Genomic DNA, 72089 nt, shown 5'->3' on the forward strand with positions numbered 1-72089 from the left:
CGATTTCAATATGTCACATATTGACAGTGGCTCACAGATGCCAATGACATAATTACCCAGCTACATTTCTGAAAGAATGCAAAAGCATTGACATATATTTTTCCTTCCTACAATAGCCCGACGGGCAGGGCAGAGATAGATTTTGGTAGCCCGACTGAAAAAAATCGCTAGCTCCAGGACGTCGGGCTAGCGATATTGCAAGCCCTGTATCTGATTGAGGAATCACTCATCTTTGGAAAAGAGAGTTTATTACAGAGAAATGTCTCTTTCCAAAATAAAAGCTATACTATCCGCTTCTTCTGGGCTATATTCTCAGCAGCATAAGGAGAATCATGTGCTAACAGCTGTCTAAATGACTCGGCTAAAGTTAGTAGCATGCTTGTTGTTTTGGTCTTTGCACTAGGATGATGTCGGTGTAAATGTGCAGTCATATTCGTTGTGTTCCCACTAGTGCTTTCAGGTTAATCTCGTTGAAATGACCTTAACGCCACAACACGGCAAATCTCCGTTAACGAGCTACCGCCGATCGCCCCGTGTGTGGGGCTAGACAGCCAACACGTTAACGAGCTAACTGCGCTAACACACTAGCTCCCACCCATGTAATTGAGCATTGCATGGCACATCCAACATACTGTTTTACTTTAGTCCATGACGCGCTTAGCTTCAGGGTCATACGTCACATGAAAACCAAAATAATTCCAAACGCCAGATCTGAATGAGGGTGGGGGAGGTCCATGTGTCTTGCTAGCTTGCCCTGCGCTCTTCCTTCTGACTATGCTGTCTGTGTTGAGCGCTCAGTGGATCTGCGCTCGACAGTGCAGCCTAGGCGGAGTAGTCGAACGCAGATTCACTGAGCGCTCAACACAGACAGCATCGTCGGAAGGAAAGTTGATAAAATAAATTACAAATGTTGTATTGTTCGATACATATGCGTACCGAACCAAAAGCACTGTATCGAACGGTTCAATATCGATACGAATATCGTTGCACCCCTACCAATTACTGTTGAGCTGTTCTCGCATTTTACAAAGGGAGGAATAAGTAGTGTTTAGTCCATTGATAAGATGAGAATTTCAAGTGTCTACTAAATCTAGTAAAGCACTATATAAAGGTGCTTCATTCACCACTTGCCTGTTAAGTAAATATTGATACATTTTCTAAGTCCTTTATTTCTTTTTAAACTGCTCTTTCAATTTTACCTTTACCATAAGAAATATTGATAATTGTCCTTGAACTTTCTCCTTTGTGGCTTGATTTCTATCTAGTATCTTTTATATGCACATGTATACTCCACACACAGAGAATTGACAGGGTTTGCCAATGTCAATCAAGCTTTTAAGCATAGTCCACAAATGTCCAGGCCGAGGCTCCTATGTTACCAAGGTAATCAGACGATCATCAAATAATTAATCACAAAGTTAATCTTGAAGCTATATATTGGGATTCGGTTCCCAGTCGCTATCAGAGTACAATACTCTAGCATACATAGCATAACCATCCTTCTGAAACAAAATATTTGGTAAACAGACGCATGCTGGAGAGCTGAATTGTGTTCAGTCCTATTAAGTTCCTCTTGTCACTGTCATTAATGAATTATGAAACCACAAATTTCTAATAGTAATCTGTAAAGACAATGGATTTTTAGGGTTTGATAATACATGTACAGATTTCCGATGGACTTTGTTATTTAGCTCTTCATTCATTTGCATTGCTGCTACCTCAAAAGAAACCTAGAGAGCAGTTTAGGATATTTATGAAACGTTTTGTGTGCCCTGACATTTTCACTGAATGGACTCACACAGAGGGCAGTTCTTCTGAATGCCAAAATATACCAAGTGTATTAGACCATATAGATATTTTAACCCAGCAGTGCTTTATAGGTGAACATTATTTCCTACCCAATGAGAAGGGTAATACTGCATATTAAGAAATCATTGAAAACAACTGCCAGTATTGTTCAGTTTTTAATCAGGTGTCCTGACAACCACCATCTGCTTTAACCAAATCCCAGTTTCATTGGATTTGTTAATTGATTTGTTTCACATGTAGACATATGGCTATCAGGGACTATATTTACTTTATGCAGGAATTAGGATACGAACCCAAATGCAAGACAAAACAATGCCTTTCATTTTCATTACTGAGGTGGTGAATCTACCACCTGAGAAATCCTGGGTTTAGGCAATGTCAATTTAGTATGACAAGTGGAGATGTGTCATTTAGTCATACTGCTTGATAAAAGAAACTGACATATAATACACCTGTATTTTCTTGCTTGAGGCTCCTCCGGAAGCCTCTGTTATCTTCATACTGCCCAAGGTGAATTTAAGGGACTGGAATATACTCCATGATGGACAAGAGGCGTGACGAGAAAGCATAAGTTGGAAGAATGAAAAGCACCAAGGTGACAGGCATAATAAATAAACAAAATGCAACTTTAGTCGTAATAACAGTGGCTGGATTAGAAATAAACAAGAATGCCGGAGAATTTAAGAAAAGCAGGTACAAATCCAAACGAAAATTAAACAAAGGCAGTTCAAAGAATAATGAAAGGAAAAATACAAAAAAAAGAAACTCAATACAACGGGGAGAGATTCAGAATACACAGCCAGAAAACACAAATTAACCAACAAAGGAGGAGAACGCACCAACTAAATAGAGTGAAAGAGGAAGGCCGACAAGCCACAGGTGAAATACATCAAGATGGATAAGACAATCTCAATGCCAGAAAACAAACAAAGACAGCAAAACAAGACAACTAATCACACACGGAATGTGATTTGTTTATATAAATATATATTGATTATACAATTATATATTTATTTTCTAACTAAAATAGTAAAGAACATAAAAAATAGCAACAGACACAAAAACCTTATATGATAATAAACAACGCTTTTGTACTTCAAGATTTTGACTTGGCTTCCAGTTATTTTGTAGTTGTCAAAAATGCTAAACACGAGTGACAGGTTGCTGGATGTTTGCCTTTTAGAGTTAAGTCTTTATGCTTTCTTCAGGTAAAGGTTATGTTATCCTCAGAGGAGATCAGCATGGAAGCCCGGGCCCCAGCAGGTAACTCTGCCAGTCCAGTTTATGCCATTCTGAGCCATGCTCCCTAATTAGTCCACAGCTGTGATGCTCCTGGGAAACTGAATATCCATTTCCTGGTTCCCTCCTGCAGGCTGACACTAAGACTATCAGGATAGATTGCTGCAATACAGGCAATTTGTTTCCACTCTACCAAAGAAGTTATAATAACATGGATCCTAGAATATTTCATTAACATTCATTTGTGATTTTATTAAACTTTTTGAGTGGTTCCTGCAGTCCCCTTTATCTTTGAGTGCAATATAAAGTAAGATCACAGTGGCATGAAAAATTGTTTGGATGTGGATTTTTGACCAGTGACTAGAGATTGATGAGATGAGAGTCCAAGGCGCATGGTTTTGAAAAGTAAATCACTGTAGCTTGGCAAATTTAGTAAAATGGAAAGAGAATCAACTTCAAGCATGAATAGCGGGGCTTAATGATGTCCAAGGACTGAGGACATCTTGCTTGGTATGATAAGTGAGAGCTGTTGTTTGACTCTTTCAAAGAAAAACTAAAGCCCTATATCAAACAGCTTTCATTATTCTCTGCTGTTCACAAGACAATTCAATCAGCAAAGCAATTTAAGGAAAGCAAAGGATTATTAAAATAATAGGCAGGTGTGTGAATAAAAGACAATGAGCCTCTTTCAGGGCTGAAAAGATATGCTTCTCATGTAGAAGTACTTGTGCTTATGTAGTAAGTCAAGTTACTGCTACAAAATACCACTGGAAGGGTAACTACATATTATAAGATGAAAACCAGTGTTTCATTGCTTTCTCTGGTTTAATATTTTATGTGTAATTCACTTTCTCACCGAAGTGAGGTTAGATGTGGGCAGAAATGTTCTTTGATCTTCTTGTAACTAGACCTAGTCGTGATACCACAATATACCGACAAACTCTGTAGAGCATGCCAAAATGTTTAATTTATTAATTAAGCATTAAAAAAAATGTTTAAAACAGTTTAGCAAAGTCCAAATACCAATGTGGAAGGCATCTTCCTTAGTTGTAAAATCCAAAATGTGACTTCTGGATGACAGCCAGACAACCTGATTTCAGAGAAAAGCTGTCAGCTGGTGAACCCTGGTGAATCATGGGCAGACAAATGCATACTGCTCTTGAAATTGTTAATTTTTGGTGTGCTACAGCCTGGGTTTGCTTCCAGTCAAGACATGGAAAAACTCCATGTGATGCGTTCATGCTGAATAGAAGTGGCCATTAATGGAGTATGTAATCTCAAACACCAAACACACAAACTGGCAGCATTGTAGAGCAATAGAAGAGTCCTTTTCATGATACATATCTATCTATCTATCTATCTATCTATCTATCTATCTATATATATATATATATATATATATATATATATATATATATATATATATGGGTGAGTATATAATGATCATCATACAAGCATGCTTCACATCCCAACATCCATGAGTGGATCATTGACAGTGGATTTTTGCCATTCGTGCACAGTGCACAATGGCATGCTGTAGATGATGTACTTAATCTATAGGGATCATATTACGAAACAGACTTCAGTGACTGTACTCATAATCAACCTGTTCACACTGTTAATGGTAATGCTTGTTTTACAGTGACAACACAATAAGAATCAGAACTGGAGAGGCAAACGCATGCTTGAATAATACAAACAGTATAGTGATTTACTACTGTGACATGATAAATTAGGATTGCATAAGCTATTGAAAACAAAATTCATTTAAGTCCACAGTCTGATAAAAATAAGGTAATTTGATAGAAATGAATTATAATATAGAGGCTTAAACTGAGATTAAGAAATATACAACTAGCCACTTCTGCAGAGTGTCGCTCCTGATAATCTCCAAGGGGGGATCATTTGTGGGGAGCTGCAGCTCCGTTCAGTTTTGAAAACAAACATAAGTTGGGTGAAAGATATCACATCTGAGAAAAGTCAATATCTTTTACCTACCATGAAATATTGATTAGATAGCTTAGAACATAGAAAATCACGAGTCAATATTTAATCACGGACGATGCCTTTCTCTTACTGATGAGGGAAAATATCTTAATTATTACTGCACTGGAGCAAGCCACTTCACTTGGGCTGGGTTACATCACACTTACAATAAATGAGAGTTGAGAGGGAAAACTCATCCTATTATACTACTCTGACTGGGGTTCAGATTCCCTGGACAACTGTTTCCTTCCTGTCGCCTTCAGACTTCTAGACTCTTTTGCCATTTCCTGTTTTCTCCTGGGAAGTTGATAAATCAGTCCTTGAAGTAAGCCTGTACCAGAAATCTCAGATCTTAGACATGGATATCCCCTTGTGGGTGTGCAGATGACTATTCATTTTTATTGTCACAGTTAGAGATGAAACTGACAGTTTGTGAATTGCCTGTTCAGTTACTTTTGGCAGCATCGCAGAGCAATAAAAGAGTCATTTTCATGATGACAATTGATGATGATGATGATGATGATCCCAAGCAGCCATTTAAAAACACAAACTAAATATGAAACCAGAAACAGAACTCTCATGCAACAAACAACATGGCATGGCAATTTTTGATTATACATGCACAAGCTGGCCTGCGGCTTTGCTGACCAATGCGCCATACACTTTTAATAAGAAGTGCACACAAGAGGGCAATTACACAAGAAATTAAGGGGAATAAGAAGTATGCAAGGATGTGGCAGTCTAAACTAATGCCAGTGACCTTCCTGTATATTTCTGTGTATGCATTCTTGCCTCTGTAAAGGTTGAAGGAGGTTTAAAATGCATTAGAATTTCACAAGCAGGGAGAAAAACCACTGCAGTTCATGGTTCACCAGGTAACCTTTACCATCTGTGAAAAAGCAAGAACAAACAGGTGCAGAAAGAGTATTTGTTTTTTTAGATAATCACTATTAGTTTGACTCTTTTCTTCTTTTGCAAATAACCTTGTCTGCCAATATTACACGTTGTCATGTGTCTGATTAATTAGCAGTATAATAAGTACTAAGGATGAAAGTACTCAAGTATTCAGGAGAAAAATAATCTTTGATGTGTTTGATAAAAATGGAGGACAGCAAGTGCAATTGTATCCTTCTCTGTGGTATCATAGCAGCGTATAATGAGATTAACACGCCTCTGGTGAAAATCTTTTAATTAGGAAGTGTAATTGGTAGTTGTAGTTCAATTTCACTATGAACTACTATAAGAAATGGTTAAAAATTGACTTAGGGAACCATAGATAGATCACAACTCATAAAGTTTGTGACTTTACATACTGTACATTTTCATGCAGAGCAATACTGTGGCCTTTTATGCACCCCGAAGTCAGAATCACATGCAGATTTTAAAGCATACACTACATTTGAGACTGACTCATGCTACACTGCATTCATATTCAACTCACTGTAGGTTCCCCACTCCTTTTGTGTATTTTGGGAAGACTCAAGTAACACCATACTGTCAGGGGGACTGAAGAATACCACTTTTAGTAGCATTAAAATATGATTCTTTTTCTATCCCGCCAAAGCGCTTTGACACAGGGAAGAGTGTTTTTTTTTTTTGACAATGCAGACACAGTATGGTATTTGTCCCAGCTGCAGTTTCCCTCAGTTTGTAGTCAAATCAGTCATGTGTGCAAGTCCAGCTTTTAGTGCGCTCATCCCATTTTCTGGTCTTGTATTTGGTCCACATGGATAATAAAGCTCCTGGCAAGGCTGACTGGGGTTACATTTGCAGGACAGGCTTGAGCCTTCACTGAGCGACAGCAGCTATTGATCAGGGACAGACAGGAGACGGTACTGAATACAATAAAGACAGACCCTGTATTCCTTCCTTCTTTCTTATTCCTTCATCCAACTCACTGTTTTAGTTTTTCTTCACCTACTCCAGATCCTTATTTTCCTATAGTATTTTCTTTCCCACACATTTTCTGTAGAACTTGCATTCATATTCACATGCTCACACTCTCCATTTGTCTCTTACTGTCTTTACTGCCTCTCTTGCTTTTCTCATCTTTCTTTCTGTCTCTTGCCCTTCATTCATCTTCTTTTTTCTGCACCCTCATTTTTTCTCTTCCAACTTTCAATCCCCATATTTATTTCATCACCTTGATCGAATGCAGATGATTCAAAATCCAAACCTACCTTGCACACACAAACATCTGTACAGACTATATTTAAACCTCTTCTTATAACATCTGCGCCACCAGGGGGAAGTGGAAAAGGTAAAAGTAGGCCATATTTGGGCCTGCAGCAGCTAGTCAAATGAAACAAGAAAGATACCCTGTTTTCTTATAACATGCTGTCTGAAAAACAACAGAAACATAACAAAGCTATATATATATATATATATATATATATATATATATATATATATATATATATATATATATATATATATATATATATATATAACGCACAGAAACTGGCCTTCCAAATTTTGTCTGTTCGTTTGGGAATTTTTGTCATGATTAACAAAGACCGGTATTGATGAAATGGGATCTAGAGAGTATGCGAATTACAAGAGGTTTCCTTTCCAGGCAGCTCAAATAGCACACTATAGAGACTCTGGGTTTTATTAGGTGCTGTCATGCTCCAATGAGAACGTGTAAACACCACTTCATGCATATTCCAAAATTACCGATGCACAAAAAAAACTTGCTTTCATACATTATGTAGATTAATAATTTCATTTAAATGTCTTATTTTCCACAAAGACAACCCCGACTTGCCTTTTGAGACTTGATGTCATAATTAGAACAACAAATACAATCGCTGTTGTCTCACTATTTGAAAAAAATAATAATAAATCAAAAGCTTTAAAATCTAATGCTTAAGGCATAGTTCTTGACGTTGTAGGATTTTGGATTGGAATTGTATGCAGCTGCGCTCCCTCTCCCCTAATGTCACTCTCAGGCTGGTCCCTTGCAACAGCTTTCAGGCAACGGCGCTCTCCTTTGTGTGTCTCGGTCTATTGACGCTAATGAGATGGTAATCTGAATGAGGGTCAGCTGTGCTAAATGCCACTCACAGACATCAATCACGTCCCTTGAGTAACTGGCAGGCACAGTGCCACAGTCTCAAAATTCTATTCCTTTCCTAACTGAAATCCCTCACATTTAGAAGTCCATTAAATGACAGTGTTTAGAAGGCAGTGTTCATAAATTTGAAATTCACTCTGTTTCCTTTGCATCGTGAGTGGCAGAAATAACGGCTGTGATCCGCAGAAGCAGTTGTTGTGTTACAAATGGACATGGCAAGCTGCAGTACGGCCTGTAGTCATGTAAGAGGCTCTCTATCCATGATGATAAACTTGCTCTGCCACAGAGAACCAGTACCCAAGGATACAAGAGGATGTATCTAACACTGGTGTCACCCAAGATTGATCCCTTCTCCCAGTGGGGAAGGCACTCGTAATTACATTGCAAAGGGCCAACATTGCATCTTTTCCCAACAAACAACTTGGAACAATGCAAGTGGCAGTTCAATTAAGAGGAGCTCTGTTTATTAGCTGCAAGTTTGCATTATTAATTAACAGATGCAGAAGAATGCCAATTCTGCTGCCCACTTGTCATCTCATGGAATAAGAATTAGAAACAGTTAACAGTGGAATAAATACAAGTATTGGGTTTCTAGATTTAGAAACTGTTTGGTAAAATAAAACAATATATTTTTAAAACCTCATTGTACCAAATTATCACAGCACATCACTTTTCTCTCACATTGTGGTCCTAAAGGCTCCAAAAGTAGAGTGGAGGGCAGAGACGTTAGCTATCAGGACCCTCTCCTATTTAATCAGCTTCCAGCTTAGGTTTAGGAGACAAACACCATCTTCTACTTTCAAGATTAGGCTTAAGTCTTTTGTATTTGGCTATAAGGTGATCAGCTGAACCTACAGTTCCCATTAGTTAGCACTGAACATTTCACCTCTGCTCCCTTCTTTAGACTCCCCATGCAATTGCATACCACTAATACATGTTAGTAACTTTTGTCTGCTATGAGAAGGGGTTTAAGTTTTATCCCATTTATTAATTGTGGTCTCTCATTTTTTCCAACTTCACACCACTCATTTGGTCATAGTAGATGACTCCCCTCTCTGAGCCTGGTGAGATGTCTTTCTACCAAAAGGGCGTTCTTCCCACTGTTGTCAAATAGTTTCCCACAGGAGATATTGTGATCATTGGTTCTCTTTCCAACTTTTTGGTTTATTTAGTTTGATCAAATGTGATTTAAAAAACGGTTTAATTGAATAATTTTTGAAGATTGAAAATACCAGAGAATGAAAAGAGTAGTAATATCTCCTTTTGAAGAAGATGAATTAAAGAAGTAAAAACATTTTTTAAAAATTCAGTACACACACACACACACACACACACACACACACACACACACACACACACACACACACACACACACACACACACAATATATTTCTCTGCACATGTAGTTTTTCTTAGGTAATCAAAATCCTCTTATAATACACTGAATCTTCACTTTTAAGCATTTCTTGGTCTTAAACCATAATCAGGATGTTTTGGTGGACAACTTCCCCGCATTGCCTCAAAAAACAGAGTGGCTTTTGGCGGGGATTAGAGTTCATTGCACAAGATGTGCCAACTGACAGTGTCCATGGATTTGGCAAAGATGTGCATTACATGATGTCCTTTGTTAGAGCTGCAAACACAGAGCTGTGATTTGAACCATGGCTGTGTTAGTAGAGAGCAGCTTGTGAAAGCTTGATAAATCCTATAAGTATCCGATCACATCTAAATCCAGAACAATCTATTGCTAGTCCCAAGGATCAAAAATAATAATACAGCGGCGTCCTGGAATCCCTTGATACAGTAAAACACATGAGAAAATGTATACTGCACATAGCTTGGATTTGTTTTTAGCAGAGGGAGTGATGCATTTAAATATACTGTATTTTGGCTGGGACTCTGTAATGGACATGAGTGGGAGATTAAATGGCAGGCTTACTGACAAAAACGGCTAAGTTTTTAGATGGTGTCACAGTTGAGTATTTCTTGCTACAGTGAGTTCCTGAACTGCTGTTTCTGAGCCATTATTTTGTAGCTAAAATATCCCAAAGCAAAAACAGCATCAAGTGACAGTTGGAGAACTGAGAGTTGTTGCAAAGACTAAAACATCAAGGCTTCAGATCCTTTTCTCTGACTTTAAGAGAATTTCAAATAATAGAATTGGTTTGTCAAAGTTTCAAGAGAAAAAAAAAGATTCCGAAGGAATCCACATAAGACTTTGTACGTGGACTTCAGTGCAAAGTAGAAAAATACAGAACTGAATCTGCAAGTAGCAGACAGTATTTTTCATGTTATATTTTGGACAATGCCAAATTCTCAAGAGGGAACAGAGAAAAAGGCATAAAGTATAATGCATGATCATGAAAACATGCCAAGAAGCAGAGCCTATTAAGTGGATCCCAGCTTGCATCGTGTCTTAGCGCTTAATTTTTTGCCATTGTATCTTCGCTGTTAATCTTCTCCACAGAGGTACAGAAGGATCAAAGCCCACTTTTTCTGCACACCCACTCACTAAAGACTGTTTCATCCCCCTTAGGTCAGAACATTTATTTATATATTTTTGTTATCTGGTGCCCTTTAAAGTACATACACTCAGTGTCCATTAATCTCAACTTACAGCACTGCAATGTCAAACTGTATGCAACTGCTGCCTTGTCACAGCCATGAGGCTTAAGGAGGACTGGTATCCTTCACATTGGGTGTGACTTTGCAAATGATTGATAGCATGTCTGTTGCTTGACAGCCAATATTCTGCAGGACTGTAGGGTGGGATTGGTAACAGCCAGCCCCCACCGTCACTCCTCATGGATGCTCCCCATCGACTGCTTAAGCATGGGTGGTGGTGGGCAGTTGCGAAGTGGGTGGGGTTGTATTTTAACCTTCTCAAAGTCAAGCTGAATTATTGTTAAATCACCCCATGTGGACTAGCACACTGCTGCTAAATTGTTTTAATTTGCAAACGTATTCCACTGTGACTTATTGTGAATGGTTCTGCATACATTAACTATATCGCTAAAATAACAGACAATATACAGCACAAAGAAATGTGGAGGGCAAATGAAGATAATAAAATAGAACAACTTGTCACAGCAATTAGCAGATAAATGGGAGTTTGATTTTCAGGACATGTGGCCCATGAGATGGAGACAACAGCTGGTGAGAAGCATATGTCATAAAAAGAAAACTCCCAAGCAAACAAACTTTTGACATATGAATTTGAGGATGACGTGTATATTAAAGTCTAATTACACGTTTTTCTTAGAAAATACTCCAGTTCTTGTTTTAGTTAGCACATACTCTATATTTCATATGCCATAGTAGTTTCCTGAACTGTGGGGACCAGAGTGATTCTTTTAGCACAAGTTCTGAATGAAAAATATCTCCTAAAATAGTTTATTTAATTCCATTCACTTATTAGATTTGTGCCAATTCACAAAAAAAATAAAAAATAAAATAAAAAATCATCTCAAGGCCCTTCACACAAAAGGTCAAGACCTTACAATATGTTAGAGAGAAACCCAATGATTTCCTTTGAACAAGCACTTAGCAACAATAAGGAGAAAAATACATCAATTGTGTCAACTGGTATATTCAAGAAGTGACTCACAGTGTGTGTTATTGGTTTGGAAAATCCACTTATTACAAATATACAGCAACGGAGAAAGAAAAAAAGGAAAAAAAAACTCCTGAAAATACATCAGGTGTTAGGTCTTAAAATGAAACCCAGTTGTATTATATAATCTCCATTATGTTCTAAAACAGGCACCATATATCCTATTACCTGTCTAAATATTTTTATATTACAAAGTTCGGCACCCACAGTTTCTGTGCTGTGGATTGTGGATGACTCAAGTCCCACATTTTGAACAAAACTTAAAATTAGGGTTTTGTTTACTACAAAGATGCAGCCATACATTTATTAAATTCTGCTTGTCAAATTCAGGGTTGTGGATGTGGAGATGTGTGGTGGCGGGGATGGAGCTTATCCCAGTTGCGAGAGGCATGGTACACCCTCCACTTCTCACCAATTTATTGCAGGGTTAACACAGAGAGACAGGCAACCATTCAGACACCTATGCCCACTTAGTGGGGTTAGATTAACTGGTGATTCAGATATTACAGTTAAACGGCTTTAACTTTTTCTATCTGTAAGATAGAAATTAATTTAATTGTCAGTTATTTGCAGGGTAATTTAAATGTTCAGCCTATTTTTACATAATATTATTTAATTGGGGCGGCTGTAGCTCAGGACGTAAAGCAGTTCATCCACTGACTGGAAGGTTGGTTGTACAGTTCCTGGCTCCTCCAGTCTGCACGCCAAAGTACCATTGGGGGAAGATACCCCAAGTTGTTCTCCAAGAGTGCTTTAAGTGCTCTAGTACAGTGGAGACGTGTTAGATAAAACTTGTTCAATTACCAATACTGTATAATAAGCAGTGTTGGGCAAGTTACTTTGAAAAAGTAATTAATTATAGTTACTAGTTACTTCTTCAAAAAAGTAACTGAGTTAGCAACTGAGTTACAAGATTCTAAAATCTCGGCTGGAGAGCGTGGCTCAAGATTTGGAAGTTCGCCTTGTAATCGGAAGGTTGCCGGTTCAAGCCCTGGCTCGGACAGTCTCGGTCGTTGTGTCCTTGGGCAAGACACTTCACCTACTGCCTACTGGTGTTGGCCAGAAGGGCCGATGGCGCAATATGGCAGCCTCGCTTCTGTCAGTCTGCCCCAGGGCAGCTGTGGCTACAACTGTAGCTTGCCTCCACCAGTGTGTGAATGTGTGTGTAACTGAGTGTGTAAAGCGCTTTGGGGTCCCTAGGGGGGACTAGTAAAACACGCTATACAAATACAGGCCATTTACCATTTAAAAGTACTTAATTACTTGAAAAGTAACTATTGTGTTACTTTTAAAAAAATGTTTAATCCTCTGGGGTCCAGGGTATAATTAGTCATTTTTCGCTACTTTTGATTTTACCTCTACATTTCACCTTTAAAAACTATTTACTTTGCCTTGTTTGGTATCATCCCTTTCAGCACATCCTCACGTGTCTGAATTTACAGTTATGTTTTCATTTTGACATACTGTATTAACACAATGTACCTAAAATCACACAAAAAACAAATTCGAGTAGAAAAAGTGATATTTTTACTGTAACAACCACAAACATGTTTAATGAATCATATTTCATAACTTTAAATGTTATATACCTATGTGGTATGTGACTTTTGTTGCTATGATACCAGGTCTCTCTTGGAAATGAGATTTTTAATCTCAATGAGATTTTTTACCTGGATAAATAAAGGATTAATAAAAATAATAATAATAAAAAATGCAAATATAAATTTTTGCAAACAACAAAGTCATTTGCAGCCATTTACCTTTTACCCCCTTTTTTTAAATAACCATTTCAAACTATTTACATAACAATCAGCTGTTCTGCATTAAATAAGATGCCACACAAATTATTTGTGCCACTCCAAAAAAATAATTTCTGTCCACTATAAAGGAGAACAACACATCCTGATACCTGCAGACAGCAGTCACCTCATTGCTCTGACACACAACACTATCCACAACACTACACACTAACTACACAAGACAACACATGAACTACACACTTCAAACACGCTAAACGTCACAAATCTGTCACATCTCAAAACTCGCGCTCTCTCTTCTTCTGCTGTCTTTCTTTCTCTCTCTCCCTCTCTCGCCGTCACTCCTAAAACTTCCCCCTCTTCCTTAATAACCAAATGTCATGTTGCCATATCATTTTTGATTGGTCGACATGGTGCATTTTTCCACCAACACGTGTTTTTTGTTTTGTTTTTGTATTTTTTGGTCATAAGCAGAGAGTGCTTGCTAGCACTGTCCTTAGACAGCAAACGTGACTAAACTATTCAGGAAAAAACACAGAGTATATATTGTTTATTATCTGGTTTTACGTGGGCTATCAACATAATTTAAAAACTGGTATATATCACCTTGTTGCTTTGTCATCTTGAAGTGATCATGTGATTGGCTTACTGCGACTACTTTATTCCTCCTCAGCCAAACAGCAGCACTCATGAGATTGTTTTGCCCCCTTTGCTCCAGGTGTTGTGCCAAAAAGTGATCGTCGGGCAGAAAGTGATTGCCGTCCGCGGGATCGCACGCAGCTGCTTAAAGCTGTAGCGCCCAGATTACTTACAGCTACTTCCATGCAACTGATATAAGATGCGGTAAGCTGAAGACAGCTTCAACCGTCTGTTTGATGAAAAATAGTGACGCGATCGCCCCGCATTTTCTTGTTAGTAACGGCAACGGCGTTGTAATGATAGAAATAGTAATTAGATTACTCGTTACTGAAAAAAATAAGATAAGATAAGAGATAAGATAGAACTTTATTAATCCCTCGGGTGGGTTCCTCTGGGAAATTCGATTTCCAAAAAAGCACAGCACCGACAGAAGTTACAGAGTTATACACACACACATATATATAAATACAGAGACAATATAAATAAAATATACGAAGGGGATAAATAGAATAAATAGGAATAAAAAATAAAAATACAAGTGAATTGCACATTTCAAGTATTGAGTCTATTGCACCGTTGACTATTTACAAAAGTATTGCACAAGGTATTGTACAGTGAGGTGAAGAGGCACTACAGCTTAGTTGTTCCCTCCTTTGTCCTCCTGTTTCCCCTCCCTCTCCCCTCCAGAGAGGAGTTAAACAGTCTGATGGCGTGTGGGACAAAGGAGTTTTTAAGTCTGTTAGTTCTTGTCTTTGGGAGAAGCAACCTGTCACTGAACAGACTCTTCTGGTTGTTAATGGCCGTGTGCAGAGGATGCCTGGCATTGTCCATAATGTCCATCAGTTTCTTTAATGTCCTTTTCTCTGCCACTGTCACCAGAGTGTCCAGCTTCATGCCGACCACAGAGCTAGCCCTCCTGATCAGTTTCTCCAGCCTGGATGAGTCCTTCTTTGCTGTGCTGCTCCCCCAGCACACCACAGCATAGAAAAGTACTCCAGCAACCACCGACTGGTAAAACATCCTCAGGAGCTTCCTGCAGATGTTAAAAGACCTCAGCCTCCTGAGGAAGTACAGTCGGCTTTGGGCTTTTTTATACAGGTGCTCTGTGTTGCATGACCAGTCCAGTTTATTGTCCACCCACAGCCCGAGGTACTTGTACTTGTTGACCACCTCCACCTCCTCCCCCTCTATCTGAACCGGCAGTGGACCTGCTCTAGACCTCCAGAAGTCCACAACCAGTTCCTTAGTCTTTGAGGTGTTGAGTTGCAGGTGGTTTGTGTGACTCCATGCGACAAAGTTCGCTGTTACTTGAAACGCCGTTATTCCCATCACTGATAATAAGATAAAATAAGGCCTCCATCACCAGTGTTGGTCAAGTTACTTGAAAAAAGTAATCAGTAACTAATTACTGATTACTTCCCCAAAAAGTAATCCCATTACTTTACTGATTACCTATTTTCAAAAGTAATTAATTACTTAGTTACTTTTTAAAACCACAATTTACAACCTGAATAGGTGATAAAGCAATAGATCTTTCAGCCCAGTTCTACTTTTTTTTTTTACATAATCCATCATACAAAATGTAATCAAATGGAAAAGTCCCTCTTTAAAACTTGTTTTATTAGTTTTAATCTTTTAACTTTATGCATCAAGCAAAAATTTAATTATATGCAACATCCTCTGACTGGAAGAAATTTGTTTAATATTTAAACCTATTTTCTGCACATTCCAGCACATAAAATGTATTTATTTTTTTTGTGTTTACACTCACTCTTTCAAATAGATGCAAGTAAAACACAGCAGAAAATAAAGTCAAAGACTAGCAGTCCTTTTGCTCTATTTTCACCTGTAAAGCAGGAGTGGGGTAGGCGAAGGTTTACCCTGGTGCAGGTGTGCCGCAGTGGTCAGTGGAAGAATCCGCGAGTTTCTCTGTGAATTTCTCATTACGTCGTAGCACACTCGGCCCTTGCTTGTAAGTTTTCTTCCCACGCACAACGGACGCTAATGTTTTTGTCACTTTTTATGGAATCAAACTCAAAGTAAGGTCAGTACTTCCACGCTTTAAACGCTGCATGCTCATACTTTCTCCCGCACTCGATATATTATCCATTGTTGATCTGCACACAGCTGTTGCCACGAACGTCGCACTTGCTTACGTCACTGTCATGAGACATTCTCACAAAAAAAATCACGGTTTTAGTAACGCTGTAACGCAGTAACACAGTGTTCCTACGGTAAAGTAACGGTAATCTAATTAATGTTTTTACAATAGTAATCCCTTACTTTACTCGTTACTTGAAAAAAGTAATCGGATTATGCGTTACTGCCCATCTCTGTCCATCACACATGCATAGAAACCAGTTGGCAACCACCTTGCTAGGGAAAAATGAACGTTTGCCAACCTGTTGCAACTGCTTGCTAGAGGTTAATGGCAGTCACTATGAAATCGATTGCTAAGCCCCAGTCATGCAGATTACCACGATTACTAATTGGTGATCGCTAATGACAACAACGGTCTCAAGGATGTTTTTGGTGAAGCAGCACCCTCTTTGCGACCAACCATTGCTAGGAGATCGCCAGTGTCCTGGGAAATTCCTTACAACAATTTAAAATTGTTTAAAAATTAAACACAAGAAATACATAAAATATGCTATGTTATGATGCTATATAGCTCAATATGGTGGAATACAATATGAATCCAAGACTTAAAGAAAATCCATGATATGAACTATGACGTCGAAGTGACTTGACAGAAAGAGTCCATGTGGCTTTTTCTAAATCAGCTCCAGTTAACTTCAAACCAGGGTGAGGAACCATCCAACAAAAACAACGACAACTGAAATTAACCAAACTGTTTATTGTAAAGGAAAGTTTATGTAAGTTCACACTGTGAATAATAAAAGGCTAAAAAAGTGTTCAGGGACATTAAAGATATAGCAGATCCATGCTTTACCTTGCAGAGAGAAACAAAAGAATGAAACAGAGGTTATGTTTGTAGAGGACAAATATACTGTAAGAAGACAAACAACACAGCACACTGGCAACTGCCCAAGATTTTTTAATATAATATAATAGATATATGTAATAAAATAGATTATGATGGACATTTTGGGTGAAAAACAACCTTTGCAAGTGAGCGGCAAAACAACATATTTTATTTTTGATTTGCTTTACTGATAACCACCTGAAAATCGAAGACTGGTGGTATTCCAATGGTAGCTCAATTACTGACTCACTGTTATCAGTCAGCAACCTCTAGTGATGGTATATTTTGATAAATCCATGGAGCACTAAATTGTTATTGCTCTCTAAAGATTCATATGGTTTAATCTAGCAAATGTGATGTATAGACACAATTTCTGCTTCCAGAGGAGCAACCTAGACATTTAGACATCCACACTTTTTTCCCCTTCTCTTTGAAATCTTCTTCTATCAACACTTCCTTTGCAGTAGGGGGCAGAAGAGACGAAGCTGTCAGCACTCCTCACAACACAACTCTTTCCCTGATAGTTAGCTCTTTCCCGAGAGATTATAGACACGAGCGGTGGGTGGGAAGCTTTGGCACGCTGCTTTCCCACTTTCTCTCTCCTCCCTCTCTATGTACTTACTGCTCTCTTCTTTTGCATTTTTATTTTCATCTCACTCCTACATCAACTCCCCAGGGTAAAAGCTCTGCGGAGGGGACATCCCTCTAAGTTCCTACGGTGGGCCTGCGGCAGTTAATTGCAGTGAAAAGATATATTATGTACAGAAACACCTAAGGGGCAGTGATCACACTAACAAGCACAGGTTGGCGGAGCTGAGATAGTGGAAACAATGGCAGCGGTGGGCATCCTCCTGTGACAACATATTCAGTTATTCACACCTTTAAAAAAATGAAAATGTTATTTCTGAGAAGACAGACAGTAAGCCAGAGGTGATCAAAACATGGCTCTTAAATTTGCTGCCAAGTTTGCAGAGTGGTGAGCAGAAAGAAAAGCAGCTGGTGCTGCAAAGATGCCTCTGTACATCCGCTTAAAGGTGCACAGCTCCTCTAAGAGCTTTCCATTGCAAACACTTTTTTTTTAAAATCTACAGCACTTATCTACCTATCTCTCTTTCCATCTCCTTTCTAGTTTCTACCCTCCCTCCTTTCCAGTGTTACACAGCTTTACCTCTCACGTGTTCCTGGCTCATGTTGGGTGGCAGAGAAAAGGCTGAATGCTGTGGCTGCTAGCTCTGTCTCTGCTGCCAGGCTCATGATTCTGTTCCTCCTGCTCTGCCCAGAAGAGTGGTGGCCTGGGGCTAGAACACAGGCTGGGTTCACTGAGCTGTCTAGAAGACCTTTGGCATGTCCTGTTGTTGACTGTGCAGACCCCTGGGCAGAGGGTTATCAGCTGGCTGCTGAAAACACCCAACTACCTACCAGCACCCCTGCAACCTCTCTGCACCACTTCCCGGTGTTAATTAAAAAGGGATGTGGCAAAGGCACCACAGTAAATACCGTCCTCTCCGAGAGGGGTCCTATTCCCTTTGTGTGTCTCTGGATCCATGATGTGAATCTGTTTGGTTTAAAGGATTAGCTTGCATTTTAATTGACAAGAGGAGATGTGCTGCTAAGATGACTTTGTGAGATCTGGATGTGTTGAAAAACACAAGGATAAATGATGGCTTTCATTCTTTTAATTTATGTAGGCACACAAACCTTAATCAAGGGTTAAATGCAGTGATGTTGGTGCTATATTACAGGATCCAAGCAGTCCTTAAGGACCATTAACTTTAAGTCTTCATGGCATTCATTTTAAGTAGCTGATTTGTCGCATGCATGAAAACAGTCATGTACTCACGCAGCATATTTTACCCTAAACACAAACATACACTCTGTCTTTCTTATAAAACACACTTCCAGAGACTGAGTGCTCTATGAAACCACCTATCAGGCCATTATGTGCAAGGCAGGGTAAAGTGATCTAGTTTAAGTGCATTGATTCTACTGGGCTCATTCAGTCTGATGAAGACCAGGGTCTAGTGATAACATTTCACAGCGAGATGGGCTGCTGCTACAACACATGGCTGAATGGAGGGTAAAAGAAGAATCACAGCGTTTGTAGAAAAACAGCGGATCATAGCCTGATTGACCTGAACATTTTAAGTCGATTGAAGCAAGCTTCAACAGGATGTTTAAAAAAAATTTGCTGTTTGGTAGAAGATTATTACTGGCTTAGCTGTATTGTGAAGTGCATTAAGCCACACAAAATGACATAATGACTTAACATTCCTCGATACATCAACAAGTGCAAGGGTATGACAATGAAAATAGTTATACACACTCACATACACACATATATTTATATAGTTCTGAAAACTCACAGCTAAGAAGATATAAACAGCCAGCAGCACATAGTTTCTTTCACACTGCCCTTGGATGAAGAATATACATCTGGAAGACAGCGGCCCTTGGGTGAACCTGGCATTTGATGCAATTTGTTTGGTCCCCAGGATGAATACACAATAAAGGTAGCCTATTTCTTGGTCCAGCTCTTCATCTGAGTGTCAAATGTTTATGTGTGTGCAATTCTGTAGATGTGTTGATTTTGTCTGCACTACACAGTGAATTTAAGTAGTATGATTTAGTTTTGGTTCCGAGGCTACTCAAAATACTATGAATCTCAATTACTTTAATTAAATAAATTTCAATCAAATGATTTTTTTTCTGTTTTTTCTCTTTTCTTTGAAATATAGTCTGTAGATTAACAAGCTCCATATTAACTAATGTATAGTGCTGTCAGGGATATTCCGCATCAGGCCCCGGAGACGTTTTTATCTTCAAAGCCCAGGACTTTACCTGCAGGGTCTACACTAAACATTACTGGCTAATTTGAATATGATGGCAGCAACATGTCTGAAAAATTGGGATAAAAACAATAAAAAGCTGTAAATGTAAGTATTAGTTAAACAGCTGGAGGAACATTTTACAACTAGGTTAAATGGCAACAGATAACTAAAATGACTCGTTGGTTATATAAAGAGCATCTTAGAGGAAGGGTTTCTCAGGGGTACAGATCAGCACAGATTGAACAATCTGCAAAAAACCCCAACACAAAACAAAAACTGTGTCTATAAATTGTGGAACAATTTCAGAATAACATTACTAAAAGTAAAATTGCAAAGCCTTTGAATTACTCACCATTTACATTATATAATATCATCAAAGGATTCCCCAAAAAATTGAGAAATCTGGGTCTAAAGACCAAGGATGAAAACCAATATAGGCTCCTTTTCAGATCTTTAAGCATCACTTAAAATAATAAAAACCAGGGATCAGTCTACCACTTCCAGAAATTATTGTGTGTGAACACAGTGCCATCCACAAAAGCAGGTTAAAGAGTCATATGACCTGTGAAATAACACCACACAGAGACTGAGAAGCAGGAGGTCCAGGTTAATAGGGAAAGTTGATAACCACTGTCGTAATACACTCTAATTGAGGTTTTAGGTTCTTCTAATCCAACTAAAGCAAAGGAGGTCTGGCTTTGGTGAACTTTGGTTGTCGTACTCCATCTCTATGACACAGGATTTAGCACAAAGACAAATGCGAAGTTATTAAATGCTACTGAAAAACTTTTCAACCTCAGAATAGCCACACATCCAGGTTGTGTGTGATGTCTTCTTTTGCGCATGCGGGCCACTTTGAGGGTTCACACTAGAGCGCATTTGCTGTCACATTTTATTTGTAGTGTGAACAAGCAGACAAAAAAATTGGATTTGATCAAAAAATCGGAATTGAGCATTAAGACCTGAAGTGTCAACGTAGCGTAACTCATTATGCACTGATTTTATTGTCACACACATTCACTCTGCTGCTTTGTCTGCAGAAGCTGTGTTGCTTTCAGTTTGCATTACCTGTTTAACATCTTCACACTGTAGTTTTATCTTCCTTTGTAAAATCAGTTGTTTTGCGGCCAGTACACTTTTCCTTAAATGTGATTGGTCACATCCTACCAATGCTACCCCTTTCATGATAGCACACAGAGAAAACCTTGGGTCAACTTAGCGAGCTGATAACCAGCTTCATGTGATCACTGATCCTGATCACTAATGTTAAAGTAAGTGGAGCCAGATAAAGGAAAGATACTCTTGCAATGTTGAAATCATTTCATAGTACAGGGCCATGCCCTTCCCTTTCTGCTACATTTGCAGTTTTCTAAATGCTGTTTACATGTGAATACCAAAACATGTAGAAAAAACTATGTTTACCAATACACCTGAGTGTCTGTTTGTCCTGCCTGTGCACTCCCTGCCTTGACATATGGACTTCTGGGTGTTTTTGAAATAAGCTCAAAACTGTATTTGGATCCTCTATCTGTTAAACTTAACACACAAAGTAGGAGAATTTCAAAAAATAAAAAAAACAAGAAGTCAGGATTTATAAAGAATTTGAATCTGCAACAAGTCAGCAATGAACTTTTAGCAAGTTTTGATAGCATTCTCTGCTAAGCAGGATTAGCATCACACAATCAATGATGTTTTTTAAAGGACAAAATATAACACTCTAACACACTGGATCAGCAGTATCCAAAGTATAAACAGGGAGACCAGAAGTGACCACACCATCATAAGATCAATACATAAAGCCTTCTACACTTAGAAATAGGAGAGCAAATCCACCACATATAAACAGAATTTACTAAATAAAGAATGTAAGACTTGAACTCCTGCCAAATAAAGGCTGTCTGGTAGGTGTCTCACAGGATGAACAGTGGTCTGTAAACCTCTTCTAAAGCTGCTTGGTATGGACTACGACAATATGCATGTGAGTATACAGGAAAGAAGTCCTTTTTATTGAAATATGAAGTTTATTGCAGTAACTGAAATTTGTATATAATATAAAGAAAAAGAACAGGAGAGAGAATATTACCATAGTTGTTCATACCCATAGTGAAACATGGTAGAGCGGTTATTGAAGTCTGGGGGCGTTTTGCTGCTCTGAAGATGGACATCTGCACCACTTCAGCTCCAACCTGACCAAATAGCATTAGCATACCATTGTTCAGAGACTATGCCATACCCTCTGGCTTTTACAGAGAAGGATTTTCTTCAACAAATAAAAAAAGATACATATAGTGCACTCAAAGTCATTTTCCAAAATGCATTTTTAAACTTGCATGGTAATATTTACAATACATATAAAATGTATGTATTTATTTTATTATTCATGAATTTCTGTCCTGTCTGGCAGCTTTTGCACTCAAAATTGTGAGTTAAATGCACTGTGGTGCCAAGCACATTTTGTTTTTGCAATAACATGTATATAGAATCTCTATTGGCACCTCTTGTTCATGTGAAACTTATATATTTTTATTGAAAAATTGTCAATAATGGCTTATCACTTTTGGACCTCACTCTCCAATAGTCTTTCTAACTTTATTTTTCATAACTTTGTGTTTCTATTAGTGACCTAAAAACCTTTTTGACAGTTTTTTTTTTATATATATATTTTTTTACCTTTTCTCAGAATGTGTTTAATCAAAGGTGCTATGTCAGCAGTGTAGATAACTGACACCAGGTCACTGTGAAGCTTAGTGTGAAGGTGGCAATAATACATAACACATGTCTCAGTAGATATAGTTCCCCAAAGTTCCTGCACACCAATTAGATTATAACTGTATATTACTTCTGCAAGGAGCACAGGAAGGAAATCAATACTTAGTCTCCAAGCAGGAACCCTGAAAACAACAACGACTGTCAGTTGGAGACTTATGTCATGCAGACCTAGCAAAGTGGGATGCATGTAGGGCGTTGTCACTGATAACAGCCTCTTCCCTTTCAAGACTAGAACCAGCTTTCTGTTGTCTTTAATTGCTTTTGTCATACCACTTTTTCCATATATTTAATATTAAAGCCAATAGTCAACTTTTAACGGTAGTTTTGCTAAGCCAGGATAATCAGCTGCTTTCGCTTGTTATTTAACTGAAAGATTAGCAAGTGTTATCTTCTTCTATTTATAGAAAGTTAATCTTTGAAAATAAATCTTTAGTTGTTAATTATGCAGTGGGCAAGCATGGAAATAACAGAAGTTGGGATTATAGGAAAACTGGAAGACAATGAAAACATTATCCATTAGCAATAATAGATTTGTAATACAGCAGCAGCATCATTTAAACCTGAAATTTGTGTGGATGCAGTGCTATATTTGGGGTACACAATGTAAATATCTGATTAATAAAGCCGTAATGTTACGCAGGATTAATAACACTAACATAATGCAATTACTCACCCTACCTTTGCGGGCTTTTGGAGCATGCGACACATAATCAACTACAAGGTCAATGGAGAGCTTAGGTCAGGATACGGCACAGACATAATAGGTCTTTTATACACAGAGATTAATCAGAAAGAAAGATGTAGTGACACTGCTTTATGAGTGTGTCTGCAGTCAAAGAGCAGCTCTGAAGCATATCTGTGGTTCTCAAAGGTTGACCGCAGTTTAAGGAATTGTTCACAAGCTCTCATAAATTATCTTGAAGAGCATTGTGATTGTCTGAGCTAAAGGGGTGTCTCTAGAAACCTTTTCAAATCTATTATACACAGTGAAACAGTTGAGGGCCATTATTAAAAACCCGCCAAATGATGTTGCCAAAAATATATATGGCATGATTAGGTACAGGGTCAATTAAAGACAATCTTGCAATGAGCTCATACCAGCAGCAATGAATGTTGTTATTGACACCTGAGTATTCAACTGTCAGAATCTTGTAATTATTAGTACATCAATCCTCGGTACTCATTGCTCAAGCTCCACCCATCTTTGATGTTGGCCTTTTTTTATCTGCACTACACACTTGTAAAGTTGTGTGACTATGTTTTGTGTAATGCCTGATTCTGATACTGTGTTTATGAAATATATCCACAGGCAGACAGACAGACATAAGTACATAACTTTTGTGGTAGGTCCTATTCCGGGAGACACAATATGTCACACACACACGCACACGCACACACACAATACAAGCTATTTAATTACTCATTTGGGCACAGATAAAGACAATATTTTGTCTCATGACTTACACTGACCTTGTTTAACATGGGAGAGATAAACAGCTTGATCAAGGGGCACTGTTGGGAACAGGACGGGATGCTTACTTGATGGATTACTTTGCCTGTATGATTTATAATAAATATAGCAAACAATTAGGATGCTAAAGATAAGAAGAGGAAATGAGTGGGCTGGTATATAGACAAGAGAGTTGATAAAGGAAGGATGTTAAGGAGACAGTTGCGGTAAATGGGAGAAAAGGATTGACTAGTGTTGATGGAAGCTTTTGAGTGAGGATCCAGGATGTCCTAGATTAGTGGCATAAACTGTTAAATTATCAATAAACTCTGTTTAATAGGAGCAAATCAAATATTTCTCCTTCCTGTTTCCCAAAACTCATTACAAGTTAGGCTTAGTGGCATACCTTACACGAAAGTGAAAAATCTCAATTGTATAAGTGAAGAGGCGTTTTAGCACTCAACTGGGTGAAATAAACTCCCTCTCTTTCATGAGTGAATCCTCTTTTATTGGATTTTGCCTAAAGAACAAAAACAAACTTGTGCAACAAATGAGAGTTTAAGTCTCATACATTAGCTCAGAGTGGCTCTGGCTGTAGCTAAATGACAAATGGAGGGTTATAGAACAAACAAAAGACAACACCAGAGGGACAGAGGTGTTAGTGGTTGTGGCTTACCCTTCATGGTTTCTGACTGTGTGGGATCTGCCCTCGACGTACAAATAAGCAGATTTATAGACCAATTTTGATACGCAGCTGCATGAAACACTATTTCTGCATGTCAACAGATATATTTTTCAAATAAGTCCATGAACCTTACTGATCCTTTGGTAGTTAAACTGTTAAAAAGATATATTTATACCTGATGTCTGAATGTATTCTTAGTGCTGTGTATTCTATGTTTATAACCATGTAGGTTAATATAAAGATAACACTTCTTCATCCATCTCCGTTTCTGGTCAATTAATTACACTACTTGCCATGACCTTCACACAGCTTTAGATGTAGTCTTAGATTCTGCTTTTGGCAGACATAAACTTGAATACTGTCTCCAGACATCAGACTTCTTTTCAGCCTATTTTCATTGCACATGCTGTAAAATCATCTACTTTCTATGCAGTGAATCAACGGCACACAAGGACACACGTCTGGTGGTGAAACAAAAAGCTTGTCAGCAATTCAACACGACAAAAAAATGGATCAAAGCTACAGAAAGAATGGAAAGAATGGTGCTTATAAAAACTGTTGGTATAATGAAAGCTTAAGGATTGGGGACTATATGCAATGACCCGATTATCTTGAATACACTGCACCTAGGTAGTTCTCAGTGCTGTAACCTCCACCATTGCTGAAAATTTATATGCAGAGAGTAACAGTGAGAGTATTCCCACCAGCATGTCTAGAGTCTGAAATTTATTTCAGATTCACCAGAACTGTAATGTGCTGCAGTGGGATTACAAGTGATTTGCAGCCATAAAATACTGTAGTGTCGCACACTGAAACACACGAGCCTATGTTAAAACAGGTGTTCACAATTCTCTTTTGCCAGAAGCAAGACAGGCGTTTTGCATGTCAAATGCAACCTTTTGCATTACATAAAGACATATTTATACACACACAGACAGCATTTTGTGCAGATGGTGATTTGGATGTGTTTTAATGTATATACTGTATAATCATATGGTAGTTGGGATGATCTGATATCGTCGTGTTGGTGTTATTCCCACATCATCATGAAAATGTTGTTCCAGGTTCAACATTGCAAGTGACCAATCACATTCTTGTGACGTTATTCTTTGGCGCGCCAAGCCATTCGTGCATTTATGAAATTCCAATGTTGCAAGGACAATATCAATTCTGCTCAGCGTTTATTAAAGGGTCAGGGTTACGGTCAGAGTCCGTTGATTGGCGGACAGAGGCGGTTTCTCGCAGCTTAAGTACAGTTTTTTGTTTTACGGCGATTTTCCCCGAAGTCGCAAAAGTATGACGTCACGACATTCTGATTGGTCACTTGCAATGTTGATCCTGGAACAACATTTAGTATGATGATCTGGGAACAACACGACGATATCAGATCGTGCATGGTAGTTATACTACAATATATTATGTGTTATATATATATATATATATATATAGATAGATAGATAGATAGATAGATAGATATATATATATATAACACCCAGCACGCCCCTGCGGGTGGTTTATCCTTCAAGCTCGGGTCCTCTACCAGAGGCCTGGGAGCTTGAGGGTCCTGCGCAGTATCTTAGCTGTTCCCAGGACTGCGCTCTTCTGGACAGAGATCTCCGATGTTGTTCCCGGGATCTGCTGGAGCCACTCGCCTAGATTGGGAGTCACCGCACCTAGTGCTCCGATTACCACGGGGACCACCGTTACTTTCACCCTCCACATCCTCTCGAGCTCTTCTCTGAGCCCTTGGTATTTCTCCAGCTTCTCGTGTTCCTTCTTCCTGATATTGCTGTCATTTGGAACCGCTACATCGATCACTACGGCCGTCTTCTTCTGTTTGTCTACCACCACTATGTCCGGTTGGTTAGCCACCACCATTTTGTCCGTCTGTATCTGGAAGTCCCACAGGATCTTAGCTCGGTCATTCTCCACCACCCTTGGGGGCATCTCCCATTTTGACCTCGGGACTTCCAGGTTATACTCGGTGTTAGATTTGTATTGTTGATTGTCATTTATGCTTAGAAATATTTACTTATATATGCTTAGAGTTTTGTAATTAGTTGTAGATTGGTAGAGGTTTTGATCCTTGATACACAGTCAGAAATAGGGGTACGGAAGGGGTACATTACTGTGCCCCAAGGTACAAAAATGACATTAATACAGTCTAAGGACAAATATTGGACCTTGGGGTAACTATCTGTACCTTTTTTAGCGTCTGAAAGGTACATACATGTTCCTTAATTGTGAAAAGTACTTATTTGTACCCATTCTTTCAAAAGATAAAGTACAGGTTGATTAAGCTCTTTTTGATTAGAGGTTTTTTTTTTAATTCTTTTTGACAGTAATTTATTTGCAACTGTATTGATATAAGCATATATTTTAGTGTTTTTATTTTTTATTATTTTCATTGCTGTTGCTGTTTTTGTATTCCCTGAACCCCCCCCCCCCCCCCCCCCCTTATTTTTAAGCTGCTTTAAGAACAATGAATTTATTTGAAAGAAAAAAAAGTAAAAATGCATTTAAAAAATTTTTTAAGAGAGTGTTTTTTTTTAAAGTATAACTATTTGGATGAATTGCAAAAAAGCACCCTTATTGAACTCGGAGTGCAAGTTGAGCCCATCCTCACAACATCAAACAAAAAGTAGAAGAAGAAACTCAACGAATAGCTGGTGGATTCTAGAATTTTCTGTAAATGCAGCAGGTGCCATTTTGTTTTATCAACGGAGGGAGATGGATTACGAACTTGCAAGTCCTGGTGTGCTCTGTTCACTTTCAACCGAGGAACTCTTAACAAAAATACAAGAGTGGGGCTTAGATGTCACCGAAGCTGAAGCTCAGCATTTCAGAGGTAAGTTTTATTTAAAGAAAAATGTAGCGTAATTACTAATTATTGGTTTAGCCTAGCTTAACGTATATTAGCAATTTAGCTAGTTTCGGCACTCTCTTAGCTCAAATTATGTCTTTTTACAAACGTTTTTACAAACGTTTCATGTGTAAAGTTGAGGTCACAGTTCTGAAAAATGTGTACACATAGTATTTGTATAAGTTTGAACTTATATATGTGGTTCGGCCACAGTCTATGGGTTCGGTAACCCCTGCGCAGCGGAACGGCGCGAAATTTGATTCCCTGGTAGCTGAATGCAGTTTACCGTTAGTGTATTAATGGTTTAATAAAATCACGTTTTTACATCCATTCCAAGGCCATCAACACACATGGGCGGCTGAATATAACGTCTAAAGGAAATATCTTAACACCGCACTTGTTTAAAATATAACAAGGGTGTCGCAGCTGGGGTTTGATAGTCGCGTTTTAAGCAATGTGGGAACTTTTTCAGCATGTAATCTGAGCTTGTAATACGGTCCTGCGGGTGTTATCGCTATAAGTAATCGGTCTGAAAGAACAGACGGCAGAAACTGTCGGAAATCTGGAGAAAGGAGTCACCTTAGTAGTGAATATTAACAAATTACAGCATTCTAGTCTTTTTTTTTCTTCCAAACTTGAAAGGGCACAAAAGCATGCTCAGACTCTGCTCTCCTGTGTCCAGTAGTCCCAAACAAACATCTAAATTTAAAAATGAAAACTTTGCATATCAAGAGGATTCACTCTAAAGATTTGCTTTATTTTATTTAATTTACTGATTTTTTTTAAATGAATATTTCTTTGAACTGAAAGAAGTTGTACAAAAGGTTTTAATGTGTGTGATATACGGTTTTTACCCATGTAAAAATGTGGTGATAAATATTCTTACATGGAATTTAGAGTTTGTACTACCATTTATCTTGCAGACAATGAGGTTGATGGTGACACAGTTGACTGCGGTCTTACTGAGACTATGGTTGCATACCTTTTCCAAGGATCCTTCAAAAAGCAGGTTAAATTCAACCAATTTGTGTCAAGGATGAAGGAATCTTCAGTGACACTGACTCTACAGACTGTCTCTCCAGAAGACTGGCAACCATCTACTTCGTCAACTTCAATAAGGTATTTTCTTATTTATAATGAAGTTAGTATGTCTGAAACATACATGTTGGCTGTTATGCACTTTTAGGATTTAGTTAATATGATCATTGTTTCTACCATATGTATTGTTACTGTAGTGTTTTATACTTCAATTCATGCAATAAAAACAAACGCTTAACTGTTTTCACAGCAATGAAAATACTTTGAGACTACCAGCGTCTTTTGAAATTCCAAGATTTCCCAAAAATCTCCAACTAAAACTGGACAACAAAGAACCGTGCCATAAAAATCCAAGGGACAGACACACAATAATCAGAGTTCTATATGAAGCTGTGGCACAGTATACTATGTAAGTTAATCAGGGTAATGTTAGCTTGTTGCTTTAGAAAAAGCTGAATCTGTCATATTGAAAATAAACGCTACATTACTAAGAAACAATAACTGACACCTGATAAAGTTTGTTTGTCAGCAGTTGCTCTAACACTTATGTTTCTTCTGATATTACAGGTATCCCACAAATTCTGAATATGTGCAAGCTGTGAAGACGCTGGTAATGAAGTATCCTTTCCTCAAGGATCGTGAGGGAAATGGTTATGTAAGTTAAATTTAAAATTTGCATAAGGTTCCTTCAAGATTACAAAGTAAAAGTGAAGCTTTTTTCAATCTTGTTTTGTTAGTAAGACAATCTGTAGCCTCTCAGTAGGTTTGTATGAAGTATGTTTACTGATTCTTTGTTGGGTGTATTTTGTGTAGATTGTTTTTACAGTAACTTATGTTTCTGTTCAACAAGCACACATGGCATATGTCTTTGAGACGTAAATTCAAATCAGAGCGGGCACCACTAGTCGACAGTGAGGCAGTGAGGCGTTGTAAGGAGAAGTTTGGTTCTACGAGGAGAGGGCAGCCTAATAAATGTCAATGAACAAGTCAGAGAAATGTTTGTCAGGTTGGTGTGAGGGACATCTTGAGCTATAAAATGTTCTTGCCTCTGTTATTACATCTAAAACTAAGGATTAGGGATGCAACTGTACCCCTTTTTTTTTCAAACCGAAACAATACCAATACTTGGATTAGAGCACTTGCTAATACAAAGTACCAGTGCTAATACTTCTACCTCACAAAATATTATTAATTAGAAGGCGCTAAAAGAGGGTGAACTAGATTAAAAAAAAAAAAAAAAACATTTTAAATATGACTCCAAAACTAAAATTTCAAGTTAATTAAGATTTTATGTGAAATTATTTCAGAGTTTCCATATTTTAAATATTGGTTCATGGTATCGGTTAACTTTAACCGATACGAGTTCTTTGTGATGCACAGATCGTGTCAGCTCTAATTGTATATTTAGTCTTATGTTGGGTTTCTAATCTGTTTTGACTTTCTCTTCTCACTCTTGCTTTCTTTCAAGGGACCATGCGTCCAAGGAGAGGATTTATTATCCATAGACGCCCACTTAAAGGTCTTACAGTGCCAATTAGAGCAGGGCGATATGGCCAAAAATATTTATCACGATATACATTTGAAAATTTGCGATAACGATATAACTGACGATATAATTGATGCGAGACAAAATACAACTCCACAACATTACTAGCGCAAAAAGACAACCTTCCATTTATTTTCACGTAAACAAGAAGCTGGTTTTTATGTACATTAAAGCTTTATAAAAATGTAACAGTGCAAATGCAAATTCCTTGCTGAAAGTTTAACCCAAAGGCATTTCCAGTAGAAATGGGCTGACATATCCTGAGCATAACCATGTATAATATCCACTGAAGTTAAAAAGAGGTGCTTTGCAACATTAAACTGCAGTGTGCAGTACGCATTTTTCGGACCATAAGGTACACGGGATTATAAGGCACATTAAGCGAAACAAAGCAGTCAGATAAATCAAACTTTATTAAACTCATTCTTCTTGCTTCCTCCACTTCTGTACCATTGATTCATTAATGTTGAATTCTCTGGCAGCTGAGCTATTCCCATGTTGTTGCAGTATATTAATGACTAACCTCGTATTGTGGATGGATTATCTCAGTTGTTCTCCTGACTGAAGTTTGGTCCGTTTACAGCATCCTGCCATGCGATTGCATTTGTCTCTAACCATGAGGAACCTTCACGTTAACTTTTATAAGTGGAAAAGTGTTAGTGTTCGTCCTCCAGCTTCACTGTTTATGTTATGCTAACATAGCTGTGTCGCTAGCGATCACGTAGCACATCATTATATACCAGCTAGCCCAACTTCAGTAACCCTACAAACGTCACTGCTGTTTAGTTTCCTGTCTTCATTTATGTTGGAAGTGATAGCAGAGCTGTACGTTTGAATTTTTTCAGAAATCTCTCAGTCAGAACATGCTATATCATGCTTAGGTAACTAGCGAAACTAGCGAGCTAACTTCCGCTAGCTTCCTGCTAACTTCTAACTCCGTTAAATGTAATAACTTTTGTTTTCATGGATGCCTGGAAGTTAAACTTTATAGTTACACCTGGTGTAACAATGCTGATCGTTTTATTAAAGATCAAAGAATTTAGACAGTTTTCAACTCTCAGTGATGCTGCAGTGTTGTTTGACCTGAAGTCAAATATACGGAGTTTGGGACCCAGATTACTCCCAGATTTAAGAGCATCTTAGTCCGACAAACACGACAATAACAACGGCCGCTTGCATGTTCTGCAAAAAAATGTGCTTTGTTGTGTATCTGACGGACAAACACCAAACCAGTTCCACATCACAGAAGTTGCACCATTTTTACAAACCAACAATCGGCCATGTGCGTATGAAAACAAAGGCACTGCGCATGCGCGTTTTACTCCCATTCTATCGCGATATTTCATTTTCCTATCGTTGCCTAACATTATACCGGTATTACCGTGAACGGTATAATATGGCCCAGCCCTAGTGCCAATATCAGAAGATGCAACCAGATACGATGGTGGTTCATAACCGTGTGCAGCAAACGTTTGCTTGGCGGCAGAAAGAAATTGCAAATGGTATGCCTGTGGAGGATGTGTTGAAGAAGTATCCCTTCTTAGGGATGCCTACTGGTGTAAGTCAGAAAGCTGGATTGAACTTGGAAATAGCTGTCACATTTAACATGTTTATAGTAGTAAATTTTATTTGCCCTTGACCTTGTTTTCTTCATCTGTCCCTCTTTCCTTTTTTCGTATGTTCATGTAACTTCTTACAGTATTGTTGTTAAATTCTATAAAAAAAATAATTATGCAGCACCATACATAATTAATATCAACTTTAGATTATTTCATTTTCATACACTGTTATTTTGTACTGAAAATGAAGTTTTTTACTTGTAGCTGTGCAACGAACTCTGGTGGATCCAACCAACAACGGGTAATGTAAGCCAGCGATTTCGTGAAGGGCTCTCATGTGTTGCAGCAAAGGTGATTGACCTTACACAAGGGAAAACCCCACTCTACCAGCTCTACCTTGATGCAAGAGAGGAGGCTCTCACTGATGACCTACCGGGTATTTGCTTTTTTTTTTTTTTTTTTTTTTTTTTTTTTTTTGTAACTTCAAGGCTTCCATTTTATATAATTTTTATAGGTAACTGGAAATGCCAGATAAAATGCATGGGTGATCTTGTGTTTTGTTGTTCTTTTGGCAGATCTTGACACAAGGGCTGCACTTTTATTCCTGCCATACGTCTTCAAGGAGAAACTGGATCTCTTTGTCATACTTGGAGAGGTGTGTGTATTAAAATATTTAGTCTATATAAAAGGAAAACAAATGTATCTTTTGTTAAGAGACTAATATATTGCTTTCCTCTACCTTCTCTTTTGACTTCAAAGGTTCATCCTAAAACCCCCTATCCAACTGTTCAGCTACTTCATGAAGACTGGAAACCAGTGTTCTCCAGAAGCGCTCCAAACATTGTGAAGTTGGATGGCAGTGAAGTGTGCAGAAGCTCGTGTATTTTTGAAGGAATCATCTCTTCTTTCTGCTTGTATTTTGTCTTCAACCTTGCTTATCCAAAACATCTGAAGAACACCCTGATTTTTCTCCAAAAGTACATTGTGAAAATAGATGAGGGTGAGGACCGGCCTCTGCCAATCACAGTCACCAGACAAATAAATCTTCTGTATTGACCACCATGCCTCAGCCATATCAGTGCTCCAAATGTGGCAGAAGAACCTTTAGTTTGACAAAGCTTATTCAGCACATAGGACTTATTCATTCCCATGATGCCAATTTTGATATAACCTGTGGACTCAGTGACTGCTGTTCTTCCTTCAAAAAATATGAATCTTTCAGACGACATGTGTATAGGAAACACAGAGAACAGGTGTTGTGTTAATATTGACACAATGTGGGTCTTTTGTGGAAAAATTCTCATTCCTCTGTTATATGACAACCATTTTCATTCATACAGTGTTAGAGTTGATAGTGAATGGACGTTGCTAAAACCTGAACAGGAAATTGATGTTGCAGCTTATGACACATACTCTGTTGATAACAGTTTGTATGTAACAGTTAAGCAATGTATTTAAGAAGGTAATAAATGTGACAAGTATTTTTGACTTTGTATCTTCAATTTTTCAAATCTTGAGAGGAAAAATATAGGAAATCTGTGTGTAGATACTGAACCTTTAGAAAGACATTTTTGTACTCCTTTTAAGGGTTCTTTTTTGTACTTTATACTAAGGGTACAATTTTGCCCTTTAAAGTACAGGTTTGACGTGTAAAAGGTACAAATTACAAGGGTACAAATCAGTACCCACAGTTTAGGGTACAGAACGGTACCTTAGAGGGTACCACCCCAGTGACAAGCCATTGTACCCCTATAGGTACATTTCTGTACTTTAATTTCTGAGTGTGTAGTCTGCAAACTTTGTGTGTATTAGACAGCACTTTGGGAGCATGAGAGGTCATACCGTGTCTTATTGTTTTATGGTAGGATTAACGTAGTTGCGTCTGTTCTAGTCTAAGTGCTCTTTGTTTAGATGAACTGCAGGACTTCCTCACCGTGTTATCTAGGATGAACCATCTAGGGGGAGGGGGAGGCTACCCTCTTCCTGACCAAGGATGTTTGACCCTTTGATCAGCAGTCCACACACACACACACACACACACACACACACACACACACACACACACAGGCAAGGTACTCTTTGTGTGTATGTAGACGTCATATGTTAATGAACTTATGCATATTCATGTAACCTCAATAAAAGAACAGTGGTACGGGAGAACGGACGAGAGCAACTGGGGTCAAGCGAAGGAACGGTGCCTGTCCGGTTCTCTCCCGTGCACGAGAAACATGAAGAAGCTTGCCTACTTGTGTCTTGCTTTGCAGTGTAATTATATTGTCTTCAACGTTCCAGCGGATGGGTTCAAGCTACAAACCTATCACTCGGCACAGATGTTCCTGTACACTATGCCGGCCACTTGGTTATGGCGTTCCATGTATGCCTTGCCTGCTAGCATCTTGCACCCTGCTGTTATGTGCTGGATTGTCTCTGGGGCATCTTTACACAGCCTGCACCTGGGGTCTTGCCTGGTGTGATAGACCCCAGCCTCTATGGATCTTGTGCTCAGAGCTTGTTCTTGTGCTGCCATGATTAGTGCCTCTGTGCTGTCTTTAAGTCCAGCTTTGTCCAGCCACTGGTAGGATTTCTGGATATCAGCCACCTCCTCTATCTGCCGGTGGTACATACCGTGCAGGGGCCTGTCCTTCCATGATGGTTCCTCGTCTCCCTCCTCTTTCTTGGGTTTCTGCTGCCTGAGGTATTCACTGAGCACTCGGTCAGTTGGGGCCATCTTCCCAATGTATTCTTGGATGTTCGTTCCAACATCCAAGAATATATATATATATATATATATATATATATATATATATATATAAATAAATAACTATTTGGGCTAAGTATAGCATAAATGCTTCAATCTGTACAGTGAACCACTGGGTGAATCCCACTGGTAGTATAGCAGTAGATGCACTTCATTTGTTCATCATTCGGAGCTCTGTAAGTGCCGTACTCATATTCTGGGAGAAATAGTACTAAAATATCCATGAGATGGATAGGCCTGGTCGAACCTGGCCTTTCAAGATCAGCCAGGATGGAGCATCAATAATATATTATCAGTCATCAGTGTTGCATATTAGATGGAGACTCAGAGACAGGCTACAGTACTAAGGTGATTACCATCTGTAACCCTCCACTGCTCTTTAGCTGGACTTTGAACAGAGGTACAATTTTTCTTGGCAGTATGCAACACTGACGGTGTCATGGTCCTGGGTCGGTGACCCAGCGCTTTTAGTTTGTTATCATTTTCTAGATGATGATTGTTTAAGTTCTGTGTTATTTTCGATCTGCCTCCGAGTCTGCGTCTGAATCTGTCTGTTTAGTTCAATGTCTTGTCTGGTTCCATGTATCTGAGTTTCCTGTTTTATTGTGAAGGTCCGTGTCGTATGTGAGTGTGATCAGTTTACGTTTCCCCTGTCCCGTCAGCCCAGATTCCTCCCAGCTGTGTTGCCCTCCTGTCTCTCATCCCCTGATTACTGGTGTGTGTATTTAAGCCCTGTGTGTTCTCCTGCCTGTTGCCGGTTCGTCTGTGTAACGCCGCGTCAGTCTGTGTTCCTTGGTGTCCTGCTCGTCTCTCTGCCTCTCTTCCATTTTTTGTTTCATCTCAGGTTTGTCATTTAGCTTTCCCAGTTCAGGTCTTTAGTTTTGTCTTCCCTCTTGCCTGTTTTGCCTTCTCACCACTGTGTAAATAAACTCACCGGCATCTCATCCACTGCCTGCATCTTGGGTCCTTCTTCTAACTCCACATGGCTCGCCTCGGCAGCCGTGACAGACGGGAAGGTTTGCAATTTTTAAGAGTCCTCTGTTATCCATCACTAAGCTGAAATCTTTAAAAGGTTTCACTTCTGTGATTTTGTTTCTGAGAGCAGTAAAGCAGCCTTCTATGAGACTTCAATATGCTATCAATCATTATTTTGACATTACATACTTTGTTGTTCCAAAATAAATTAGCCTGGTATCAACAATTTAGTTCATTTCAGTGAGCTACAACAAATTGATTTATTCTGTCTATTCTGAAAGTTGACATCAAAGTGAAATAAAGGATGTAAACTAATGTAGAGCTTTAAAGCTGATATTAGTAAGGGGAAAATTTTTTATAATAATCCAGAGGGTAAAATATATTGGATATCGTATATTGTTTTGAGTTTTTTTCCATTTTTGATCTTTGATTTCATCATTGTTATCACTATTAGTGATATTAAGTCTCTTTCTCAGTATTTCCAACACTCCCGTTCTTTGTTCTATGATTTCCAGTTCTTAGGTTTTGTTCCTGCGTCCCTTTTGCTCAGTGTCAAGTCTGTGTCTCTGTCTGTCGTGTACTTCCTGTTTTATTTTGATATCCTGTGTGCAGTGTGTCTGGTTTTGCTTCCTCTTGTCTCGTTAGCCCTGATTTCTCCCAGCTGTGTTTCCCTCCTGTCTCCCATTCCCTGATTACTCCAGTGTGTTTACAGCCCCTGGTCCAGTGTGTATTTGTACCCTCACCATGCTGTGTTTTCCCTCTGTGTTCCTGGGGAAATTCAAGTTCCCAGTCCTAGTCCATTTTTCTTAGTTTCTAGTTTTCTAGTTAGAGGTTTTGGTTTGTTTTTGTGAAGTTTACTTTTATGGAAAGTCTCCCAGCATTAAACGCTGCCACCTTCCGTTTCCAAGTCCTACATGTGGGTCCTTCATCCTGCCTGCTGCACAGCACATCATGACAGAAACTGCTCCCCCCCCAATGATGCAAAAAACCTTGAACCAATCAGATTACCAGAACTAAATGTTGGTGAAATGGCCATAAACCAGGACTTGATTAGTGATTAAGTGGAGGCAATATTTAAGATCTCACAGATTAATGTGTTAGATTTACTGTTCAGAATGCAGGAGGTGAGCATCTGTTTATGAGGGCGGACAGTGACATTCAAGAATCAGACACGAGTGGGAGTTCTTGCAAAGCTTTGAATTCAGACATAAAAGTGAAAAGTTGATGTATGAAAAGTGAAGAAGTTGTTTGATCTTGTGATTTATTTGCCCTTTCAGTAAATTGTTTTGGGAAATTATATATATATTTTTTTTCTTACTGTGGAAGGGTAGCAACAAATTTGTCCACATCTGTTTTTGTATTTGTCTTTAAGTTATATAAATGGCTTACTTTATGAAAGCACAGTGGATGATTGTTGTACACCCAGCCCCCACCCACCAACTCTCCAGGAATCACAATTTCTAAATCCAAGTTAAATCCCTGCTTTTATGGACCCACAAATGTCTGTTAGGTAACCATAGTGTGCACTTGAAAAAGTTTTTGTGTATGTGGGTGTTTTCCGATGCTACCCACTGCTGTTAAACCAGCAATAGACTGCTCCCAGAATTAAGTGCCAAAGCTGGTGGCTGCCACTAACACCTTAAAACTCTGTTTTATAAAGGCAAAATGGGCTTCACACCGGATGACTCCCATTAAAAAGAACTCCTACAAACTGGAGCCCTGTTTGAATGTTTATGAGAGGAAGCGTATAAGGAGCTTGTCAGTGCTGTCCTCTCAGATGCCCTTAACTGGAAACCTCTTTGACAAATAGTTTTAATGGATGAATGCTTATCTCTATTCTGGTGAGATGAGTTATGTGATTTCACTGTTCACCTCTGCTGAATGGTTTCACTGGTTTTTGCTAAATAAATATAGAAGACTGCAAATGGATCCTGCACCATCTCGGGGCAAATAATTCATGGCTCATGACCATTAGAACTGAATGCTACGCCAGTAGGCTGATTTTTATCATCATGATGAACCTAAAAAATGTTGAAGTACCTTGCAAGGTCATCGTGTGACATTAATTGAAGTTAATGACACGAGGCTTTTGTGTAAAATTTGACCTCAGTTGATGGGTTATTTGGAGCATGTAATTGTGTTGGATTAACATGATACCAATCTCTTGCCTTTAATCTCCCAGTAATGTAAACCCAAAATTGATCCACTTGCCTAAATGGACATGTTTTTTTTTTTTTTCCCCCCTTTAAATCTGCACCATATCAGATGTATTACCTCGGTGAGGCACTTCATCAGAACAACTCACAGTCAAAGTGACATTTTGGGCTGCATTGCATTTTTTTTGCCTGCTCTGAAAAGCCCCTTTTCCTTCTTAGTGTTTCAGAGGGACTGACAGGGCAACCCTTCTCCAGCAAGGCTAGCAGCCAGGCAGTCTACACTGTGATACATAAAGCATCAGATTGCACATGAGCACCAATCCAAACAACTTGTCATGGAAAGATATTTACTCCTCACTTCAGACATTATTCACACACAACTATGCCCTTGGTGGATAGAGAACCATCTTGGGCTGAAAGAAGAGTAATCTCGTTCACCTCATCTGTCCCGGAGAAAAGGATGAACAGACAAAGGCAGAGGTGTGGTAAAAATATAGCGTTAGAGCTTCATATCATGAAATTGCATATGGATTACATGGAAAGTATCCTTTTATTAAAGCATATACTGCCAACACAGTGGATGTTTCCCCTTTTGAGTGTCATTTGATGCCATGTTGTGTTGAACATGGACACCTAAGACTAACCCTAACCATTATTTAGTGTTACATATACCAAAAATACATTTTCAATACAAAGTTGAAAATCCAAAATGTGCTGGCAGAGAAGCAAAGATGGAAAAGTTAAAGGAGACACAAGCAGGGGGAGGAGATAAAATTCAGGGAAAGGGAAAAAATGGCTTTTGAAAAGCGTATGTACTTTAAAACATTCTTTTTCTGTAATGTTTTCAACTTCACACTGTAGATGTTTCTTGTGGATTTGTTGTTCACTTTCCCCTGTACTCTTCAGGTTTCTGCTCATTCATGTTTCTTGAGTTTAAAAAAAAAAAAAAAACAGCTCTTGGACATTAAAAACAAACAAATCAAAAAACTAATGTGATGGATTATTGTCACAGTAAAGAGAAAGATGTATGATTATAACATTTAGATTTTAGATGATAACATTTTGTTTGTTACTCTTCATTCAAACATGTTTTGCAATAAAACATACTTGAGTTCTTAGAGCAATTACATTTGTATTTTTTAGTCTGTGGATTCAGAACAGGGGTTGTAAACTTTTCTGTATGTAGGATTTGAGCACTCTCTCCCACACTCACTGAAATCTATTTGAATACATACGGGTTAAATTTGACCAGGAAATGCCAAAAACACAAATTACTGAGCATTTTGGAAACTTTGAGGTAATTGTTTTGCTTTTTATGCCCTCGTCGATATTGTTGCAAGATTAAACTGTTTTCAGTAAAAATCTCATTACTCTGTCAAATGGCCAGGAACAAACAAATTAAATAAAATGCCTGCTTTCTACTGGACATGTAAATTAACAACCACTGCTATTGATAATGTTTCAGAGCTTGTTTTATTTGGGACTTGTTTGAAAAACAAGAAGAAAGAAAAGAGAAAATGTTGGAGTCACAGAATGGTTGGACACAGAAACATGTAGTCTAATAGATGCTGAGAACCCCCACCATCATTTTATGTTATTGGGTTACTTATTGTTAGTGTTTATTTACATTGTCATAAAGTTATTATTGATATATATCCTGTTCACTGGCAATTCAGCTATAATGTTTTAGTAGGTCAAGGGCCGCGTGGGGACCTAGGACTTTTAAAAAATGGCAAACATAATTTGATGACAGCATGTTTGTGTTTATTTGGTCGCTGTGGTCTCAGATTTATTGGGGAAAGACTTCATATTGATCAACAATATTGATTTCAAGTTGAAAGGTCTGACATATCAGTACAACTAGCTAGTGGATTTGACTCCACTGATAATGCAGAAAACATCCAGGTTTATGTTAAACCCTGGTTTAAGACTTAACCACCAACTGAGTATTAGACCGTTTGCTTTCAGACTCACAACAGGGATTCTGGTGATGACTGTCCATCTTACTGCTGTAAATCATATCTGTCACTCAACAATCATCCTCTATGCAGAGCCTCATTACTCTAACTATACAAGAGCTGCTTTTTAAATGCAACATTAGTGTTATGTGTGGTGCACAAGTCCTGATCGATGCTGTTGCTTTTGGCTTCACACAGACAATAAACATGAAAGACAATGTCCATAATCATGCACTTAAGCATATATTGTAGTACTGTAATACACAAATGTTAAATATACTGTATGACATTAGCATAAGAAGCAAAAAAAAAAAATGATATGAATGTAGATTACTGAGGAGAAGCCACCAATCCTACTTTAATTTGGACTTTACTACAGGAACCACTTTAAAAGGCTCTTAAAGGCAAAGTCTGACACAGGATGCCGTCACCTAATGTGTATGTAATGGGGCGCACTAAAGGGGCCATAAACACTGCCTGGCATGTGGAAAAACAGTTTAATGGTTTAGAGGATCTTATTGTTTGTGGAATTTATAGGAAGAGACAGCAATTGTGAGCCAAGAGGATGCCTGGCTTCCAGATAGACTTATCTGGCTTTGAGTCAAATGTCTGCAGTGCATTCTTGGAACTTTGATCTCTTGCTGGAGTGTTCATATCACTCCAGCATTTAGGGATGGGAATTGATATGAATTTAGCAGTTCCAATTCCATTACCAATATCACTTATCGATTTGATTTTTTAAATTAATCTCTTATTAACGGTCATTGGGTTCTCTTTAACAGTCACCACCACCACTTTTCTGTGATCAGTGTCGGAGTCTTAGTATTTAGGGCCCAACACAAAGCCAACAACACAAAGCAAAGTTGAAAACTAGCACAGAGAGACTTTCAAGTGATCGCCACATCTCTGCATCTTGTTGATGCTAATCTGCCAAAAAGTATTTATGCTAAGCAGGAGCAGAAAAGCCCTACTTCTATAAAGTCCTCACCAGCATAGAAGGAAAAGTGCAAACTTTTCTGATAATGCAGGGACATTTAATGATCATATAAAGTTTCTGCTTATTTTTATTTGTTCTCTAAATAGCATCAAAAACATTACCTAATGTAGCTTAAATCACTAGAGATTGCTAGCTAACTTTAACGTTCTGACGCACTAGTTTGCTGGTATATCGTGAATGGCAAGCCAAGGTGTTATGCCTTTTGGTCAAAAGTCAGTAGTTAGTGCATAGTCTGATTAAGTTACATAAGCAAAGTGATAAATAAGTTCAAAGTTAAGAAATATTATAAGTGATTCATTCATTCACCTTAATTTATATTCTATTCCTTCCTAGTTAAATTTACCCTTTTTAATTTTTCATATTTATTTCCTATCTTATTCATAGCCTTTTCCTTTTTTGTTTTCTTTAGGTCACGAGCAGTTGTCCAAGCATTTCACTACATATCGTACTGTGTATGACTGTGTACGTGACAAATAAAATTTGAATTTGAATTTGCTAAAAACAGTTAAAATGTATGGGTTCGTAATTTGCTCGGAGTGAGACATCGTTATCACAAGCGATCTTTGTATTGTATGTGCGGAAATGGGAGTATGGAACGCCAGGACTGCCATAATGAATTAATTAAATACACCATTAAATAATTAATTAAATGTGGCAATAATTAATTAAAATTGGAATTAATTAATTAAATAAATAGTTATGACACATGTAATTAATTAATTATTGACACATTTAATTAATTATTTATGTATTTCACATTTTAATTAATTATTGACACATTTAATTAATTAATTATTGACACATTTAATTAATTATTTATGTATTTCACATTTTAATTAATTATTGACACATTTAATTAATTATTGACACATTTAATTAATTATTTAATGATATATTTATTTATTTCATTTTGGCAGTCCTGACGCCTGGCTCTCGTCATGAAATAATTTTATCTGTCAGCCTCACCCATCAAACTCAGGGGGCGGGGTTAACGCTGCCCATGCAGCTTCTCTAACATTTGATTGGTTGCCGTGCAAAGTAAGTCAAAACAGGTCGATCCTAGATAATCGATTGCTTGTGTAGACTTGGGGCAGCCAGTTATCCCAGAATGCAGATCAAATCACAGGCCGTTTTTCTGTCACCAGCTACACTTTTAACAGTGTTTTAGCCGCGAATGTCGGTATGTCTGGTCAGGTTGTCAACATAGAACATGTTTGCAAAAGTGCTCAGATGTTTTCAGAGATTTCACTAGCTCTGCTAACAGTTAGCATGCAGAGCGCACCGAGGGGGTACATTAACCGGTTTGTTTACATATTCCACTCTCCGTGTTCCACATGTTGCATTCGCAGATTCTCATTTTCACCGAACGATCGTCTCTTTCCGCCTGGTCTTGTGTCTCTGTGCTTCTGTAACATAAAGAACGAGCTGACATTTTTCTCACGAAACCAGCGATCAGCTCAGCAGACCCTCAGTTTACCTGCATGCATCCTCCTCCTCATCTGTCAGCTGTTTAACACCTGCTGCTAATTCAAGAAACACGCCTAGTTACCTGGTGATAGTCACAGTTTAACTGCACAAGATAAGTAAATATAGTATTTTCCCCGAGCGCAGAGCTGCTGGAGCTTGTTTCCTTACAGAGCACTTTATAGGCGAACAGCTTCATCAGCGGCTGATGTCCAATCACCGGCACACAGCTTTCAAACCTCAGCTGAGTTTTAGCTCTCAGTGGTTAAACGCTGGACTTCATTCACTCAGGTTCTGTCTGTCGGGTCACGTTTACTTCGCTGTTTTATTTACAACTGAGCAAATCGGTTTGGCTGAGGTTAAAGTTACGTTTCATAACTGCATAGTTTCACAGACGTTTAATGGTTCACTGGCACATGTGTTAGACTGAACTATCATCTAAATATCATCTGTTTTTTTAATAGTTATTCAACTGTATTCTAAGCACCAGCTGTCTGTTAGAATGTGATTTTTTTTCTCTCTCTGTTGGCAGAGGTATAAAAATGCGCAGGAAAATCTGACGTGCATGGCAAACTTCACCGACGATATTTAGGGAGGAATAAACACACATCAAACATAAATGAACCATTTGCCTGTCTCCATAATTGAGAGCATTTTCTCTTCTTATGTCAACACTCTCTCTCTCTCTCTCTCTCTTTTTTTTTTTTTTTTTTGCTTTTTCGGTCATGTTATGTTTACCTGTCAAAGGCTTGTTACAAACTATGAAACACATTGTGCAGACTTCTGGATGTTAGAAGAAAACGAATACTGCTCATGAATGAGACTAAAGGCAGGAAGGTGTCCTTTAAAACTAAACATGTTAATAGGACCTCCCTGTTTATATCATAGTTTATGATATAGCATGTGTATTTCAGTAATAGCCTGCTGAGGCCACTATACGTGCTGGCCTCATATCAAATGTGAAGGCAGACTGAGTCTATGTTTGACGTTTTTTATATCTAATCTTCCTTTTCAAACATTTAAACAGCAGCGAGTCTGCAGCTGAGGGAATACAAATTCAAATTGTCGGAACAGGTTTGCTCGTTTCTTGGATTCATTTGGTGATTTATTAAATGTATAACTGTGTGGTGGGGCGTGGTCTGCGGTGCCGTGCAGGGAGGGCGGACGCACCTGCACGGCATCCTTAATCACGCCCGCCTAGTTAAAAACACGGGGACTGAGGGGTTTGGGGGTGTTGTGGTGTGGTGAGATGTAAATAAAGATGACTCTGAACGTTGCTCCGTGGTCCCGCCGTGTCTTATTCACGCCACATTGGTGCCGAAACCCAGGAGGCAGCACGGCGGGTCCATATCGGAGCCAGGGAATGGAGGAGCTGGCCCAGAGGGTGGCCGAAATGGCGGCCGCCCAGCGGGAGCAGGCGGCGGAGGTGCGTCGCCAGCAGGAAGAGCTGCAGGACCAGTCCGAGCGGCACCTGGAAAGGATTGGGGAGCTGGCGGCGCTGCTCTGGGCCTGGGCGCCACCCCCACAGGTGTGTCCCGAGGACAGTGAAGCGGTGGAGGAGCCGCGTGAGGCACCTCAGCAGCCGGAGGTGGCAGACGAGGCGCGCGGGGATCTGCGCCTGCCGGAGGAGGGGGAACAGCCAGGTGAAGGGCTGCTCCTGCCGGGAGTGGTGGATGAGCCGCTCCAACCGGAGGCGGCAGACGAGGTGCGCGAGGGTCTGCGCCGGTTGGAGAAAGAGGAGCTGCACGAGGGGCTGCTCGAGCCGGGAGTGGCGGCGGAGGGAGCAGTAGTGACGGAGGAGTCGCGCTATGGGCTGCTCCAGCAGGGAGCGACAGCGGTGACGGAGGGGCCGCGCAAGGAGCTGGAGGTCCCAGTGCCAGGGGAGCTTGCTCGAGTGGAACTGGCGAGCGAGGCGGGCGCCACGCTTGAGATCGCCGTGCTCGCCAGAACGGCCTCACCACCACCAGAGGCCTGTACACGCCACACCTCTGCCCAGCCACCTGTGAGCTGGGGCTCACGCTTGTGCCGGCCGCGCCGGGTGCACCTGTCACGTGTCCGACTTCCGAACCAGCTTTGCCTGCGCCGCTGGATTCGCGGGCGGCCGCCTGAACTCGCACCTCCCCGTCGCTTGGCCGGGGCCTGGGGGTGCCAGCTGTCCGGGCTGATTCCCTCTCCCACTGGCGGTGGGGGAGTAGGTTCGGCCGGATGGCTCCCCGGCCTCAATCGGGCGATGGGGGTATGTGGTGGGGCGTGGTCTGCGGTGCCGTGCAGGGAGGGCGGACGCACCTGCACGGCATCCTTAATCACGCCCGCCTAGTTAAAAACACGGGGACTGAGGGGTTTGGGGGTGTTGTGGTGTGGTGAGATGTAAATAAAGATGACTCTGAACGTTGCTCCGTGGTCCCGCCGTGTCTTATTCACGCCACAAACTGTTATTCTAATCTGCTGCTGAGTCTCTTACACTTTTCTTTATGCTGTATATTTTCACGTCTCTGGAATAGTTGGCAGTTAGATAGTCAGCTGGGAAACTTTGTGTTAACTCATGGAGCTGAGGATATCGTGGATATGCTGACCTCGCTGCGTGGTGTACAGAGCGAGGTCAGCATGATTAATATTCACAATAAAAATATTAGCCGAACATCATGAAGTCTGTATGTGTTTCATAGTGTCGAACAACCTTTGTACAGTTAAAGCCAGCAGTTACTACATGACGGAAACACCAACGTTATCTCTTTTATGTGTTTATACACAGGTCACGCTGATTACTGAACAAAAACCCAAAGATCAGATGTTAAACAGATTTATTTGCTCTCTCTCCTCCTTAAACATGTTTTTAATGTTAGTTATAATTCAGAATTGGCGACTGAAACACGTAGGACACATAAGAACATCAGGAAATAAAACACCGATAAATATAACCTCAGTAAAAGAAGTCAGCGGGGGTTACTACAGCTGTGTACCGGGGCCTGCGCTTTGTCGGTGGGATTGCTTGCGAGGCGAGCGGGTCTATCCCACGCTTTGCCGTGAGACTGGGACGACATCTCCGAAATCATCGAAACACTTTTGCAAAAAGGCTGTATCTTGACAAACCGACCAGACACATGAAGATTAAACCACTACATTCTCGGCTAAAAAAATATTAAAACGGTATTTGGTAACACACAAACAGGGTTTTTCAAAGCTCAGTTCTGTTAGCTTCCACATGCCGGTTGTGTGCTAGAAACAATGGCCACCAGGCCAAAGCAATGGTTTTGACTCGATCAGCGTTAACCCCGCCCCCTGAGTTTGATGGGTGAGGCTGACAGATAAAATTATTTCATGATGAGAGCCAGGCGTCAGGACTGCCAAAATGAAATAAATAAATATATCATTAAATAATTAATTAAATGTGTCAATAATTAATTAAATGTGTCAATAATTAATTAAAATGTGAAATACATAAATAATTAATTAAATATGTCAATAATTAATTAATTAAATGTGTCAATAATTAATTAAAACGTGAAATACATAAATAATTAATTAAATGTGTCAATAATTAATTAACTATTTATTTAATTAATTAATTCCAATTTTAATTAATTATTGCCACATTTAATTAATTATTTAATGGTGTATTTAATTAATTCATTATGGCAGTCCTGGCGTTCCATATGGGAGCGAGGGAGCGCTCTCGTCATTAACCTATCTTTGAAGTATTTTCTCCGTTAATGCCGTGAAAAGTGTTTCGGCAGTATTAAAAGAGTGAACGAGTTCATGTACACGCTAAGAGTGCCCTACACGCTTGTACCTTGGGAAACGTTCGTCTTTGTGAGTATTAATATGTTCAGAGATGACTTTTATATGTCTTTACCTGGAGTGAACTGCGATGCTAATGTAACGCACGTGTTAAGCTAGGCTAATCAGTAAGTTTGTCATTAAGATGTGTATTAGCTAGCAATTTATTTTCATTTTCTGTATGTTTCAGTTACAAATAAGAAATAGCAAGGAGAAGCCTTGAGAGAGATAAGGCTTTAAAGGATCTTCATTAAAAGCAAGAAAGGCAAGCCTTGTGTGGAAGATCTCCTCTATTTTGTTCGCTAGCTGTCTAGCTTCACATGGTCACGTGTCGTAAGGGCAGCATACAAGGAGCTGATGTGCATTATTATTTTAGTTTGTTAAAAATTTCTATTCCTATTCTGATCGAACTGGGCTTTAGTGTTTGTTTACAGCACAGCTCCAGATGCAGGTGACAGCAAGTCAAATAGATGTTACCTGTCTTCGTCCCACAGCAGCCTGTATTCAGTTTGAATAATGCTATAAACTGATATGGATCAGTTTGGCTTCCATTCACTGTAACAAAATTAAATTCACCAAAAATTATAAAGCTGTAGTTTTTGTTTTACCCACATTCACTGATGATGATTTCACATAAGCAGTGTGTTGTCCTGTTGTCGACAGTGAATACCCCACTTGCTCTTATAATAAGTATTATTTTATTATATATTTGTCATTTTCCAATCATCTCTGGAACAGGTGACTTGCTCTTATAATAAGTATTATTTTATTATATATTTGTCATTTTCCAATCATCTCTGGAACAGGTGACTACAAGAAGGAAAGAGTTGCATTTCCCTCTTCAAACTTTTGTGACTTAAATACATATACTAAATCCAATTTTAAAAAAAATTGTGGAATGTCATATTTACATATGTTCTAAATATGAGGACACTATACATTAAACGTCTCTGAATTTGCAGGTGTATATCTGAAAATCGTGGTTGGAATCGCTGCTTTGCATTTAATTGTGTGTGGCTTCCTGTCTGTGTATTTTCCACATCTGCCCTCAGCTATGCAGCAAGCTTGGGGAAACTCCCATATCAACAGATCTGTTATTCCCCCCAGTGTTTGCTACTTGCAGCAGACAGTATGAGTAGACGTGACTCATCCTGGGATGAAGCCTCCTCGCTCATTCCATCTCCCATTTTCCTTCTTTCTTTCTTGCACACTCCCTCTGTGCACCAGTTATCTGTTTGTGTTCCTGCTTCCCTAGCCTTGACTGGCTGACTCGAGAGTCACAGTGGCACCGTTGCCCCCAGGCCAAAACAAGGCTTGGTGAGCAAAGACACACTTTTCTCCCTCTTCCCCCTCCCACATGGAGACCACCTGTGATATGTGTGGTCATATCTCTGTCTACCAATCACTGGAGATGTTGACTGGGTTTCTGTACAGTGGGACTTTTGTATACGGTTCAAACACCTTTATAACCTTCATCATTTTTTTTTCTGGTAAAACATGCCTGAGACTTCCTCTTATCTGAATAACACTTGGCGCCTCAGACACTCTTGCAACAACCCTGATGTTGAAAGCAATGCAGGAGCTGTTTTGTGTGCAAATATTGTAATTCACATCTTTGTTATGCATATTCTTCAGCCTGTTTCATCTATCTTACTTTGTGTTTTTCTGCGTTTCCCAGAATTCTGTCAGACAAGCTAAATGTGAATAGTTGTGGAGCTGAGACTTGATGCTTAGATGCAAATCAGATTTAAACCACAAAAAATGGCTTGATATTTCTTTCATTTTTCCCTTGGAAACATGACCTTTTTTGAATAGGCTTCCTAAAGACTTGAGATGTAAATTCAACACATTTCTAGAATATTGCAGAGAAAAAGTAAGAAAATACTTAAATTATGCTTCGAATCTTGATGAATTAAATATTCAGGCTGAAAATAGTTTCTGATATAAACAGTGTAATTTGTTGAGAAGAAAATGATGGAAAAACAACCAATGAAAACCATGATTATCAACTCTTTGAGGACTGGTCAGCATTTTTTAGCACCATGTCAGTTTGACCTGGCATACCTATTTTAAATATTTAATAGAATTATAGATTAAAAACTAGTTTTCTATCAAGACTGAGAGTTACAACCCTTCTATCAGTTCTGTGAGGCTTTTCTTCTATACTGGATGCTCTGAGATAAATGTGTTGAAGATGACAGTACAAAATGACAATACATGTAGCATGTATACACATATACATAGCTAAATCCATAACACAAAGTACACAAAAAGTAAATGGGTCTAAGTACTTGCTGAAACCTTTGCAATTATGACCACCGACAGTAAAGCAACATTGCTGTTTTGGCAGATCTTTCCCCAACTTCTGTAATTCATATCACTGTAATGTAGTGGAGGAGGACATGCAGAGTTTGTGTCACAGAGGAGGCTGTAAGGATGGAGGTAGAGGCAGATGATCCAATGTGGTGACATTAAAGGGACAAGGTGAAAGAGGAAGTAATGCTATCAGTAATTTCAGTAGTTCTGCTGTAATCCACTTGGTTTACCACTTAAGTATGGATTCTTAAAGTTCCATTACAACGAAGCCTGCTTATAATGAAAGAATTTGGGAGATGCTTGCAGTTCTGTGTTTGTTATCGATTATTATCAAGTGAAGTCTTGGTGTTTCTGTCAGTGGTTTTGGACAGAGAGAGACACTTGCAGTATATCTTGTTTTTGTGTTTTTAGAAGGTGGAAGAAGGAATACATAAAGGGGAACCCAAAGCAAGAAGAAAATTAATACAGACTGTAATGGAAAAGAAAAAGTAGTAGGCATGTATTTCAACTCACTGATAGAGTCAGGTTTTGGCACAAAAAGAACATGTCAAGGGAGCTTGTAATGTGAAAATCACCCAATTGATGTAATATACATCAAATACTTTTCTTTATTTTCAAACCCTAATTAAATACATTAGGTCAAGGAGGTCTGAAAGACGTCACACTGAACGATGGGGAGACCTTAACAGGAAGCCATTACATGTCAATGAACTATGTAATATCAGGATTGGTAATTGGCCTTTGAGGATAAATGATTGACAGTTTAATTATTTAATGGTTGGTCAATGGGTCCTCTAGCATGTTCGTATTGCATAGAGACAATTCAGTCTATTACGCTGTGACACCAGCAGTGAGATTGTTATCTCGCTGAAGCTGTTGGTCACATAAAGCATTTGCTGTCTCTTTGTGCTGTAAAGAGCCTCGTGCAGCATGGTGCTCTTCACCACTAATTCTCTCCATTAAGAGCCTCCAGCACATTGCTGCTCTTTGTACACAAATCCCCTTTAATTATGGGATTTATACACCAGCAGAGTACGAACATGAATAAATAACTATAGGGGAGCACAGGCAAACACAGCCAGTTAATGCTTCCTTGGAGCGTGAGATTCTGCAAGGTCACCATAGATAAGGTGCACATTTTATGACATGCCATCTCAAGTAGAGCAAAATATTTCCTCCCAAGGGGTAGTCCAGTGTATAGAGTATCCTTAGCTTGGAAAAGAGATACTGCTGCAAAACTTTGAGATTTAAAAAAAAATATATGTATTAGAGATCCAAGTATTCAAGGTTGAGGATCTTTTTAGAGTGGTTATTGTGATATATTACAGCCTAAAGTAGCATGAACTGAATACAATGAATTTATCACATTGTTTCTTCTTATAACAGCAATTTGAGGTAATCAGACGATGAAGGACACTGGCTGTACAGTGCTGTCTGTAAGCCACATAACTTCCATGTGGATTGTGCCACTGGGGAGGACTGTTTAAGATTCAAGCAGTGTGTTAGACAGAGAATAGGAAAAGTCTTTTTGTGTCCGTGAATACCCAGGCAATCAAGCCATCAATTATTCAAGCTGCATGCAAAGAGAAACCATCGCAAGCTGTCCATTGTCGCTTCGTCCCAAGACTCCTAATGTTGTTCACACAGCAGTGGAACAATGGAAATTCAACAGAGCTATTAGAAACTAGACTGCTGTAAAAATATAGATAAGATGGTCCAAACATGCTAATGAGCTAATCACTAATAACTTGGTTTAATCACAGCATGTAAATAAATAGACCCTAAACAGACATAAGGGAAATTAATAATATATTGACCTAAAGAAGATTTTTAGAGGGGTGGCTGTACTTTGGTGGAGTTAAATCCCCCAACTATCAGAAAAACACCTCAAATGGTGTTTGAGTTTCACACTCACTCAAAAAGAGTAGAACATTTTTCATAAAGGAAAGACTGAAAGAAACATTTCATTTGTTTTTTCTGCACTGTTAGGCTTGCTTTTAGTAACCGTAGCTAAAATATATATGAAAGCTGACATTTACTTGCATCCATTATTTTACATTAACAAGACAGAGGAAAGCAGAGCTGTTGTAACATCTTGTTCTTATTCAAGAGGAAAGTGACAAGCGTGGCTATGATATGGGCAAACCAAGTTTGACTTGTGTCAGAATGACGGAGAAAGAGAAGCATACCGCATCATCTGTTATGACATTATAATAACATGATGGATGCAGTTTTGTGGTAAGATCTTGTTGAATGTTGAATGTGACTGCTCATAGAACCAGTCTGACTTTTGAACAAATAAAAATGATGTAAACACAAAGAAGAATTTGATTATAAAACACAATGTACATCTTAAACTACCTTAAAATTGTGTATTATAACCAGAAGAGAAGCATCTATCCTTATTTAACTCAAACAGGTACATAAAATAACAAATAACACAAAGACTTCATTCATAATCAGTGATAATAATAATAATTATTAGCTAAAATATTGTTTTTTAATAGTTTTTCCTAAACAGCTTAAGCCAAATTGCCTATAATTTTCCATTAGAAAATCTCACCTCTTTTAGTAATTAAAACTGACTTCTGTCTGCACTGGGTGTCATCACTTACAGATAATTGTGTGGATGCTTTAAGCATCCACACTATTGAGTTCCTGTTTCTCTTTATTCTTTATTATTATTATTGTGTGGATGCTTTAAGCATCCACACTATTGAGTTCCTGTTTCTCTTTATTCTTTATTGTGTGGATGCTTTAAGCATCCACACTATTGAGTTCCTGTTTCTCTTTATTGTGTGGATGCTTTAAGCATCCACACTATTGAGTTCCTGTTTCTCTTTATTCTTTATTATTATTCTAGTTGCTTCCGTACACTTTTTGGCACTTAACTACTTCCACAATTTTCAGCCGATTTTCACCGTTCAAATTTTAAACTATTCTGCTATTTCTGCTAATGTGCGCTACGATTTTTGCTATTTTTAACTATTATACTTTTTAAAATATTAAGCTTTTTTCCTTTAATTTGTCCCATTGAAATGAATGGGAAACTTCAGCAATTCTGCTAAAATTTGCTTGTTTTTGAAACTTAACTACTTCCTCATATTTTCACCTAGAACAACCATTCAAACTTTAAAATGTTCATAAATTATTGGGCTATTCAGGTATGATTCAGCTTTTTCAAATCTTTTACTGTTTTACTTTTATGCCTCTTAAAGTTTTGAGTTGCAAAATTGTGATTTTTCACAAAATACATGCGTTGTTATGGTTGCTATGCTCTTGGCTTCCAGTGTGCCACTGAAGGTTTTGCAATTTTCACTTCATGTCCGAACAACTTCTTGCTACTTGCTCAATTTTCACTCAACTTCCACAAATTATACATCAAAACGTAGGTATTTTTGCTGGCTTTCAGAAAATGTCACTATCATTGTTGTGGGATTTATAGAATTTTTGCAAATCTCCTCAGACCAACACAAGGTCTCAAAACTCTCCATATAAAGTCAATGGAGAGCTTGTTCAAAATCATCGCTGGATTTCTGTAATGAGAGGCATATTCGAATCGTCATATCTCCTTAACGAAGCGACTTTAAGACATGAGGCTTGTCCCCGAATATCTTCAGACACCCCTGACGCTCACAATTCAAGAATTTCTTTCTCACCTATTACCGTTCTGAAATGAGTTGGACTTGTTTGAGGGTAGGAAATTCGTCCTTCGCTCAGATTTCTTCAGATTTCAAACTGTGGAAATGAACCACTTTTTTCTCTCGTCATAACTTTTTGTTGGATTTCCACAGAGACCTGAAAATTTCCATGATTGTTCACCAAAGCCTGCTGTCTCTTACGGTGAAAGAATGATATCGATACTCCAAATAGATTTCGAGTTACAAAGCGTTGTTTGAGGGCAAGTCAAGGCAGTTTTTGCTTCGCTCTACTCAGTTATGGTGCATTAGAAGTCAAATATCTTTAATAATTCATATTTTAATGATAAATTGTAAACACTGGAAGATTCCCCCATCTCTTCTGAACAAAACGGTGTAAGAATGACCGCTCTAGCCCCTACGGTTTGGAAATTATGGTCATTTGTTTGAGGGGAGTCCTCACTATGAGAAATAGGCTGCAATAATCCTGTGCCTCTCTGTGCTGCGTGTGTAAAAAGAGGCACATGTTTTGGCGGGAAAAAGTACACAGGCTCTCTGATTGGTGGATTCAAATTCAGCAGCTCCCAGGCTGACCTAGAAACTTACTTCTCTCTCCCTGTGCATTTTTTTGCTGATTTTTTCATTTAACAAGTATATTTGAGGGACCCTCAGCATGTTCAGCATTTTTTCAGCTGTCCATTTTGCTTTTCCAATTTTTCTGTTTAACTTATTACTATTGTGCTAAATAATACTATTTCTGCTATTTTATAGGATTTGTGCCTAATATAGAATTTCTGCTAAATTACAATATTTCTGCTTTTTATACTATTTGTGCTAAAACATAGTATTTCTACTAAATGTAGTATTTATGCTTAATCATACTATTTATGCTTTTTATGGGATTTGTGCCTAATATAGTATTTCTGCTTTTTATAGGATTTTTGCTCAAACATAGTATTTCTACTAAATGTAGTGTTTATGCTTAATCATCCTATTTCTGCTTTTTATAGGATTTGTGCTTAATATAGTATTTCTGCTAAATTATAGTATTTCTGCTTTTTATAGTATTTGTGCTAAAACATAGTATTTCTACTAAATGTAGTATTTATGCTTAATCATAGTATTTCTATATATTTCTGCCAGGTCCCCAGGCAGCCAATCCTCTGTGAGGACTGAGAAATTCAAATTTTCAAATCAGGGCCTGCACGGCTTCCCAGCCAATCATATATGTGTCCTGAGGCATTCAAATTTGCATATTGGGGCCTTCATGGCTTCTAAGCCAGCCAATCATATCTGAGGGCTGAGGAATTCAAATCCACAAATCAGGGCCTGCACAGCTTCCCAGCCAGCCAATCATGTATGTGGGCTCCAGGTATTCAAATTTGCATATTGGGGAATTCGTGGCTTCTAAGTCAACAAGTCATCCATGTCATATATCTCTAAAAATTCATATTTTAATGATAAATTATCAACACTTGAAGATTCCCCCATCTCTTCTGAACAAAACGGTGTAAGAATGACCGCTCTAGCCCCTATGGTTAGGAAATTATGGTCATTTGTTTGAGGGGAATCCTCACTATGTGAAATAAACTGAAAGAAGCAGGTCTATGTCTCTGTGCTGCGTGTGTAAAAAGATGCACCTGTTTTGGCGGGAAAACGTAAACAGCCTCTCTGATTGGTGGATTCAAATTCAGCAGCTCCCAGGCTGACCTAGAAACTTAGTCCTCTCTCCCTGTGTGTGTGTGTGTGTGTGTGTGTGTGTGTGTGTGTGTGTGTGTGTGTGTGTGTGTGTTTAGTGGGAGAGAGAGGACCCTGACCTTATTTGGCAGCATGTCATTGTAGGATTTAAATTGAACATAGTTAGACTGGTTGACTGGATTAGAGCCTGTGTTTGTGTGTCCCTCTGTGCATTTGTGTTTCAATAAGTTATTACTATTCTGCTAAATCATAGTATTTCTGGTACTTTTCGGTACTTGTGCTAAATACAGTATTTCTGCTAAATCATACTATTTCTGCTTTTCATAGGATTTATGCCTAATATAGTATTTCTGCTAAATTATAGTATTTCTGCTTTTTATAGGATTTGTGCCTAACATAGTATTTCTGCTAAATTATAGTATTTCTGCTTTTTATACTATTTGTTCTAAATTATAGTATTTCTGCTTTTTATAGGATTTGTGCTTAATATAGTATTTCTGCTAAATTATAGTTTTTCTTCTTTTTATAGTATTTGTGCTAAAACATAGTATTTCTACTAAATGTAGTATTTATGCTTAATAATAGTATTTCTATATATTTCTGCCAGGTCCCCAGGCAGCCAATCCTCTGTGAGGACTGAGACATTCAAATTTTCAAATCAGGGCCTGCACAGTTTCCCAGCCAATCAAATAAGTGTCCTGAGGCATTCAAATTTGCATATTGGGGCCTTCGTGGCTTCTAAGCCAGCCAATCATATCTGAGGGCTGAGGAATTCAAATCCACAAATCAGGGCCTGCACGGCTTCCCAGCCAGCCAATCACATATGTGGTCTCAGGCATTCAAATTTGCATATTGGGGAATTCGTGGCTTCTAAGTCAACAAGTCATCCATGTCATATATCTCTAAAAATTCATATTTTAATATTAAATTGTCAACACTTGAAGATTCCCCCATCTCTTCTGAACAAAACGGTGTAAGAATGACCGTTCTAGCCCCTACGGTTAGGAAATTACGGTCATTTGTTTGAGGGGAGTCGTCACTATGAGAAATAGACTGCAAAAATCCTGTGTCTCTCTGTGCTGCTGCGTGTGTAAACAGATGCACCTGTTTTGGTGGGGAAAAGTGCACAGCCTCTCTGATTGGTGGATTCAAATTCACCAGCTCCCAGGCTGACCTAGAAACTTACTTCTCTCTCCCTGTGTGTGTGTGTGTGTGTGTGTGTGTGTGTGTGTGTGTGTGTGTGTGTGACAGAGAGAGAGAGAGAGAGAAAGCCTTTTAATAGGATGATCCCATTGTAAGATTCAAATTCAATATATTTAGACTGGTTGACTGAATTGGATCTTGTGTGTGTGTCTCTCTGTGCATGTGTGTTTCCTCATGTGTACATATTTGTAATTGTGTGGCAGTCATAAATTTTTTTGCTGATTTTTGTCATTTAACAAGTATATTTGAGGGAACCTCAGCATGTTCAGCATTTTTTCAGCTGTCCATTTTGCTTTTCCAATTTTTCTGTTTAACTTATTACTATTGTGCTAAATCACACTATTTCTGCTATTTTATAAGATTTGTGCTTAATATACTATTTCTGCTTTTCATAGGATTTGTGCTTAATATAGTATTTCTGCTAAATTTAGTATTTCTGATTAATTATAGTCTTTCTACTAAATCATAGTACAGTATTTCTGCTTTTTATGGGATTTGTGCTAAAACAAAGTATTTCTACTAAATGTAGTATTTATGCTTAATCATACCATTTCTGCTTTTTATAGGATTTGTGCTTAATATAGTATTTCTGCTAAATTATAGTATTTCTGCCAAATTATAATATTTGTGCTAAAACATAGTCTTAATTTAAAATTACAATATTCATAGTTCATCACAGTGTCTCTGGTAAATCACAATATTTCTGCTCTGTTGTACTATTTTTCTAAATCATAGTGTTTCTGTAATGTTTAAGTATTTTTGGCTAAATATATTCTTTCTGTTATCTTATACTATTTCTCCTAAATTCTTGTATTTTTGAGAAGTTATCATGTTTCTGGTAAGTTACAATATTTCTGCTAAATTCTGCTATGCTATTGTATTTCTGCCAAGTATTATGTTTCCTCTAAGATATTGCAGTTCTGCTAAGTTATTCCATTTTAGCAAACTTCTTTTGCTTCTGCAAAGTTTTTACAATTTCTGCAACTTTTCAGCTTTTTCAGCTACTTTTTGCATACAGCTTCAGCTTTAAGCATCCACACTGCATTTTCGCAGGAAATGCAAATTTTTCTAGTTCTTTATTATTATTATTCTAGTTGCTTCCGTACACTTTTTGGCACTTAACTACTTCCACAATTTTCAGCCGATTTTCACCGTTCAAATTTTAAACTATTCTGCTATTTCTGCTAATTTACGCTACGATTTTTGCTATTTTTAACTATTATACTTTTTAAAATATTAAGCTTTTTTCCTTTAATTTGTCCCATTGAAATGAATGGGAAACTTCTGCAATTCTGCTAAAATTTGCTTGTTTTTGAAACTTAACTACTTCCTCATATTTTCACCTAGAACAACCATTCAAACTTTAAAATGTTCACAAATTATTGGGCTATTCAGGTATGATTCAGCTTTTTCAAATGTTTTACTGTTTTACTTTTATGCCTCTTAAAGTTTTGAGTTGCAAAATTGTGATTTTTCACAAAATACATGCGTTGTTATGGTTGCTATGCTCTTGGCTTCCAGTGTGCCACTGAAGGTTTTGCAATTTTCACTTCATGTCCGAACAACTTCTTGCTACTTGCTCAATTTTCACTCAACTTCCACAAATTATACATCAAAACGTAGGTATTTTTGCTGGCTTTCAGAAAATGTCACTATCATTGTTGTGGGATTTATAGAATTTTTGCAAATCTCCTCAGACCAACACAAGGTCTCAAAACTCTCCATATAAAGTCAATGGAGAGCTTGTTCAAAATCATCGCTGGATTTCTGTAATGAGAGGCATATTCGAATCGTCATATCTCCTTAACGAAGCGACTTTAAGACATGAGGCTTGTCCCCGAATATCTTCAGACACCCCTGACGCTCACAATTCAAGAATTTCTTTCTCACCTATTACCGTTCTGAAATGAGTTGGACTTGTTTGAGGGTAGGAAATTCGTCCTTCGCTCAGATTTCTTCAGATTTAAAACTCTGGAAATGAACCACTTTTTTCTCTCGTCATAACTTTTTGTTGGATTTCCACAGAGACCTGAAAATTTCTATGACTGTTCACCAAAGCCTGCTGTCTCTTACGGTGAAAGAATGATATCGATACTCCAAATAGATTTCGAGTTACAAAGCGTTGTTTGAGGGCAAGTCAAGGCAGTTTTTGCTTCGCTCTACTCAGTTATGCTGCATTAGAAGTCAAATATCTTTAATAATTCATATTTTAATGATAAATTGTAAACACTGGAAGATTCCCCCATCTCTTCTGAACAAAACGGTGTAAGAATGACCGCTCTAGCCCCTACGGTTTGGGAATTATGGTCATTTGTTTGAGGGGAGTCCTCACTATGAGAAATAGGCTGCAATAATCCTGTGCCTCTCTGTGCTGCGTGTGTAAAAAGAGGCACATGTTTTGGCGGGAAAAAGTACACAGGCTCTCTGATTGGTGGATTCAAATTCAGCAGCTCCCAGGCTGACCTAGAAACTTACTTCTCTCTCCCTGTGCATTTTTTTGCTGATTTTTTCATTTAACAAGTATATTTGAGGGACCCTCAGCATGTTCAGCATTTTTTCAGCTGTCCATTTTGCTTTTCCAATTTTTCTGTTTAACTGATTACTATTGTGCTAAATCATACTATTTCTGCTATTTTATAAGATTTGTGCCTAATATAGTATTTCTTTTTTTTTTTTTTTTTTAAACGTATGTTTATTTGTTTTTTCAACAGTATCAACACCAACATAAAATGAACGTATGGCAGTCATTAAAATAATAATAATAATAATAACAACACTAATAATAATAATAATAATAATAATAATAATAATAATAATAATAATAATAATAGTAATAATGATAATTGAAGTGTTAATCCTAAAGGGTTCCAAATAAATGCATAGTTAAAAAAATTAAATTAAACCATACAAATAAATACAATTAAAAAAAAATAAATAAATAAAAATAAAAATAAAAAAATAAATCATAATATAGGTTACATAGTATATTCCCAACAGCAAGTCAGACATTATTCATTATCTAGTTGTCTTATTCACTCACCGCCCCCCCCCCCACATCCCCACTCCTCAGTAGATCCAAAAATATCTTCCAGATGTTGTAAAATTCAGAAGCCTTCTTTCTAACAATATAGGTCAGTTTCTCAAGAGCTAAACTCGATGTTAAATTATTTAACCAGTGGTTAAAAGAGGGGCAACCAACATTCTTCCAGCATAAGGCGATACAGCGTTTGGCCTGTAGCAAACAAAGATCGACCATTATTCTTTCCTCACAAGACAGAGTACAGTCATCTGGATACAAGCCTAAGATGCATAACTTAGGGCAAAGCGGTACAGGAGAAGTTGTGATCTGAGAGATATATTGTAACACAGAGCTCCAAAATTTTTGGATCTCTTCACATTTCCATAGGCAGTGATAAAGTGTACCCTGATGCCTATTACACTTATAGCATAGATCAATTATATTAGGATCAAATTTATTTAATTGTACAGGGGATATGTATGTTCGCATTATCCAATTAAATTGTATCATTCTCAAACGAGTGTTAATGGTCTGAGTGTGTGTTTTTGAACATATTTTACCCCATTCAGTATATGAAATATCTTCTTGTAAGTCACTAATCCACTCCCGTCTTTTACTATCAGAGTTATCCTTATGGTGTTCAACTAACAGGCTATAAAACTGGGACACCAGTCTTTTACCAAAACAGTTTTTTGTAACATGAGTTTCTAGGATGGAGAGTGGGGGTTGGTGCACTGAATTGTTTAAGTGTGCCAGAATAAAACTTCTAAGTTGCAGATACTTAAAAAAGTGTTTCTGCGGTAAATCAAACTTTGCCCTTAATTCACTGAAAGACATTAGAGAATATTCCTCATATACGTCCTGTAGTTTCGCAATGCCCTTGTTCAGCCAAGCTTTAAAGCCCATGTCATTCTTAGCCGGGGCAAAGAGTTCATTACCCCAAATTGGGGAGAAACAGGACAACCCAGAAGAGTCATTCAACATTTTTTGTACTTCATGCCAAACAACAACAGTGTTTTTTACAAAGGGATTAGTAGTAATTTTCTTTAAAGTTTTAAAGGGTGCTGAGTATAAATAGCTATTTAACGACAGACCCTTTGAGGACATTCTTTCAGTTGCTAACCAGGGAAGGGAAATATCGTTTGAAAACCAAAACATAGTGGTCCTCAGCTGAGCAGCCCAATAGTACCATTTTAAATTTGGAAACTGTAGTCCTCCCCTATCATATGGTAAATACAAGAGGGAGAGTCTGAGTCTTGGCTTCCTATTGTTCCAGATGAAATTAGAAAGAAGCTTTCTGGTCTTGGAAAAAAAAGAAGGAGGAGGGGCCAGCGGAATTGACTGAAAGATATATAGGAATTTAGGTAATATAGTCATCTTTACTATGTTTATTCTTCCCAGTAAAGAAAGAGGCAACGATATTAATCTAGTGATCTCATCCGACAACCCTACCACCAGGGGCTCATAATTGGCTGAACTAAGATTGCTTATCGTTGGGGTTACTCTGATGCCTAAATATTTAAATCCCTCTGCGGCATTCACAAATGGGTGGGATACAACTGGTTTCAACCTCTCGTTCATATTTAAAAACATAATGGATGATTTTTCTTCGTTCACTTTGAACCCAGAGAAACTGCTAAATTGATCGAATAGCTTCAGGAGAGATGGTATTGATTCTGCAAGGTGTGATAGAAACACAACAGTATCGTCAGCGTACATTGCAATTTTGTGTAGCACCTCCCCGATTTTAATACCATGGATCGAGGGATGTGATCTAATTGCTATCGCTAAAGGTTCCATGGCTAGTACAAAAAGCAGAGGTGAAATCGGAGACCCTTGCCTGGTGCCTCGAGATAGCTCAAAAGGACTAGAGATGAGATTATTGGTAGATACCATTGCAACCGAATCAGCAAGTAAAATTTCAATCCATCGGCGGAAGTGATCACCAAATCCAAAACGCTTAAGCACCTCAATTAGATAGGGCCATTCAACTCGATCGAACGCCTTCTCCGCGTCGAGTGATAGTATTGCAGTATCAGGTAACTCTTCACATTCGTGGATTATATTGAGAACTCTCCTCACATTGTGGAACCCCTGGCGATTTTGAACGAAACCATTTTGATCTCCGTGTATAATGGCTGGAAGAGCCCTCTCCAGCCTCATAGCCAAAGCCTTAGCTATGATTTTGGAGTCAGAATTTAACAGCGATATGGGTCTGTAAGAACCCCTTTCGGCTGGCGCTTTGCTCGGTTTTAGAATGAGAGTGATCAGGGCACTACGAAATGTAGCAGGGAGGCGACCTGTTTCATAGGATTCCAAATAAACATCTAATAATGGGGGAATTAATTTTGCTTTAAATAGCTTGTAAATATCTATCGGAAGCCCATCAGGACCCGAAGCCTTACCACCTCTCATGTTCGTAATTGCATCAGAAACGTCATTGAAATTTATTTCTCTCTCCAATTCATTTTTCACATCCTCAGAAATACAGGGAAAGATCAATCTATCCAAGAAAGCATTTTGGCTTACCAGGTCCAGTGGGCTGTCAGATTTATATAGGGTTTTATAATACGAGACAAAGGTGTTATTAATTTCTGTGGGATCTGTAGATAATTCCCCTTGATCGTTCCTAATTATATTAATGGCTCTGTCAGATTCAAGTTTCTTTATCTGCCAAGCTAGTAGTCTACCCGGCTTTTCACCCTGATCATAAAACGTCTGTTTCAATCTTATTAAACCATCTTCAGCTTTAAGCATAGACAGCTCCTCGTATTTAGCTTTAAGAGTCAATAACTCCTGTTTTTTCTGTGTTGAATCATCTATGTTAACTTCTCTCTCTAATTCTCTAATTTTGTTGTCTAATTCGTTCATTGTCTGTTTGAATTTGTTAAATTTAGAACTGGTGAAACTTATCATTTGTCCTCTAATATATGCCTTAAAAGCTTCCCACCTAACGGCTGCAGTTGTTTGAATTGTATTAATTGAGAAGTAGAGATCAATGTGTTCTCCTACAAATTTCATAAAGTCAGAATCATGTATCCATTTAGGGTGCAAGCGCCACTTGTTTGAGCGGCTATTCACTTGTTCTACCTCATAAAATAGTGAGGTTGGGGCATGATCTGACAACACAATGCTGTCATATATACACTTAGTTATATTGGGTAGCAAAGATGAGGAAATTAAAAAATAATCTATTCGGGAGTGGGATTTAAATACTGCTGAATAGCATGAGAATTCCCTTTTATTGGGGTTTTGAATTCTCCATGGATCACAGAGGTTCAGATCTTTCAAATATTGTTGTATTTTTTTTCTTGTTTGAGAGTGTGAAGTGTCTATCCCTGATGAGCGGTCAAGCTTCGGGTCCAGAGTACAATTTAAGTCACCTGCCAATATTATCCTACCAGGAAGGGTAGCTATCAATAGAAATAAATTCTCAAAAAATGAAGGGTTATCATCATTAGGGCCATAAACATTAACTAAATTGAAATTCTCTTTCAAGAGAGTTCCTTGAACCACCAAAAATCTGCCAGCTTTATCATAAACAGTGTTATTTACTTGGAAAGGCACTGAATTATGAATTAACACCATAACCCCCCTCGCGTGCGAAGGGCAACAGGATGCTAGCACTTTGCCTGGCCATCTCCTACGTACTTTCACCAGATCCTCTCTGAGTAAGTGGGTCTCTTGGATAAACGCTATTGATGACTCAAGTTGTTTAAGCCTGGTAATAACCTGTTTTAGTTTAACCACTTTTACCATTCCTCTCACATTCCAAGAAGTAAATTTAAAAGTCTTATATGAAGTCATCTATTCTTATTAATACAACAGATTGTGCAACATAGTATCTTCATTTGGTTGTTGGTAAACCTTTCAGTATCTCTAACTGTTGTGGTGGGAGTAAACCAGTAAAAAGCAACACGTTGTGAAAGATACAAAAACACAAAGAAATAACACAAAATCTGCCATAAATGAACCCCCTTAGCTGTCAACCTGAACCGGACAGCCCCTCGCCCTACCCCGCCCTCCCCCTGACCTTGGGGTGCAGTTAAGTGCACACGCTGATCCAATGTAAACAAGGGAGCAGCTAGACCAAACCGAGCTGACATGGTCAAACAAAACCAAACCACCTGGACAATTGCGTCTCCTGACGAAATGTATATCCTACATGAACAAGTATGTATACAATGATCATTACAAACTTTCTTGTAGCATAACTCTCATCCCGGAGAGCCGACTGTATGTCGAACAACCAGTACTCCAAGACACAAATGAAAGCCCAATCAACAAGTGGGCGTGGCTAGTTATCTATAAGGGATAAATAAAATGCCCAATACAACTGAGGAGAACGAAGGAACGGTAAACCAAAGTAAATACAAAAAAGAAAAATACTCTCTCCAAAAAATTCAACAGTAAGGCTGAGCGATATTGAACATTAAATCCAACAATTTCAAACTACAGTTGTTATGGGCAGATAGTGAAGGATTCGGCAGTCCCCATCAGATATTCTGCTAGTCCTCTGTATTCTGCAAACCTCGGATGAACTTTTCCGCATCTGCTGGGGTCTCAAAGACATGCGTATGACCACCAGATGACACTCGTAGCTTCGCCGGGTAAATTAATCCGTAACGTACGTTCATCGCCCTGAGCTGCTGTTTCACCCGGTCGAAGCTCCTCCTCCGTCGGTGGAGATCTGTAGAAAGATCCGGGAAGAACATGACCTCTTGGCCCCCGCAGATAACTTTCCCTTTGGCCATAGCTGCCCGCATCACCCGAACCTTGTCTTGGAAGTTTAAAAACTTCACGATGAGGACTCTCGGTGAGGGTGGTCGGTTGGGTTGCGTCCGGCCGGGCAACCGGTGAGCTCTTTCGATGAGAGGTTGTCTCGGGAATGTTGCTGGTCCCAGCGCTTCGGGGAGCCACTTCTCTAGGAAAGCCACCGCGTCATGTCCTTCTATTTTCTCCGGCACATTAACTAGTCGTAGGTTGGAGCGACGAGAGCGATTTTCGAGGTCCTCGAGTTTGTTCGTGAGGAGAGCCACTTGTTTAACTAGCGCATCTATCTTGCCTTTCTCTGAGTTAATGGCGTCCTCCACGCTGCTAATGCGCATCTCTGCCCCATCCATGCGCACCGAAAAGTCCTGCACGTCTCTTTTAACATCTTGGATCGCTGACAGGACCACATCAAGTTTTGTGGAAAAGTCATTTCTGATTCCGTCGAGTATTTGAATAACATCCATGTTATGGGCCATTCCAGTACTCACGTCCAGGAGACTCCCAGGGCTAGCATCACCTGCAGAGTTAGCTTGACTGCTAGCATCAGAGACGACGTCTTCCTCACTCAGAGAAAAGTGTGCCTTAGATTTATTTTGTGCTTTCTTAGCCGGCATAATGTCGCGGATAACGATAATAACTCGTTACAAGCAATAGTTCTCACTGTTCACGCAGTTAAAGGACAGTTTTCAGGAACTTACTAAAATATCGCCAGGAGCTCACAAAAGTACGTGTGCCTAGTTCAGCGCCATAACCACGCCCCCTAATATAGTATTTCTGCTAAATTACAGTATTTCTGCTTTTTATACTATTTGTGCTAAAACATAGTATTTCTACTAAATGTAGTATTTATGCTTAATCATACTATTTCTGCTTTTTATGGGATTTGTGCCTAATATAGTATTTCTGCTTTTTATAGGATTTTTGCTCAAACATAGTATTTCTACTAAATGTAGTGTTTATGCTTAATCATCCTATTTCTGCTTTTTATAGGATTTGTGCTTAATATAGTATTTCTGCTAAATTATAGTATTTCTGCTTTTTATAGTATTTGTGCTAAAACATAGTATTTCTACTAAATGTAGTATTTATGCTTAATCATAGTATTTCTATATATTTCTGCCAGGTCCCCAGGCAGCCAATCCTCTGTGAGGACTTAGACATTCAAATTTTCAACTCAGGGCCTGCACGGTTTCCCAGCCAATCATATATGTGTCCTGAGGCATTCAAATTTGCATATTGGGGCCTTCATGGCTTCTAAGCCAGCCAATCATATCTGAGGGCTGAGGAATTCAAATCCACAAATCAGGGCCTGCACAGCTTCCCAGCCAGCCAATCATGTATGTGGGCTCCAGGTATTCAAATTTGCATATTGGGGAATTCGTGGCTTCTAAGTCAACAAGTCATCCATGTCATATATCTCTAAAAATTCATATTTTAATGATAAATTGTCAACACTTGAAGATTCCCCCATCTCTTCTGAACAAAACGGTGTAAGAATGACCGCTCTAGCCCCTATGGTTAGGAAATTATGGTCATTTGTTTGAGGGGAATCCTCACTATGTGAAATAAACTGAAAGAAGCAGGTCTATGTCTCTGTGCTGCGTGTGTAAAAAGATGCACCTGTTTTGGCGGGAAAACGTAAACAGCCTCTCTGATTGGTGGATTCAAATTCAGCAGCTCCCAGGCTGACCTAGAAACTTAGTCCTCTCTCCCTGTGTGTGTGTGTGTGTGTGTGTGTGTGTGTGTGTGTGTGTGTGTGTGTGTGTGTGTGTGTGTGTGTGTTTAGTGGGAGAGAGAGGACCCTGCCCTTATTTGACAGTATGTCATTGTAGGATTTAAATTGAACATAGTTAGACTGGTTGACTGGATTAGAGCCTGTGTTTGTGTGTCCCTCTGTGCATTTGTGTTTCAATAAGTTATTACTATTCTGCTAAATCATAGTATTTCTGGTACTTTTCGGTACTTGTGCTAAATACAGTATTTCTGCTAAATCATACTATTTCTGCTTTTCATAAGATTTGTGCCTAATATATTATTTCTGCTAAATTATAGTATTTCTGCTTTTTATACTATTTGTGCCTAATATAGTATTTCTGCTTTTTATAAGATTTGTGCCTAATATAGTATTTCTGATTTTTATAGGATTTGTGCTTAATATAGTATTTCTGCTAAATTATAGTATTTCTGCTTTTTATAGTATTTGTGCTAAAACATAGTATTTCTACTAAATGTAGTATTTATGCTTAATCATAATATTTCTATATATTTCTGCCAGGTCCCCAGGCAGCCAATCCTCTGTGAGGACTGAGACATTCAAACTTTCAAATCAGGGCCTGCACGGTTTCCCAGCCAATCATATATGTGGGCTGAGAAATACAAATTTGCATATTGGGGCCTTCATGGCTTCTAAGCCAGCCAATCATATCTGAGGGCTGAGGAATTCAAATCCACAAATCAGGGCCTGCACGGCTTCCCAGGCAGCCAATCATATATGTGGCCTCAGGCATTCAAATTTGCATATTGGGGAATTCGTGGCTTCTAAGTCAACAAGTCATCCATGTCATATATCTCTAAAAATTCATATTTTAATGATAAATTGTCAACACTTGAAGATTCCCCAATCAGTTCTGAACAAAACCGTGTAAGAATGACCATTCTAGCCCCTACGGTTAGGAAATTATGGTCATTTGTTTGAGGGGAGTCCTCACTATGAGAAATAGACTGCAATAATCCTGTGTCTCTCTCTGTGCTGCGTGTGTAAAAAGATGCACCTTTTTTGGCGGGAAAACGTAAACAGCCACTCTGATTGGTGGATTTAAATTCAGCAGCTCCCAGGCTGACCTAGAAACTTACTTCTCTCTCCCTGTGTGTGTGTGTGTGTGTGTGTGTGACAGAGAGAGAGAGAGAGAGAGAGAGAGAAAGGCTTTTAATGGGATGATCTCATTGTAAGATTCATATTCAATATATTTAGACTGGGTGACTGAATTGGATCTTGTGTGTGTCTCTCTCTGTGCATGTGTATTTCCTTATGTGTACATATTTGTGATTGTGTGGCTGTTATATATATTTTTTTGCCGATTTTTTTCATTTAACAAGTATATTTGAGGGACCCTCCACATGTTCAGCATTTTTTCAGCTGTCCATTTTGCTTTTCCAATTTTTATGTTTAACTTATTACTATTGTGCTAAATCAGACTATTTCTGCTATTTTACAAGATTTGTGCTTAATATAGTATTTCTGCTTTTTATAGGATTTGTGCTTAATATAGTATTTCTGCTTTTTATAGGATTTGTGCTTAATATACTATTTCTGCTTTTTATAGGATTTGTGCTTAATATAGTATTTCTGCTTTTTATAGGATTTGTGCTTAATATACTATTTCTGCTTTTTATAGGATTTGTGCTTAATATACTATTTCTGCTTTTTATAGGATTTGTGCTTAATATAGTATTTCTGCTAAATTTAGTATTTCTGATTAATTATAGTTTTTCTACTAAATCATAGTACAGTATTTCTGCTTTTTATGGGATTTGTGCTAAAACAAAGTATTTCTACTAAATGTAGTATTTATGCTTAATCATACCATTTCTGCTTTTTATAGGATTTGTGCTTAATATAGTATTTCTGCTAAATTATAGTATTTCTGCCAAATTATAATATTTGTGCTAAAACATAGTCTTAATTTAAAATTACAATATTCATAGTTCATCACAGTGTCTCTGGTAAATCACAATATTTCTGCTCTGTTGTACTATTTTTCTAAATCATAGTGTTTCTGTAATGTTTAAGTATTTTTGGCTAAATATATTCTTTCTGTTATATTATACTATTTCTCCTAAATTCTTGTATTTTTGAGAAGTTATCATGTTTCTGGTAAGTTACAATATTTCTGCTAAATTCTGCTATGCTATTGTATCTCTGCCAAGTATTATGTTTCCTCTAAGATATTGCAGTTCTGCTAAGTTATTCCATTTTAGCAAACTTCTTTTGCTTCTGCAAAGTTTTTACAATTTCTGCAACTTTTCAGCTTTTTCAGCTACTTTTTGCATACAGCTTCAGCTTTAAGCATCCACACTGCATTTTCGCAGGAAATGCAAATTTTTCTAGTTGTGTGGATGCTTTAAGCATCCACACTATTGAGTTCCTGTTTCTCTTTATTCTTTATTATTGTGTGGATGCTTTAAGCATCCACACTATTGAGTTCCTGTTTCTCTTTATTCTTTATTGTGTGGATGCTTTAAGCATCCACACTATTGAGTTCCTGTTTCTCTTTATTCTTTATTATTATTATTATTATTATTCTAGTTGCTTCCGTACACTTTTCGCCGTTAAACTACTTCCACAATTTTCAGCCGATTTTCACCGTTCAAATTTTAAACTATTCTGCTATTTTTGCTATTTCCTGCTACGATTTTTGCTATTTTTAACTATTATACTTTTTAAAATATTCCACTTTTTTCCTTTAATTTGTCCCATTGAAATGAATGGGAAACTTCAGCAATTCTGCTAAAATTTGCTTGTTTTTGAAACTTAACTACTTCCTCATATTTTCACCTAGAACAACCATTCAAACTTTAAAATGTTCACAAATTATTGGGCTATTCAGGTATGATTCAGCTTTTTCAAATCTTTTACTGTTTTACTTTTATGCCTCTTAAAGTTTTGAGTTGCAAAATTGTGATTTTTCACAAAATACATGTGTTGTTATGGTTGCTATGCTCTTGGCTTCCAGTGTGCCACTGAAGGTTTTGCAATTTTCACTTCATGTCCGAACAACTTCCTGCTACTTGCTCAATTTTCACTCAACTTCCACAAATTATACATCAAAACGTAGGTATTTTTGCTGGCTTTCAGAAAATGTCACCATCATTGTTGTGGGATTTATAGAATTTTTGCAAATCTCCTCAGACTAACACAAGGTCAGAAAACTCTCCATATAAAGTGAATGGAGAGCTTGTTCAAAATCACCGCTGGATTTCTGTAATGAGAGGCATATTCGAATCGTCATATCTCCTTAACGAAGCAAAGTTAAGACATGAGGCTTGTCCCCGAATATCTTCAGACACCCCTGACGCTCACAATTCAAGAATTTCTTTCTCACCTATTACCGTTCTGAAATGAGTTGGACTTGTTTGAGGGTAGGAAATTCGTCCTTCGCTCAGATTTCTTCAGATTTCAAACTGTGGAAATGAACCACTTTTTTCTCTCGTCATAACTTTTTGTTGGATTTCCACAGAGACCTGAAAATTTCCATGATTGTTCACCAAAGCCTGCTGTCTCTTACGGTGAAAGAATGATATCGATACTCCAAATAGATTTCGAGTTAGAAAGCGTTGTTTGAGGGCAAGTCAAGGCAGTTTTTGCTTCGCTCTACTCAGTTATGGTGCATTAGAAGTCAAATATCTTTAATAATTCATATTTTAATGATAAATTGTAAACACTGGAAGATTCCCCCATCTCTTCTGAACAAAACGGTGTAAGAATGACCGCTCTAGCCCCTACGGTTTGGAAATTATGGTCATTTGTTTGAGGGGAGTCCTCACTATGAGAAATAGGCTGCAATAATCCTGTGCCTCTCTGTGCTGCGTGTGTAAAAAGAGGCACATGTTTTGGCGGGAAAAAGTACACAGGCTCTCTGATTGGTGGATTCAAATTCAGCAGCTCCCAGGCTGACCTAGAAACTTACTTCTCTCTCCCTGTGCATTTTTTTGCTGATTTTTTCATTTAACAAGTATATTTGAGGGACCCTCAGCATGTTCAGCATTTTTTCAGCTGTCCATTTTGCTTTTCCAATTTTTCTGTTTAACTTATTACTATTGTGCTAAATAATACTATTTCTGCTATTTTATAAGATTTGTGCCTAATATAGTATTTCTGCTAAATTACAATATTTCTGCTTTTTATACTATTTGTGCTAAAACATAGTATTTCTACTAAATGTAGTATTTATGCTTAATCATGCTATTTCTGCTTTTTATAGGATTTGTGCCTAATATAGTATTTCTGCTTTTTATAGGATTTTTGCTCAAACATAGTATTTCTACTAAATGTAGTGTTTATGCTTAATCATCCTATTTCTGCTTTTTATAGGATTTGTGCTTAATATAGTATTTCTGCTAAATTATAGTATTTCTGCTTTTTATACTATTTGTGCTAAAACATAGTATTTCTACTAAATGTAGTATTTATGCTTAATCATGCTATTTCTGCTTTTTATGGGATTTTTGCCTAATATAGTATTTCTGCTTTTTATAGGATTTTTGCTCAAACATAGTATTTCTACTAAATGTAGTGTTTATGCTTAATCATCCTATTTCTGCTTTTTATAGGATTTGTGCTTAATATAGTATTTCTGCTAAATTATAGTATTTCTGCTTTTTATAGTATTTGTGCTAAAACATAGTATTTCTACTAAATGTAGTATTTATGCTTAATCATAGTATTTCTATATATTTCTGCCAGGTCCCCAGGCAGCCAATCCTCTGTGAGGACTGAGAAATTCAAATTTTCAAATCAGGGCCTGCACGGCTTCCCAGCCAATCATATATGTGTCCTGAGGCATTCAAATTTGCATATTGGGGCCTTCATGGCTTCTAAGCCAGCCAATCATATCTGAGGGCTGAGGAATTCAAATCCACAAATCAGGGCCTGCACAGCTTCCCAGCCAGCCAATCATGTATGTGGGCTCCAGGTATTCAAATTTGCATATTGGGGAATTCGTGGCTTCTAAGTCAACAAGTCATCCATGTCATATATCTCTAAAAATTCATATTTTAATGATAAATTGTCAACACTTGAAGATTCCCCCATCTCTTCTGAACAAAACGGTGTAAGAATGACCGCTCTAGCCCCTATGGTTAGGAAATTATGGTCATTTGTTTGAGGGGAATCCTCACTATGTGAAATAAACTGAAAGAAGCAGGTCTATGTCTCTGTGCTGCGTGTGTAAAAAGATGCACCTGTTTTGGCGGGAAAACGTAAACAGCCTCTCTGATTGGTGGATTCAAATTCAGCAGCTCCCAGGCTGACCTAGAAACTTAGTCCTCTCTCCCTGTGTGTGTGTGTGTGTGTGTGTGTGTGTGTGTGTGTGTGTGTGTGTGTGTGTGTGTGTTTAGTGGGAGAGAGAGGACCCTGCCCTTATTTGACAGCATGTCATTGTAGGATTTAAATTGAACATAGTTAGACTGGTTGACTGGATTAGAGCCTGTGTTTGTGTGTCCCTCTGTGCATTTGTTTTTCAATAAGTTATTACTATTCTGCTAAATCATAGTATTTCTGGTACTTTTCGGTACTTGTGCTAAATACAGTATTTCTGCTAAATCATACTATTTCTGCTTTTCATAGGATTTATGCCTAATATAGTATTTCTGCTAAATTATAGTATTTCTGCTTTTTATAGGATTTGTGCCTAACATAGTATTTCTGCTAAATTATAGTATTTCTGCTTTTTATAGGATTTGTGCTTAACATAGTATTTCTGCTAAATTATAGTATTTCTGCTTTTTATACTATTTGTTCTAAATTATAGTATTTCTGCTTTTTATAGGATTTGTGCTTAATATAGTATTTCTGCTAAATTATAGTTTTTCTTCTTTTTATAATATTTGTGCTAAAACATAGTATTTCTACTAAATGTAGTATTTATGCTTAATAATAGTATTTCTATATATTTCTGCCAGGTCCCCAGGCAGCCAATCCTCTGTGAGGACTGAGACATTCAAATTTTCAAATCAGGGCCTGCACAGTTTCCCAGCCAATCAAATAAGTGTCCTGAGGCATTCAAATTTGCATATTGGGGCCTTCATGGCTTCTAAGCCAGCCAATCATATCTGAGGGCTGAGGAATTCAAATCCACAAATCAGGGCCTGCACAGCTTCCCAGCCAGCCAATCACATATGTGGTCTCAGGCATTCAAATTTGCATATTGGGGAATTCGTGGCTTCTAAGTCAACAAGTCATCCATGTCATATATCTCTAAAAATTCATATTTTAATATTAAATTGTCAACACTTGAAGATTCCCCCATCTCTTCTGAACAAAACGGTGTAAGAATGACCGTTCTAGCCCCTACGGTTAGGAAATTACGGTCATTTGTTTGAGGGGAGTCCTCACTATGAGAAATAGGCTGCAATAATCCTGTGCCTCTCTGTGCTGCTGCGTGTGTAAAAAGATGCACCTGTTTTGGTGGGGAAAAGTGCACAGCCTCTCTGATTGGTGGATTCAAATTCACCAGCTCCCAGGCTGACCTAGAAACTTACTTCTCTCTCCCTGTGTGTGTGTGTGTGTGTGTGTGTGTGTGTGTGTGTGTGTGTGTGTGTGTGTGTGTGTGACAGAGAGAGAGAGAGAGAGAGAGAGAGAGAGGCTTTTAATGGGATGATCTCATTCTAAGATTTAAATTCAATATATTTAGACTGGTTGACTGAATTGGATCTTGTGTGTGGGTCTCTCTGTGCATGTGTGTTTCCTCATGTGTACATATTTGTGATTGTGTGGCTGTAATAAATTTTTTTGCAGATTTTTGTCATTTAACAAGTATATTTGAGGGACCCTCAGCATGTTCAGCATTTTTTCAGCTGTCCATTTTGCTTTTCCAATTTTTCTGTTTAACTTATTACTATTGTGCTAAATCATACTATTTCTGCTATTTTATAAGATTTGTGCTTAATATACTATTTCTGCTTTTATAGGATTTGTGCCTAATATAGTATTTCTGCTAAATTACAATATTTCTGCTTTTTATACTATTTGTGCTAAAACATAGTATTTCTACTAAATGTAGTATTTATGCTTAATCATACTATTTATGCTTTTTATGGGATTTGTGCCTAATATAGTATTTCTGCTTTTTATAGGATTTTTGCTCAAACATAGTATTTCTACTAAATGTAGTGTTTATGCTTAATCATCCTATTTCTGCTTTTTATAGGATTTGTGCTTAATATAGTATTTCTGCTAAATTATAGTATTTCTGCTTTTTATAGTATTTGTGCTAAAACATAGTATTTCTACTAAATGTAGTATTTATGCTTAATCATAGTATTTCTATATATTTCTGCCAGGTCCCCAGGCAGCCAATCCTCTGTGAGGACTGAGAAATTCAAATTTTCAAATCAGGGCCTGCACGGCTTCCCAGCCAATCATATATGTGTCCTGAGGCATTCAAATTTGCATATTGGGGCCTTCATGGCTTCTAAGCCAGCCAATCATATCTGAGGGCTGAGGAATTCAAATCCACAAATCAGGGCCTGCACAGCTTCCCAGCCAGCCAATCATGTATGTGGGCTCCAGGTATTCAAATTTGCATATTGGGGAATTCGTGGCTTCTAAGTCAACAAGTCATCCATGTCATATATCTCTAAAAATTCATATTTTAATGATAAATTGTCAACACTTGAAGATTCCCCCATCTCTTCTGAACAAAACGGTGTAAGAATGACCGCTCTAGCCCCTATGGTTAGGAAATTATGGTCATTTGTTTGAGGGGAATCCTCACTATGTGAAATAAACTGAAAG

General features: G+C 38.2%; 1 protein-coding gene across 1 annotated transcript; it reads left to right on the forward strand.

Moving 5' to 3' along the window:
• Positions 1–27405: 27405 nt before the first annotated feature.
• Positions 27406–33331, forward strand: LOC146697435 (sterile alpha motif domain-containing protein 3-like). The gene is made up of 9 exons (XM_085476167.1): positions 27406–27685; positions 28624–28819; positions 28989–29147; positions 29306–29393; positions 30207–30264; positions 31694–31842; positions 32108–32279; positions 32419–32498; positions 32603–33331. Exons 1-9 carry the CDS (start codon positions 27406–27408, stop codon positions 32897–32899), a joined length of 1479 nt encoding a protein of 492 aa, XP_085332293.1. The 3' UTR covers positions 32900–33331.
• The last annotated feature ends 38758 nt before the right edge of the window (positions 33332–72089 follow it).

The sequence above is a fragment of the Copadichromis virginalis genome, linkage group LG12, assembly GCF_057382275.1.
Source record: "Copadichromis virginalis isolate Kocher_CV1m ecotype Utaka linkage group LG12, C_Virginalis_male_GT1.1, whole genome shotgun sequence".
Lineage (NCBI taxonomy): Eukaryota > Metazoa > Chordata > Actinopteri > Cichliformes > Cichlidae > Copadichromis > Copadichromis virginalis.

Bases quoted from the DNA above. Each gene is read 5' to 3' on its own strand.
- LOC146697435 (XM_085476167.1), top strand. From the start codon at position 27,406: ATGAATTGCAAAAAAGCACCCTTATTGAACTCGGAGTGCAAGTTGAGC. The intron at 27,686-28,623 runs GTAAGTTTTATT...TTTATCTTGCAG, and splicing joins TGAAGCTCAGCATTTCAGAG to ACAATGAGGTTGATGGTGAC. The intron at 30,265-31,693 runs AGTGCCAATTAG...TGGCCCAGCCCT, and splicing joins CGCCCACTTAAAGGTCTTAC to AGTGCCAATATCAGAAGATG.